The 72089-nt window shown below is 35.1% G+C and overlaps 1 protein-coding gene and 1 long non-coding RNA gene across 2 annotated transcripts; one reads left to right on the plus strand and one right to left on the minus strand.

Moving 5' to 3' along the window:
* Nucleotides 1-17147: 17147 nt before the first annotated feature.
* Nucleotides 17148-29822, minus strand: LOC122275693 (zinc finger protein VAR3, chloroplastic). Its single transcript, XM_043084847.1, has 5 exons — nucleotides 29180-29822; nucleotides 28985-29102; nucleotides 19389-19669; nucleotides 19119-19217; nucleotides 17148-19017 (listed from the first exon to the last, which is right to left on the minus strand). The coding sequence occupies exons 1-5, from the start codon at nucleotides 29674-29676 to the stop codon at nucleotides 17289-17291; spliced, it is 2724 nt and encodes a 907-aa protein (XP_042940781.1). The 5' UTR covers nucleotides 29677-29822; the 3' UTR covers nucleotides 17148-17288.
* A 116-nt stretch (nucleotides 29823-29938) lies between these two features.
* LOC122275694 lies at nucleotides 29939-32714 on the plus strand. The gene is made up of 2 exons (XR_006228633.1): nucleotides 29939-30308; nucleotides 31610-32714. It is a non-coding gene; the product is annotated as an uncharacterized LOC122275694 (long non-coding RNA).
* The last annotated feature ends 39375 nt before the right edge of the window (nucleotides 32715-72089 follow it).

A 72089-nucleotide genomic window follows, 5' to 3' on the forward strand; every position in this document is an offset into this window, starting at 1 on the left:
GGTTAGGTCTGTGGCTGGGGCTAAGCGTGGGTGTTAAGGGGGGTGCGGAGGGGATACCAATAGTTGAGAATCTGATATAGTGCATGTACAAAATAGCTATGGTGAAAAGTATTGGTGTTACTTAATTATTTTTGGGCTGCTAATTGAATAACCTTGGACGGAATGTATTTAGTATTTCTCTTTTGTCAATAGTATGGAGATAGTTTATAAATAGTAATGAGATGAGTTAAGTATTTTTTAAGTTTTGAGAAAAAAGATTGAATAAAAAATATTATATAATTAAAATATTATTATAATATAATTTTTTAATATTATTTTTATTTTAAAATTTAAAAAAGGTGATTTTTTTTTTATTTTTTATTTAAAAGTTTAAAAAAGTTATAATAATTTATTTAAAAAAATTATAATGATTTTAAAAATATTTATATTTAAATTATATTTAAAAATAGAATGAAATAAGATGAAAATAATTTTCAAACATCCCAGATGCTAAATCAGACGAGCCATAAGCAAGCTGAAAGATTCCCATGCAAGCGGGTACATTCCGTACGCTATAAACACCCCTGGTATGACACAAACATCCCCGGCTGGAATCACCTGCCACATTTCCCTTCATTAGTAGGTCACAAGCGGAGGAGATTAAAAAAAATTTTGGTCGACAAGAAATTGTCTAAAATATATATATATATATATATATATAATATCTGGCACTATATAAATGGAAGACTTTCATTTTTTACTACGTACAGTTTAACCACTGCACCATCTTTACAAACGGCTTTGTTATATACAGTCATCAGATGCAGTCGGCTATACAGAGTGAATAAAAAAAAATTATAAAAAATTTTTTTTATATTCAGGGGGACCTACATGAATTAGAAAAAGTTATAAAAATAATTTTTTTTTCATGTAGGTCCTGTATTAATTATTTTTTTACAGTCGACTGCACACCGACTGCATCTGCCGACTACAAAAAGTATTTCACCTTTACAAAAGACAGAAAGAAAGTTCTATGAAGAGTTTTGAGGAAAAAAAGGGACAATGTCAAAAGATTTCTATGGGGCGATATAATTTTGAATGAAATCTAAAATAATATATTAACACTTAGAATTATAATTAAATCATCAAATTCACATATAAAAAGAATATTTTGAGTTCACGCTCAGAAATCACAATATAAATTAAAGCATGTATAAAAAAATATGTTTAACTTAGTACATGTTTAGGATTGTGGTGGAAAATATAGTTTATAACTTTAGGGCTTATAGCTTATAACTTAAATAACAAGCTCTACTATTAAAAAGTTGTTGCCCAGATGACTAACACAAGAGGGGGGGTGAATTGAGTTGTATTAAAAAAAATAACAATTATAAATCAAATATATAATATAAAATATAAACAAAATATGAAATAACAATAAATATAAAGAGTAAGGGTAAGAGAGAAGCAAACTCAGTATGTTAACGAGGTTCGGCCCCACTGCCTACGTCCTCGCCTCAAGCTACCCCTTGAGGATTCCCAAATTCACTATTCAACCTCCTTCAGGTGGAGATAGAAACCTATTACACCTTTGAACAACACCGCTACAAAGGATCCGTGTAGAACACCCTCTACACTTGCAATCACCTTACACGTGGTGATTCAACTATTCCCTGTGTAGAATACTTTCTACACACACAAGGGTTATACACACCCTTTTTCTGATACAAAAGCTGATAGTGGGTAGGTTATCAGAAAACACTCCTCAACGAGTGAAATAAGAACAATACAGCGCAAGCTATATCTCTCAAAATGAACAAGGATTAAGGCTCAATGTTTAGAGAAGAGAGAATGAAAGTTTTGAATGAATGTTGTATGCTCTTGGTGTTGTGAATGTGAAGCTCTCAAATGATCTATTTATAGGCATATGAGACTTTATATTCAAATTTAAAAAGATTCACATGTCAAAGACAACATCATTCATTTTTTCAAAAAATTCAAATAAAAGGTTCTTTTTTTTCAATTGTCAAAGACAACATCATTCACTTTTTCAAAGAATTCAAATAAAAGGTTCTTCTTTCTCAATTGTCAAAGACAACATCATTCACTTTTTCAAAAAAATCAAACCTAATCTTTTACTTTTGGCATATGACAAAATGAGCACACTTTCATTTTCAAAAAATTCAAACCTAATCTTTTACTTTTTGTATAAGTCTAAAAAAGCATCAATCACTTTTGAAAATATTCAAATAAAACATGCACATGTGAAAGATGACAATCAATCATCTTTAATATTTTCAAAGTTCAACCCTTTAATCAAGGCATGCACATGCAAAAGATGACAATCAATCATCTTTCAAAATTTTCAAATTTAATTTTCAAAAATATTCATGCACATGTGGAAAATGTATTTTAATGCTTTATGATAAAATATTAATTTTGAGCATTAATCCTAATTTCGAATTTTGAAGAGATTTACAACATTACTCTATAATTTTAATGTGAACTTGTTCCCTTCTTGCTCATGCTTGTTTCCTTGATGTGCTTGACTCCATTGTGTAGACAACTTGAGCTTGAGACTTCTTTATTCTTTGAATTCATTTGTTATCATCAAAATCCATGTGTAGATTTATAATCACATGAAACTTGAAATCTTGAGTTCAACAAAAGTCATTTACTGTTTGGTAACAATGTCTCTAAAGTATTTTTAAAGTTAGTTATAGGCCTGTGCAATGACCCGCCCAAGCAATATATTGGCCCGACCCAAGGTTACTCGTGAACCAGCTGCACCAGAAACAATCCTATCCGACTCGGACTGGTTTGGGTCGGGTAAAACTATCGGTTTTTTTAGAAACCCTCACACCCATCTCCGCACCGACACCACCTCCAAAGCACACCAAACGCAAAGCCCCAAAGTGTCTCAGAGTTTACTCCACTCCTGGGTTCCCTTCGTTTCTCCCCAAAGATGCCGATAACTTCAAGTGGGCTTCTCGGATAATTGTATAATGAGTAATTGCATGAGGCCATTGATACGGAGCAAGACAAATCCAGTGGTTCTTCTCCATGGTTTTGACAGAGAAATTTGGAGCATGAGAAACAGAATATACCTCATCAAATCGACTTGATCTTGGAGCTGCGGCCGAACAGTGATGGTGAACAGCGACGAAGAACGCCACTAGCTAGGGTTTCTGCAGCAGCTGAAGTGTATGCTTGGAGTACACAGTTGCTTGGAGGCACGATCGAGGAGAGAGAGAGAGAGAGACTCTGTTGCTTGGAGGCGCGATCGAGGAGAGAGAGAGAGACTCGGTTTCTGCAGGCGTGATCGAGGAGGGAGAGAGAGAGAGAGCGAGAGGTCTACGTTTTTCTGAAGAAGGGAGATACGGCCTACGGGTTTATTTACATGCTTCGGTTTCGCCCGCTTGTAATACTTGGATGACCCGCTTCTGATTTTAACCCGCTTTTATCGGGCTGGTAGTGTCGGGCCTTTCGGTTTGAGCAGGCCAGGCTCATTTTTGCACAGGCCTAGTTAGTTATATTAATTTTTTTAAAATATACAGTTATCTGCAGGAACTTTTCGATAAAAGCTTCAATTTGGTGATTTTTTAAAAAGTAGATTTTCAGCTTTTTTAAGTGATTAAAACACTTCTTATAAATTTACTAAACATGTTATTTTTTTTTTAAAATAGCTTTTAAATAGTTAAAAACACTTTTTAAGCTTTCAATTCCAAACAGGCTCTTAGTATGTACATATGTAAGAGAAAATAAAAGGTATTAGTTATGTTAACTGAACTCAATGATCATTCAACGAATAAAAGCTGTTTTTACATGAATAATTCATAAACAATGCTTAAAGCTAATTTAAGCACAAGCATACAAAGAAAAATAAGATTAAACTTGATTAATATGAATCCAAAGAAAAGAAGATCATCCCAATCATGAGAAAAGGAGACAATTTATCAATAAATTTAAAAACTTTAAAAATGTAGCAATTATTATAATTCTTTATTTCAAATCATTTTTTGAATAGGAGAAAATTAAGAACTAAAATTATAAAAATGAAATTAAGTCGAAGACTCAGGTCTAAATAATGATATTATAGAGGTATGATCTGAAAAAATAACATATCCATAAATGTAAGGTGTACGTGATATAATCAATTACGAGATAAGAAATAAGATAAAAGAAAGGACAAAAAGGGAAAAAAAAAAGTTAGAAGACTTTTCCTAAGAAATATATAAGTAACGTTTTTGGTTTTCTTAATGATGCAGGTGGTGGAAAGGATGCAGAAAGTTCTGAAGGATGGAGCCACGGTGGTTTAATCATTGAAGATACTAAAGAGGTGTTAAAATCAATTGCCTCTTGGAGGTTTAATTTACCATACTAGATGGGATTCTAATCTGGCAGCTCTCTTGCCAAGGATGCTCTTTCTAGTGCTATTGACCTCCATGCTCTTGAGGAGATACTTGATTGTATTCAGCATGTAATGTCTTTTGATTCTTTGTAAACTAGTGCTTGAGCAATGAAGTTATCTTGATTTTTTTTTTTAAATGATGATTTTATTTGACAAAGTTAAATATTCACGTTTCACATATTAGTCTTTTTTTTTTTAATTATTATTAAACATACTACGGGATATTATGAGTCTCAGAAATTGAGATTTCTTGAAATCTTACTATAGTAGTTTTCACTTTCATTCCACCTGGAATGATAAAACTTTTAGTAGAACAGAAAATAGCTACCAGAATGATGATTAAGGTTATTTGGAAGCGGAAGATTGAGGATGAGCCCAACCCGAAGAAGAGACTGAAGCTAGTCTTGATTTACTTGGAAATCACTCATATTCAATAGCAGGGATTAGAAAGATGTCTTAATGATTTCCTTGTTAGTAAAAACCTTTGAAAAACAATACTTGTTATGTTAAAATGTAACAAGGAGTTTGATTCATTACTATGAAGTATGATTTAAAGTTAATGAAGTTAGGATACTAGTTTATTCTTATATAACATTTTATTAAGTGACTTATTCCGATGTGATTACTTGATAATGCTAGAATGCATGTTAAGTGTATTGCATGTTAACCACCATGTACAAGGAGATGTAACCTAGTATTTCATGTCTCGACACTCCAAGTCACGTCCAAATCCTAAGCAGGGTCTGGGGGCATCACACCTATCCTCCACCACATAAACTACAACTCTTCCTTGGGAGCTAGGCAGTCCGGTAATGAAGTATAGGAGATGTTCGTCCATACAGTGAACAGAATGGATAGTGGATGGAGAAGGCCAACAAACTTAGTGAACTCACTCTTGTGATGCCGGTAGATGTCACAATCACGGATGAAGGCCTTAATTTGAGACCTTGCCCCACGCCAATAAAAAACCACCTTGAGTCGCTAACTCGCTGCCACATTTTATGAAATCCCTTATGGGTATCCAAGTGGAACTCATTGATGATGGGTTAAGTCAATGGAGAATTGGCTCACAAATAAATTCAATTCTTGTAGAAGATAAGTTTTGATCTAAAGCTCCATGGTCCGATAGCCTCGTCGATTTGGATACTTCTGGCCAAAGTTTGCAACTCGAGATTAGTCAACACCCATCCAAAGTGGAAGGGGCATGCTAAGAGCACAAACTTGTGGCCCCCCTAAACAGTCCTCCTTGCATCTAGAGAGGTTGTCCACTGTAGAACTCTCATGCCTCTTTTTATACTCAATCAAAAAATCATAGCTCATTAGTTTGACCAGCCATTTTTGTTGAACCTCTGTAACTATGGTTTGATCCCATAGTTATCGTAAGCTCCTTTGGCTAGTTTGGATGGTAAATTTGCTTCCTAATAGGTATGGCCGCCACTTCTAGATAGTGGTTACTAACACCATGATCTCTTTTTCATATGTAGAGCAGCTCATATTCCGTCCCTAAAGTGCTTGGCTAAAATAAGCAATGGGTCCTCTGTATTGCATGAGAACCATGCTCAAGCCGAAGCTAGATGCATCACACTCCACCACAAATGGTTTGGTGAAATCAGGTAGGGCTAGAACTAATGCTAGCCTGCTTTAATTGATCAAAGGTGGTTTCAGCTCTGTCATTTCAACTAAACTCATCCTTTTTAAGCAACTATGTAAGAGGATTCACAATTTGGCCATAGTTACGAATAAATTTTTTGTAGTAGTCAGTCAATCCCAAGAACCCACATAAAGACTTAATGGAGACCAGTCTAGGCCATTTTGTCATAACCGACACCTTTTCAGGATCCATTGACACTCCACGTTCCAGAATGAGGTGTCCCAAATAGTTGACTTAGTCTTATCCAAACTGATACTTATCCCTTCTCACATATAGTTGGTTAGATCTTAAAATGTTTAGAACAACCTTAATGTGTGATAAATAATCTTCCCATGATCTACCATAAACCAATATATCATAAAAAAATACCGACACATACCTTTGCAATATAGACTTAAAGATATTTTTCATAAGGAACTAGAAGGTTGATGGGGCATTGGCAAGCTCGAACTGTGATGCCCATCTAGATATCAAATTGTAACATCTCTCTTCCTAACCAAATAAACTGGTGAGGAATAGGGTCTTGTACTGTGTCGTACCACCCCAAATTGCGACAAGCTAAATATCAACTTCTCAATCTCCCCCTCCTAATAATGCAATTATCGACATAGCCAAATATTAATAGACCCAAAACCTAGTTTCAAGGGAATTTGGTGGTTGTGGGATCAATCTGGGAGAAGCCCAGTTGGTTTAGAAAATATATCTTTATAGTCCTTTAACAATTATCCCACAGATGTAGGTATCAATGTAGGCTCTACAAGGTCATCACCCAAATTAGTGGAAAAAATTGATATTGAATTTTTGGGACCATCTGGTGTAGTGGGTAGGAACTGGCAAAGAAAACCAAACTCATTTCTATATAATTCCTTCACAGGTACCTTGTCTTCAACCACCTAGTGTATTAGCCCCTTAATCCCCTTCAACTACATTTGACCCACCTTGTACTCAAAGCGCATTATTAACTTGGCAAAATCCCATCACACTGAAACCAATGTATGGACCACTATGTGCTGAGAACGGCATCACAACCTTCTAATGTCAATAGGAAAAAATCAATAGTGAACTAAGTGCCCTGGAAAAGTATAAGAACCTCGTTATATCGTTCCTTTCTGTCAAGGTTCTCCACATTTGTAGCCATAACCTTCATCCTTTGGGTCTGTTGAGGTACCAATCCAATCTTATCAGCAAAAGAAGCAATCAAGAAATTATGAGAACTCTCAGAATCAAATAGGACAGTGATCCCATGGCCCTATATCACTCATCGAATCCTCATGATTTGTAGTGTCATCATCCCAACAATTGCATGTATTGAAATCACTATTTTGTTTGAGAAGTTTGCTTGCTCCCCTTCATCACTCTCTCCATTAAATTCTTCTGCTTTTGTGTATACTCCTTCAATTAACTTCTTATAGCAATAGCCAATTACAAAACTCTCATCACAATTAAAACAAAGCCCTTTCTTCTGTTGTTCCTATATCTTGCTAGGGTTAAGGCATTGGACAGGGGGTGTTTTTGCTCTTGGCAGACTGGTTGAGGGCAGGGGGGATGGCATTGGTTCAAATGTGTGTTTTTCACTTAGCCTCATTGGTATCAGCTTCTTCAAGTGTTTTGCTTCATATAATTGGGATAGTCTAATGCATTTGTGATGGACGTAGGACGAGCCACCTGTACATCCGTTCATATGGGTTCATTAAGGTCGTTGATAAAACATCTCATTTGATGGTTGGGTGTCGGCCCTCCCACTCGACTTAGAAGTTGTTCAAATTGCAACTGGTATTCTCAGACTGTTCCTGTCTGTCGCAACTTGCTTAACATACCGAAATGGCTAGTCCATAACATACATGAAAACCCCTTTTTAAGGATTCCCAAGACGCAATTTCTTCACTGTCTTTGATAAGTTGGTACTACATCTGCACTTCACCCTCCAAGTGATACATTGCCAGAGGTAGTCGCTTGCCTTCCTTAGTTTGTTGGTATTCAAAGAACTATTCCTCACGATAAATCCAACTTGTTGGATCGTCCAAACTATTGTATTTAGGGAACTCCAATTTGGCTAGTTTGGGTATTACAAAGTTGTAGACTCCTTTGATTTCTTTTGTTTCTATTTCTCAATCCTAAACCTTCTTCGTCACTCAAACTTCTAATGGCAAGGGAATCTACCTTCGCACTGGTCTCCTCAAACTTTTTCATAAGGTGTTCATGATACTTCTAAACTTAGCCATCTATTGTTCTAAGCACTCCACTTGAGGATCCACCATAACCTGCTCTGATGCCAAAATGTTAAGAGCCCGAGAGATTGAGCGAGTAATAGGGGGATCAAGGATGAAGGCTATTAGATCGTTCTTACTTGCCCTCCCTATGGTGTTCAGATGAAATGAAAGAAAGTGTGGGTTTTGGAAGAACCCACCTTTGTCAAACCAAGGTTTGAGACTAATTTTCTGCATATTTTTATTGATATGAACAATACGTACTTATAGTCTCATTCCCTTATTCAAATAGCAAGATAAGTAAAATAAAGACCAATATATAGATTTTCATATAAAGCAACATTGTATAATCAAAATAAATATGCTTTGATCGTAGTTGCCATGAATGCTACCTTCCTTAATTATTTGGCACCCGTAACATGGGCCAACTCGATAATTTGAGAAAGTCAAGGATGGAAAACATGCGATATTACTCAATAATAAAATGCGAATATCTTTTATCACATATTTTATTGATATACAATTTTGGTTGTATTGGTCCCAAGATTGGTACCATGCTTGATAATATTGGTGATTGGAAAATATGATACATTTTGTTGATGCTATAAAAATTGCACAACAGGCTAAAAGAGAATAAAGAGTTATTCTCGACCCATAGGCGAGATTCGGGCCTCGAAGGGCATGGTCTAGTGCCCCTGGCAATGGCTAGGTGCGGCGCGTACGGTGTCGATACGTATATTCATGACAGTGAAAGGATAATAAACACAGAAGAAATAAAAGCGATGGACACATATGTTTATGTAGTTCAGCATAATACCTACGTCCACGAGCGTTTGAGAAATTCACTATGATATTCTTATTTATAGTCTCTCATGGCCTCTCATCTCTCACTATAAAATAAAAGCTATGGATACATTTTACTGGAGAAGAACACTTGCGCTAGAGTCCTCTGTCCAGAGGTTGAAGGTGGAGTTGAAGAAGAAGAGAGGAAATTGAGAAAGAAGGTGATGTGAACCCGCGGGAAGAGAATCCCTTGAACCCACAATTAATTTGAAAACTTACCAAAGAACGCCAAACTCAAGTCTATGGATGGAAAATTTAGATCCGAGAACTCGTTTCAAGAACCTAGATTATATCAAAATCTAGACCCGTTGAAATCTCGTCTCAAGAACCCAAATTACGAGGAGGGACGCCACAAAGGTTGTGATTTACCTTTGATAAGTTCCAGAGTTCAATTAAGAACAAGAGGAGAAAAATCACTCACAATTAAAATTCAAAATAAAATAATGTCTGTCTTGAAATGGCTAGTTACATCCTTTAAATACCCTCCTCAAAATATGATAAAACCCTAAACTAAAATTTGAGACCATTTCTTTCAAAAATGCCCTTAGTGAACAGTAGTCGCGGGTACTGTAACGTGAACAGTGTCATGCTACAGTACTTCTAAACCCTAGTTCAAATAAAAAAGACTTATGTGGGCTAAGTATCCTCAAGTCCACTTATTCAAAACTAATAATAAAAATCCTTTAAACAAATTGAAAGCCTTAATATCTAAAGGCCATATTTTTAAGTTAAGTCTTCCACAACTTGGATCAAGTGGATCAAAACTGGTTCTTCTTTCAAGCCCATCTTGAGTGTTGGGCTGTTGCTAGTTTCTTCCCAAGTGGTTTGTACTAATCCTTGCATTGCTTCCTTAATCTTCTTGGCTCTCGATCTTGTAATTGGCCCATTTGGAACTTGAAAATAGCAGAGACATTATACTCACCTGGGAGATCCCATCATTCCCCCTCTCCTCAAAAGGATTCGACCTCGAATCTTCATCTACATCAAAAGGAGAAAGATCAGAAACATTGAAGATAGCAGAGACATTATACTCACATGGGAGATCCACTTTATAGGCATTGTCATTAATTTTCTCAAGGATTTGGAAAGGTCCATCTCCTCGAGGATGTAACTTAGTCCTCTGATGAGCTGGAAATCTTTCTTTGCACATGTGAACCCAAACCCAATCTCCAGGTTCAAAGATGACACGGTTTCGCCCTTTATTGGCTTGGGAAGCAACCTTTTCATTCTTTTGGGCAATTTGAAGCCTACCTTCTCATGGAGTGACTTCACCAACTCCGCATTCTTTTGTCCATCTAAGCTACTACTGCCATCAACTGGTAAAGGCATCAAATCTAAAGGGGTAAGTGGATTGAATCCATAAACAATTTCAAAAGGAGAATATGAAGTAGTAGTAGGCATGGTCCTATTATATGCAAACTCTATGAATGAAAAACAATCCTCCCAAGTTTTTAAATTCTTATGAACAACAATGCGTAAAAGCTGATTAAGGTCCTATTAACTACTTCAGTCTGACCATCAGTCTGCGGATGTCAAGTAGTGGAAAATAAGAGTTTGGTACCCAATTTCCCCCACAATACCTTCCAAAAGTAGTTAAAGAATTTAACATCCTTATCAGAAACAATACTCCTGGGAATACCATGGAGTCGCACTATCTTCCTGAAAAACAAGTCAGCTATGTTTGTGGCATCATCTGTTTTATGGCATGGAATGAAATGTGCCATCTTACTAAATCTATCCACAACCACAAAAATAGAATCTCTACTCATTTTTGTCCTAGGTAGCCCCAAAACAAAGTTCATAGATATGTCAACCTAAAATTCACTAGTAACAGGAAAGGGTGTATACAACCCATGTGGTAACACTTTAAATTTAGACTTCCTACATGTAATGCACCTGCCACAAATGCAAGTGACATCTCTCTTCATCTTAGGCCAAAAGAAATGTTCATGCAAAATATCTAAAGTCTTCTTGACACCAAAGTGTCCCATTAATCCCCCAGCATGTGCCTCACGTACTAGTAATTCACGCATAGAACAACTTGGCACACAAAGTTTGTTTTCTTTAAACAAGTAACCCTCATGCTTGTAAAACTTACCAAATGCTGCCTTATCACATGCCATGTACACATTAGAGAAGTCAGCGTCATCGGCATATAGGTCTTTCACATATTCAAACTCAAGCATCTTAACACTCATAGAAGTAAGAAGTACATACATTCGAGATAAAGCATCAGCAACAATGTTCTCCTTACCTTGCTTGTAACAGATGACATATGAAAATATCTCAATGTATTCCATCCAACGAGCATGCATTTTATTCAACTTACCTTGACCCTTGAGATGCTTCAATAATTCATGATCGGTGTGGATCACAAATTCCCTAGGCCATAGGCAGTGCTGCCAAGTCTCTAATGCACGAACAAGAGCATAAAACTCTTTGTCATAAGTAGGGTACTTGAGTGAGGCCCCACTTAACTTTTCACTGAAAAAGGCTATGGGCCGCTTATCCTGCATCAAAACGGCTCCAATCCCTATACCTGAGGCATCACATTCAATCTCAAAAGTTTTGTTAAAATCAGGTAATACTAGCACAAGTGTAGAGCACAACCTTTCTTTAATGGTGGCAAAAGCATTCTCTTGAGTAGCCCCCCAATGAAACCCAACATTCTTTTTAATGATTTCAGTGAGTGGTGCAACAATGGTGTTAAAGTCTTTAACAAAACGCCGATAAAAGCTAGTTAAGCCATGAAAACTTCTTACCTCAGTGATGCTCTTTGCCGTTGGCTATTCCTTGATGGCCTTGACTTTCTCTTCATCCACCTCAATACCTTTTGTACTAACAACATATCCAAGAAAAACAACTCTTTCCATGCAAAATGTACATTTCTTGAAATTAGCATACAACTTTTCACATCTCAACACATCAAACACATATCTCAAATGCTCAATATGCTCATTTAAGTCCTTGCTGTACACTATGATATCATCAAAATACACAACCACAAACTTACCAATGAATGCACGTAGGACATGGTTCATCAATTTCAAGAAAGTACTGGGCGCATTTGTAAGTCCAAATGACATAACCAACCATTCATAAAGCCCATATTTAGTCTTAAAAGCAGTTTTTCATTCATCACCCTCTTTCATTCTAATTTGGTGGTACCCACTTTTAAGATCAATTTTATTAAAAATACATGAGCCATGCAATTTATCAAGCATATCATCTAATCTAGGAATGGGATGCCGATACTTTACCGTAATATTGTTGACCGCCCTGCAATCAACACACATTCTCCACGTCTCATCCTTCTTTGGCACTAATAGCACTGGTATTGCACATGGGCTCATGCTCTCCCTCACGTAACCCTTGCTCATCAAGTCCTCAACTTGCCTCTGAAGCTCCTTTATCTCCTCTGGATTACTCCTATAGGCTGGTCAGTTTGGAATAGCAGCTCCAGGTACAAAATCAATCTATGCTCAATGCCTCTAATGGGTGGCAACTCATTAGGCATCTCCTCTGGAAATACATCATCAAACTCCTGCAACAAGAAAATAGCCAAATTAAGAAGAGACTGGTGAGTGTCATCAAGAGTAAGATAAGACTCTTTATAGATAAGAAAAATCATAAGGCGATCTGAGAAGAAAGCCCTCTTAACCTCACTCTCTCTGGCATAGAAACTCACTTTTGTCTTTCCTTTCCTCTCTGCAGACTCTTTCTTTTTTCTCTCGCGACACTACTCTTTTTTCTCTACTCTCAGCCACATCTCTATTTTCTTTTTCACTCTTTTTGTTGTGCTCATTTTCATTATCATTCTTTCTTTTCTGCTCAATCTCTTTTTCACTCATTCTTTTTTGGCCACTCTCATTTTCACTCTTTCTCATTTTATCACTCTCATTTTCACTCTTTCTTTTCTGAGCAACCTCACTTTTCAGTTTCAGTTGGTCCTTATAGACCTGGCTTGGAGTTAAAGGAGCAAACTTGATTGTTTTGCCCTCCTTTACAAAGCTATACTTGTTTTTTAACCCATTATGTGTCACCCTCCTATCAAACTGTCACGGCCTCCTCAGGAAAACATGGCAGCATGCATAGGCACAACATCACAAAGCACCTCATCCTGATACCTCCCAATTGAAAAAGGAACTAACACTTGTCTATCCACCCTAACTTCCCCACAATCATTCAACCACTGCAATTTGTATGGTCTAGAGTGTTTTAAGGTTGGTAAATTCAATTTCTCAATCAAAGTAGTGCTAGCCACATTAGTACAATCCCCTCCATCAATGATCATACTACATACTTTGTTGTTGACGTGATATCTAGTATGGAAAATGTTCTCTCTCTGTTGCTCGGCATCATCCACCTTAATGTGTGTGTTGAGAGCACACCTGGCAACAAGAGACTCACTCACAACGTATATCACTCCTTCGTCATCACTAGCATCAACCAACTCGGGCACTCCATCACGATCATCCTCACTCTTAATCATTACCTCCCCATTGTCATGCATAATCATCACTCGCCTATTTGGACATTGAGAAGCAATGTGCCCTGAACCCAAACACTTAAAGCATTTAATATCTCTATTTCTTGAAGGTTGAGATTCTACCTTGGCTTTGTTGCTAGGTCCCTCATCTTTGCCCTTAGGTGGTTCGATCTTTCTCTTTGCTTCAGCAAGATCATTCTTATCCCACTTTGATTTCCAAGTAGTACTAGAAACTGAAGTGTACCTTGCCGTCCCTTTTCTCTTTAATTGCCTCTCCACCTTCATAGCCATGTGCACCATGTCCTCTATCTCCACATGATGTTGCAATTCAACCACATTGCTATGTCTCTATTCAAACCACTCAAAAATCTAGCCATGGTGGCCTCCCGGTCCTCCTCTACATTAGCCCGAATCATAGCCACCTCCATCTCCTTATGATAATCCTCCACACTCCTAGAACCCTGTGTAAAATTTTGGAGCTTTTGATAAAAGTCCCTATAGTAGTGACTAGGTACAAATCTCTGCCTCATGGGAGCTTTCAACTCTCCCTATGTCTCTATAGGCCTCTCGTGATTCCTCCTCCTAGTGGTCACTAATTGATCCCACCAAATAATAGCATAATTAGTGAATTCAATTACTACCAACTTTACTTTCTTCTCCTCAGAGTAATTATGACAATCAAATACCAAATCTATTTTTTTCTCCCACTCTAGATAAACCTCTGAGTCAGTTCTACCTCACAAAGATGGTATTGTCATTTTGATGCTCCCTAAGTCTCTATCGACACCATCCGACCCCCTAGGTTCCCCTCAAATCCTCTTTCACACCTAACTCTTCTATGTCTACTCAACCCAATTTCAGATGTTAGGTCTTCCTCATCCTCATCATCTCCTTCATTCTCATATGCATTTTCAACCCTAGGCTTACGTCGCCTCCGATTTCTCCCCCTTGCAAATTTCTAATATCTGCTTGTTGTTGATTCATCCTATCCTCCATTTGTCCCAATAGCATGTTCATCCACTCAAACTGTTGTTGCATGGCTTGCAACACAAATGTGTTATCTGCTATCCCCTTGGGTGATGAGCCACTGCAGTGAGACATTGTAATGTGCAGCAAAAAGAAAATGTTAGCAGAAAAAGAAAGGACCTCACACGCTCCCTTACGTGTTTACACTCAAATGATGACACTCCACTTGTGTTTCACTCTGAATTAACCTTTTTTTTTTTCGATAATAATCTCACACTCTCTTGCCTTTTACCTCGAGTTTTTCCACTCAAGTTCTTTCAGAACTAATTGAACTCAATCAAGACAAAGCAACCTTGTTTAATCCCAACTAGAAATTAGATCCAAGAAACAAGAATAAGAGAAACACGAAATGAAAGAAGCGACACGAGAATCACAGAAATTATACGAATGGAAGTGTGACTATAACACAAGATACCAACTATAATGAAGGATGCACAACCCCTATGATGAAAGGCTCAAGAAAAAAAATTTTGGATTTTTCTACACTTTTTTTTTTCTAGACGATTTTTCTTTTCTTTTCTTTTCCTTTCCTTTATTTTCTTTTATTTTCTTTTCTCAACAATTCAACCACAAACAGAAATATTCAATTGGGATAATCAAACAATTGAATTCAAACATATAAAAATTGACAAGAAAATAGATGGGAATCAATGAAACCATAGAAATTTCAACCCTAAATGGTGCAAATTTTCGCAGCCCTAGGAAAAACGAATTTCTGCACTTTTTTTTTAACCTTAGAACAATGAAGCTCTAGAATTAAATATGCAATAAACAAAAGATAGAATTAGACCTGAATGGAAACCTGGTTCTGAATACCAAATGATATGAACTCGCAGGAAGAGAATCCCTTGAACCCACAATCAATTTGAAAACTTACCCAAGAACGCCAAACTCAAGTCTATGGATGGAGAATTTAGACCCGTTGAAACTCGTTTCAAGAACCTAGATTATATCAAAATCTAGAACCGTTGAAATCTCGTCTCAAGAACCCAAATTATGAGGAGGAACACCACAAAGGTTGCGATTTACTTTTGATAAGTTCAATAGTTTAATTAAGAACAAGAGGAGAAAACTCACTCACAATTAAAATTCGAAATAAAATAATGTCTGCCTTGAAATGGCTGGTTACATCCTTTAAACACCCTCCTCAAAATATGATAAAACTCTAGACTAAAATTTGAGACCCTTTCTCTCAAAAATGCCCTTAGTGAACAGTAGCCGTAGGTACTGTAGCGTGAACAGTGTCATGCTACAGTACTTCTAAATCCTAGTTCAAATAAAAAAGACATATGTGGGCTAAGTATCCTCAAGCCCACTTATTCAAAACTAATAATAAAAATCCGTTAAACAAATTAAAAGTCTTAATATTTAAAAGCCATATTTCTAAGTCAAGTCTTCCACAGCTTAGATCAAGTGGATCAAAACTAATTCTTCTTCTTTCAAGCTCATCTGAGTGTTGGGCTGTTGCTAGCTTCTTCCCAAGTGGTTTGTACTAATCCTTGCATTGCTTCCTTGATCTTCTTGGCTTTGGATCTTGTAATTGACCCATATGGAACTTGCAAATGATCTTTAAGAGTAGGCCCGCCTTGGTTCCCATCAGAAGGAAATCCCGCTTTTAAAGTGAGAGCACTGGACAGAGGACTCCAAGTCCTTCGGCCTTGGGATTTCCTCCCTCACACATCCAATAGTCAGTGTAGTTCTTAAGGGAATGCATACCTCACAGCAAAAGTCACGGACTCTTGTAAAAGGACTGTACAAGACTATAAGGGATAGTATAGGGCATACAATGTGATACTCTATACTAACTGATGAGTATAGGTGATATATGAGATCTCACATTATTTAATTATACATATCATTAGTCATATTAGAGTATGGCTAAGATGTGGCTTGGGCTTTTTTACAGGGCATCATAAACGTATTAGAGCGAGGTTGAGAATTTAAAAAGGGATATTATGACGATAAGTGTTATAGCCATAAAGAGGTCTCACAAAAGTAAATGTACAATCAACATAACTTTATATGATACATTAGATCTACTTTACAATAAAAATAGCTTTATAATCTAATATACCACATCAGACCATGTCAATTTACTTTTGTGAGATTTTTTTATAGTTAAAACATTTTTCTATTGTGACACCTCGTATTGACTGATGAGTGTAGGTATGACATCTTGCATTGCTTTAAATGATCCAAAGAGAAGTTTTTACCCTTTATAATGAATACAATAAAGCTTCAATTATATCATTGAATAGTCTTTTTGATATATAACCCAAATGTAGCTTGTCTTCCCTTAGATCGTTACACACAATCCACTTAAAAATGAAACCAAACGCCTGTAAAACAAGGGAAAAGAAACCACATACGGTACTGATCTGAAATGAGTAAGAATGTTTGATATAACTCAATATGAAAGTCAACGTACTCGATAAACAGAATGAATATCATATTTCTTCCCCAACCCATTGTAGCACACTTTTGTAAGATTATATGGAATGCTTCAAAGGTTTCCTTTAAGTAAGTTTTTGAGGATCAAGATTTCGCAACATAATTATTGCACTTTCTTTTTATTCTTCAAAAGTAATTTTTTAATTCGCGGAAAGTATATCACATCCCAATACAAAACATCAAAATTCCTAGCTTTCTCGCTTAGAGAAAAAAAAAAACGTCCATATTTTCTCAGCTACCATCATCATTTTCCTTCACTGGATCTGTGCTCACAATCGGAAGATTTCTTCTGTACTGCGAGGACGTTAACCTCCTCTCCAGTGGCGTTTTTCTTTTACTCACAACAAACCTGTTTACACCCTTTCGCATTGGCATTATTGATGGGAAATCCTCATCAGGTATTTGACTCAGCTCTGAGATGTCCTTAATCTGGGCAACACGCCTGAACCACCTCTCTGCCTTGGCTTCCTCCGACATATCTAGAGGATCTGGTTCCTTCACTGCTGACCCCTCCAAGCTTTTTCCCATCCATCTCTCTCTAATATTTTCATTTTCTGATTGTTGGGGAGAACTCGTAAAATTTGGTGTATCATTGGTATTTTCGTTCCGAGGGTACCCACTTCTGACATATGTCTCAGTCAAGTTCTCTGCAGCAGGTTTTTCGCTTAATATTTCTATACTAATGTTTTGATTTCCTCTCTCTTCAATATTATTCCCGTGAAGCACATTGGGTCTAGCATCATATGACTTCTCAAGATGATTCTTTGGCATGGCAGAAGCAGAAGTTTCTTCAGCAGCTTCGTTACTTGAAACTGTTCCATCTGGCAGTCGTTTGTCCTTTGGCATGGCAGAAGCAGAAGAGACTTCAGCACCTTCTTTGCTTGAATCTGTTCCCTCTGGCTGTGGTTTGTCCTTTTTAGCAAAGTAGTCAGATGGAAAGGGTACAAATGGTACAAAGTTAGTACTGCTAGCTTGCTCCATGGCCATACGTCTCTTGTAAGCTGGAGAAGTCAACGAGCGATCCTTCTTCTTGTTGACAACAAATCGGTTCTCTCCTTTACGCATTGGCATGATCTCAGGGAAGTCCTCGTCCGAAATTGCACTAGAGAGATCTGTAACATTATGCAGTTCTGCTACCCTCTTGAACCATCTCACGGATTTTTCAGCTTCTTGTTTCTCCTTATTCTTGTTCTCAATCTGGCTCATAGGGTTCTGAGACTGCTGTAAACTGCCTCCTGACTTGTCTGACTCATTGCTCCCAGAAGCATTGCTTGTCCACTCAAGAGTGTTTGAAGCAAGAGATTTCTGGTAGTCTCTCAATGGCTTCTCACTCCCCTGTGGTATTGCATTTTCAGGCTGGGCAAACATATCTGCGGGCAATGGCACGAATGGAACATAATTGGAATTGCTTCCACCAGGGGGGGCATACTGTGAAGAAGATGGACGTAATCCATCTGATCCAGGATTATGTCCAGCAGTTATATTTTTATTGTTAGATTCAGAAACAACAGGTGTGTGACCAAGAATCTTATCTAAACCCTGACTGATTGTCGAGTTTGGACCCACACTTCTTGAATCGTTGCCCTCGGGAGAGTCGTCACTACCTAAGTTTCTCTGGTATTTAGCATTGGCCAGCCTCCTCTCCAAAGGTGTCTTCCTCGTGCTCACTACAAATCTATTTACCCCTTTTCTCAGGGGCATTATTTCGGGAAAATCTTCATCCGCTATGGCACTGCTCATGTCAGAACTACTATCAAGCTGAGAAACCTTACTGAACCATCGTTTTGCCTTCTCTTCATTGGCAGCCAACCTGCTATCAATGTCAGCCTTATTGGTGTTTGTTCCATTTCCATACCCCACTCCTGATATGCTGTGGGCACTACCAACCAAGATTTCTCCAGTTCGCTTACAGTCGCACCTTAAACATACGCTGTTCCTCCCATAATTAAAGAAATCACATCTGAAAATGAAAAAGTCATGCTGAAGTTCACCCTTTTTCATTGGAATGGATCGACCAATCAACAAGGCAAAGGAAAAACGAAATAATGGGGCGATACTTACTGTGGACACTCCCACTCCCCACCAGTCAACTGTCTCTTTGGTCGTGTCTCCTCACATTCAAGGCATTTCATGTTTCTCGCAAAGTTCATGAAACTACACCTGCAAGATAAAGATAATAAAAGTATTACTTATCCAAGAAGATGCCACATAATAATGAAAATAACTCAGATATATGTTTTCTCCATTGATTCCAGCCAAACACAGTAAATCAAATTATAAAACAAGCTTCTCAAATTCAAGAAACTTTTTAGGCCATAAAGAGGACTCTACCTCGGGCAAATCCAATCGCCTCTTTTCATTTCAACTGTTTGCCCAACATGACTCGGTGTTTGTCCAGATCTCTCAGGGGAGTGCTTTTGATGAGACCCAACAGTGTTTGACTGCGAGGAGCTGTAGCTCAGCTTGGCAAATTCGCTTAACAGATTCCGGACAGATATTTCAACAGTTTCTCTGTCACAGTTACTTTTTTCTGAAGAAACAGATCCGTTGCTGACATAACTCAGTATAAATTTCATCAAATCAACAGTGAGTGCTTTATTGGAATCTGATACCTATAGATTGGCAAACAATTGGAGAGCATGGAAAAGATTCACTTTAGTGATAGTAACTGTCAAATACTTGAACTAAAGTTCAAATATTAATGCCAAAATCTAAAATTAAAACATAATTAAAGAGTGCAAAAAATTTCAAATTAGTGTCTTTTAATGTGATAAGTAAAAATCATGACATATGTTCCAGACTTAACATCCATTTTAAATATATATATATATATTTTATTAGTAACATCCATTTTAAATCATCTAGACTAGACATCATAAATGCAGTCATGCATAGTTTCAGGCTTGAACTAAGTGGTTCAAATACTAGTTAATCACGCTTGTCATTCATTTCTCCTCTATTCCTCAGAAAAACTCCATATGTCTAGATATCAGCTCAAGTAGTCCTGGGCTTTCTAATTATATCGAGTTCGTGTCTATTTGTTTTCCCTCTTCCTCCTAGTCTGCCTTCTCTTGTATACATATTGCTCTCTTTTTTTTTCTTTTTCTTTTTTAACAGGCTTCTTTGTGCTTTTAAGAAAAATTGGCTGATTATATCAAAAATAAAACTTATCCACCAGTCAAGATATTAGGGCTGGCCAACTTCGACCTCCGACTCCAACCAAAGTCGGAGACGAAGTTGAGCACCAACTCCGATCAGGAGCAGAATCGAACTCCGATAAGAGCTCCGGAGTCAAAGTCGGAGTCGAAGCTCTAGTTGGGAGGAGATAAACCGAGAGAGAGAGAGAGAGAGAGAGAGAGAGAGAGAGAGAGAGAGAGAGAAGAGAGAGTCTATAACACCCCAATGGAAGATCCAAACCACATGACCTATACCCAAAAAGACTAGTCAATTATAAAATTGGAGTTCCATTGAAACCTTATAAAGAACAAGAATTTCTGATTTTCAAGTAATGTGAAATCTCATACACTATCTACCCTTATTATTATCATATGGGGTATCACAATTTCCTCCCTTTAAATTCCTGACATCCTCATCAAACCAGTCCATCATAGGTGGCACTACTCAAGGTCCACATTTCTGGTTAGAATAGAGTTTGACACCATTTGTAATGCCCCAATGGAAGACCCAAACAACATGTCCTATACTCCAATATGACTAATCAATGATATGATTCAAGTCTTATTATAACTTTATAAAGAGCAAGAACTTCTCATTCCCAAGCAACGTAAGATCCTATAAATCACCTACCTTTGTCCTTATCATATGGGGTATCACAGAGACTCCTGCAGAGGCACCTATTGAACCATATTCTAACATGAAGGAACATGAAAATAACAACAAATCATACTCTCCTATCGAGACACATATGAAACCAGATTAAAAAAAGAAAGAAACAAAGGCATCTACGAGACCAGATTCACCAAAAAAGAAAACCCCAAAATCGATAAAGGCCGAATCGAAAATTGCAAAGAAGCCTCTTGGTGGTAAATTTTAGAACTCCAGAAAAGAAAAAGGTGGTCCACAGGCCTAGTGGAAATTAGGGCTGTTCATCCGGCCCGGCCCGGAACCCAGAAAACCAGATTTCCGGTTGCGGTTTTCGGCCCGGATAAAATCCGGGTCAGACTCCGCATTTGTAAAACCGGATACATCTGGCCCGGACCCGGTTATGAAACCCAGGTTCCGTTTTAGAACCCGGTTAACCGGGTTTGTATAAAAGCTTCAAAAAAACCCTCTCTCTCTCTAAAGCCTCGTCTCCCGAGTCCCGTGACCCCGTCTCCCAACTTCCCAAGTCCTCTCTCTCTCTCTCTCGAACACACGAAACCCTAGCCGCCCCGTAACCTCCTTCGTTCTTCATTCCCCAACTCCCCCACCAGTGACCACGATCTCTCTGTCGTCGAGCTTGAGCTTGGGATCCCGCGGTCTGAGAGTCTTCATTCTAGTGCCGATGCAGAAAAACCCTCTCTCTCTCCCTCTCGATAAGTCTCTCTCCCGATTTGTGAACAATGAATGTAAATGCGATAGATCTAGTGATTTGGTGAACTGGATCTCTCTGTGCTTGGATAGATCTAGTGATTTGCCGAATGGGAGTTTTAGGGTTTTTTTTGGGGATTTCTCTTTTTCTATCTTAGTGGGGTTTTTTTTTTTCGTTTGGTTCTTGTTCTTTATTGCTTTTTTTTCCTTACAATCTAAACAAATCTCAATAGATTTGAAGAGATTTTGCTTAGATCTGAGTCATTTTGGTTTCTGTTTCCTTACAATCTAAACAAAATCAAAGCAGTGTATGAAATGCTCGTTGGATATGATTTAGGATTTTTCACGAACAGCTGTATAAGCTTCAAGATTTATGATCCCCACAACCAAAAAGAGTACAACCATAACACTACTACTACATAAGGTAAAGGTTAATTAATGGAAAAGAGTTTTTGACATTTTTGGGTTTGTTTCAAAATTCCAACTTCTTATGTAAATTCACATTCTATATTATATATATAAATATATATTACTTACTGTATTTCATGATATTTCAAAACCTTGGATCCTAGATGTTGTTTGTTAGGGGGGAAAATAATGGCATGAGGACTGTGTATTAATTGCTGCCTTCACATTTCTTAAGCATGCCATCCGAAAGTCGGTTTTCCTTTTTCCTATAGTGCATATGTATAATCAATTATAGTTGAAGATGGATAACCAGAACCAACTGATTTTTTATGATTGCAGTTGAGCTTAGTTGAGAAGTGACTTAGTCAATGCAAAGGTCTTTTAGGGTCCAAATTAGGTAAAATCCTCAATTGGGTGAGGCTATTTGCTTTACAGAGTGGTTGGACACTTGCATGCACCTCTGTTTTGAAACCCCATGGAAACTTGAATATTGATATGGATCCCACGAGAATATCGTGACATTGTACTTCATGTTGATCACGATCCAATTCTTTCTTTCTCCTCCTCCTTCTTCTTTTCTGTTTACTTTTTTCCTTCATACATACATACATACAAATCTCAAAGGATATGTTGTGGAATGTTTCATTCCTTTTACATTTCTTATACTCCTTTCTGTTCTATTCTTTACTGTATTGTAAAAACTTCTCATTATTTGATTCTATGTCTTCTTCAGTTCTTTATCTGGTAATGGGTAGAGAGAATCAATGAGTACTGCAATTGACTTGCCATAGATTTTTCTTAAATAAAAACATGTTGCTTAAGATACCAGCTTCTATGTTAAACAATGGTATCTACATAACTACATCAATTATAAGATGCATGCTTAATTAAGAAGTAGAAGTAGTTATGCTAATCATATCAAAAGTGGTGGCTTCTCTCTGTTTTTTTTTTTTATGAACTGCAGGTGGATGGCACAGATCAAAATGTGGGACTATTTTCATGATGATAGCAAATCAAAGCCCTTCCTCGATGATGTAGTAAAGTAGTTCATATTTGTTGTTGTGTATTGGAGTTTAATTAAAACAATGATTGTGTTTTGTTTTGTTCTAAGCAAATTTGTTCAGACAATGTAATATCTAGTGGATTTTTTTTTCTTTTTTTTTACATGCATTTAGTTATAAAATTTCATTAGTTGTTTATAGCCTTTGCTATTCTTAACATAAATCTAGTTTTTCATTTTGATATTTTTTATCATTATGGACAATGAGAAATATAGAGTTTTATATAACAAAATTTTTTGCTTTTCAACATTATTTCTTGAAAAAGTTGTAATAAAATATAGGATTAAAAAAAAAAAAAAAACCGGATTTAAACCCGGAACCCGGAATCCGGGTTTTTAGAAACCCGGAATCATCCGGTTTTCGGCCCAAGTCTGACCCGGATTAATGCAGTCTGGGTTCCGGCCCGGATTTGGAATCCGGATTCCGATCCGGATATACCCGGGTTCCCGGGTTGGAACCCGGATGAACAGTCCTAGTGGAAACAAAGAAAGAATAAGAAGCATGTATCGAAGGGCAAAATAGAAAGCAGCAATAGTGGAGAAGAGATTAGAAAACAAAATTCTAGAGAAAAAGACAATGAGAAGAACATCATTAATGAAGAGCCAAAAGGAGAAGCCATCAGCCTGAAAATAACCAAGAGAAGATCACTGAGTTGGAAAAGCACAAACCAAAAGGGAGAAATGAAGGAAGGCATTTTATTCAAAAGGTAGTACCAAGAGTCAAAAGAACAAACAAAAACATGATGGCACTAAACCTGTTGTGAACAGGTTGACATAACGACAGCTCTACTTATAAAAAATAAAACTAAAAGAAAAGGAAAACATGACAAAGAAGATTGGCACAAGGAGAACCAAAGCCGAAAGGAAACAAAGAAGTCAGTTCAAAAGTGCAGTGAAAAGAAGTCAGAGATCAAAAGTGTACAGAGAGGAGATTGATGGGTTTAACTATTAAAGCAGATAGAGGAAAAAAGACAATCCAAATATCGTTCACCGAGTCAATAGACACAACCCTGCACTTGTCATTGTTTAAATTATTAAATATGTTATCATTTTCAGAATTATTTGTTGGAGTCGGAGTTCAAAACTCCAAGCCGAGATCAGCTACGGCTACAACTCCGACCATTTTTTTGGGACTAACTCCGAACTCCAAATTCTTATTTTTCCAACTCTGCTGAAGTCAAAGTCAAAGCGGGCGTTGGTCAGAGTTGGAGCAACTAGAAGTTTTGCTCACCCCTACAAGATATCATATAGTTGGTTTAAAATTGAATCCTTCATCACAACATATAGAAGTTTGGAAAATGTTTATCTCTCATAGCTACCTCACTCTCAAACATGGTGAGAATTCATACATCATTCATTGATGTTCAACAATATATATACTACATACAATTGACAATTATACCCTCACAAGTTACACTAATTACAACCATGTCCTCTAACACTCCACAAGCTGGGGCATATATATCATATAAACACAGCTTGGAACACATAAGCTTTAATGTACCATAACACAATGACTTCGTAAACATTTCTACGAGTTGAACAAAAAATTCAGAAAATATGTAGAAATGTCACCACTTAGTAACTTATCTCGAATGAAGTGATAATCAATCTATGTGTTTAGTCCTCTCATGGAACACAAGATTAGAGACAATATACACTGCAACTTAATTATCACAAAATAACTTAAGAGGATAGGAGTTGGAAACTTATCTCTTGAAGAAAATGTTGCAACTATGTCAGCTCACTAGTAGTGAAAGTCATTGCCCTATATTCAACTTCTACACCAAACTGAGCTACTACTATTTGTTTCTTACCCTTCCATATAACCAAGTTACCTCCCACAAAAGAACAATATCCAGTATTAGATCTTCTACCTGAAGGAAATCCTGCCCAGTCAGAATCTGAAAAGGCTTCAACCCTAAAATATCCATTTGATCGATACAACAATCCAAGGCTAGGAGCTCGCTTAAGATAACAAAAAACATGAATTACAACATCTTAATGCGAGACCCTAGGCATTTGTAAAAATTGACTCACTACACTCACTGCATAAGAAATGCGTCTAGTCTAGTGATAGTGAGATAATTCAATTTCCCAACAAGTCTTCGATACTCTTACTTGGATCTCTATACAACTCCCCTTCCTCTTTCAAGAGTTTATGATTTGGGTCCATAGGAGTGTCAAGAGGTCATGCAACCAACATGCAAGTTTCTTCCAGAAAGTTAAGTACATATTTTCTCTAAGATAGGTTAATACCCTTTTTAGATCCACTGACTTCAATTCCACAAAAATATCTAAGCTTGCCCAAGTCTTTTGTCTGAAATTGATCATGTAAAAACTATTTCAACCTAGCAATTCCAGCACAGTCACTCCCAGTAATTACAATATCATCCACGTATGCAACCAACAAAATGTGACCTGCATCACTCTGTAGGTGAGATACCAAATGGTCTATTTGGCATCTATGAAAACCAAATGTTAATACATAATCAAAAAACCTCCCAAATCATGTTTGAGGAGATTGTTTCAAACGATATAATACTTTTTTTTAACTTTCATACAGTACCTCGATACTCCCCCTGAGCAACAAACTCAGGTGATTGCTCCATATAGACTTCTTCATATAAGTCGCCATGTAGAAATGCATTTTTAACCTCCACTAAAATAAGGGCCAATCTAAATTAGCAGCAATATCATAATCAATGCATATGTTTTAGTGAAACTCTTAGCAACCAAGCAGGCTTTTAGACGTTCCAAAGAACCATCAAGATTGGACTTGATTGTATATACCCCCATTTGCAACCAACAGGCTATTTACCAAGTGGTAGTGGAACAAGATCCTATGTCCCATTCATCTATTTCATTTTTCATAATTGTCCTCTATTCTAGATTGGATAAAGTATCCCAAACTGTCTTAGGAACAAAAAAATTTGAAAGTTGAGAATTAAAACGAGAATAAAGGAGATAAGGCGTGATATGAGACAAATTGGCTAATCGAATATTAAGTAACACAACATCGTGTACCTTTGCGGGAGAGAAATATGCGAAGAGTTTGAAATACTAGGTAACACAGGATCTGAAAATGGAGACACTGTTGGTGGAGGCATGGGAGCTGGCGGCCACAAGCGACACGAGTAAACATGTAAAGGAACTTTGTAATTATACTTTATAGTATCTATATATATATATACCTTGCTTGTTTAGAAAAAAAAAAAAAAAAAAACAACATGTAAAGGAACAAGGGGAGGCACTGAAGGAGGTTGGGTGAGGTTGGAGGAGAAAGTGTAAGAGTAGGTAATGGTAAAGGTTCACACTCAACACTCGAAGATGTGTTCGAGAAATAGGGTATGGACTCAAAAGGTAATATCAGCACTCATGAAGTAGCATTTAAGAACAAGAATATAGCAGCAATATCCTTTGAGTTTGAGAATAACCAACAAACAGACACTTGGTATAACGTGGATCAAGCTTATCAAAGCCGAAACCAAGGTTATGAACATAGCAAACACTCAAAAATTTTTGGAGAGAAAATGGCATAGATGAAGGGAACAAGATAGAGAAGGGAGAGGAACAATCAAGGATTGATAAAGGCATATAGTTAATAAGGTGACAAGCAATAAAAACACCATTACTCCAAAATCGTTTAGGAACATGCACATGTAGTAAAAGTGCTTGGGTTACATCCAACAAATGATATTTTTGTATTCAATCACCCCATTCTATTGGGGTGTATAAGAACATGAAGTTTGATAAATAATTCCTTTATTACTTAAATAGCAAAGGCACTATATTGATATTCTCTAATATTATCAAAACGCAAAACTTGAAATTTTTTGCTAAATTAGGTTTTAATTTCTTTCCAAAAGACTTTGAATATGGAAAGAAATTCCAGATCGTACCTTCATCATAAAAAACCATATCACATGAGAGCAGTCATCAACAAATGTAACAAAATACTAAATCTTGTTTGAGAGTGAACCAATTCAAAAGACCCAACGCTCGTTTATCAACTTGAGGTACAAGAGACACATGATGATGTTTACAAAGTTGACATGCTTCACAAGGAAAGGGAGACACATTTTCAAGATTCCTAACTTGACATTTCAAAAGGGAAAGAGAGAGGTAACCAAGGCAACAGTGTTATTCATAAGCAGATGATGAGGATGTGAGGGCTCGAGTGGCTAACTGTTTAACATTAAGATATTATAGACCACCAGCTTCATGCCCTATACCAATTTTTGTTCCCCATCTTGAGATCCTAAAAGATACATGAAGATGGATAAAAGGCCACTGAACATTGAAGATTTTGAATAATCTTACTAATAGACAGCAAACTAAAGGGAAAACTAAGAGCATATAGAACAAATGACAAGGATATAGAGTCAGTGATCTTGGTGGATCCAATGCCTGTAACTTTAGCAAAAGAACCATTAGCAAGAGCAACACTCTTTCGAGATGTCACAATATCTAACTTAAATAAGGCATAAGACAAACCGAATAAATGTTCATTAGCTCCTAAATCGATGATCTATAGATCTTGAGTGGATAAGACAAAACAAGTGGACATTATACTTGAATGGAAAATAGTAATCGAAGATGAAGTTCGTGCATGACCCAAAAGCTTATCACACTCATCCTTTGATATGGTAACCATATCTGGAGTAAAGTTGGAGCTCGTTGACGGTGACATATCATCTTGGCAAATGGCCTAATGAGCGAACCCAGATGGTCTACCATGTAAATCCCATCAATAGTCCACCGGGGATTACTGTGACCACAATGAGTGCACTTGCAAGATTCATGTCTTCGAGAGCGATTACCTTTGGCATCATGTCCCCCAAGTGCACTTTTACCATCTCAGTCTTCACACCCACCGGGAGCAACATAGGAGTCAATCAAAGTAGATCTCTCACTAATCTAATCAACAGATTTTGACCACAGCATATAGTTCCATTCAATTTCACCACATTCATAGGCATACAGTTTGGTGCAAGAGACTATGACTCAAATTTAGTTGCCATGGACGTAGAAAAATGTCACATTTCAACTTGGAGACAAAAAATTCACATAGAATATGAAATATGGATGAAAAAATGAGGAATACAATCTGTAAAACTAGAAACCCAGCTCAAGTACCCAAAAAATCAACCTGAGTAACCAAATGTTGGCACTGTATCGGTCCAAATCAGTCTGTATCGATCGAAACAGGCATGTATCGGCTCAGAACCGGCCTTTATCAGGTCTATATCGGCATGTATTAGCTCTAAATCAGCCAGTATCATATCGGAACCAGTATCAGCCTATCCCTGTCCTTAAACATGGATTAGGTTATCCTAAACGAGAATAAGTAGTTTGGGTATTACGTTATCCACATTACCAAATAGATATTATTCCGGAAAGGAACAAGCCCTTACTCTAAGTTGTGGTTATATGCACTTGAGGATTGGATAGCTTATACATGCAACCAAACACTACAAGGCTTCAACGTTGCCAACGACTGAGAGCCCTTTCGGCGGCCAATGAAAACAAGTAACTCGCCAGGATCAACAAACCTCACTTAGTCAAGCATTATTTAGTTCCCAACACATACTTTATTTGGATCTGGACACTAAAAAAATTTTGTTTTAATTTCAGTTATTTAAAATTTACTCTTGATATTGTGCCTTAATAAAGCATTCAGTTGTCTTGAAGTAAAGTTTATGGATAACTCATCACCTGCCGTTATGTAATGTTATGATGTGGTATTCCTGCCCTACACGAAGGGGTGTTACGTACATAGAGTCGCTGCTCAATTTGTAACCTAAATTATAGCGTTTCAGTATATGCACTATATCATAAACTGAGCATCATAAAAGAACATCGTAGACAACGAACCAAAGTTGGAAAGAGAAATATGCATCTAAACATTAGAAATCCTAACACTTACGTAAGATTCACCGTTGTGCAAAAACGATGCCATCTTCCTCACGGAATCATCACCATCTTTGAAGAGAAATGGCGACCCATTCCCAACCACCACTTCAACATCCTTCCTAGAAAGCAACCTGCACATCCAAAAATGGAGATGTGGTATGCCGTAAGACAAAAATAAAGAAACTGGATTAGAGGTTAGAACACGAACCCCAAAAGGTTCGCCCTATCTCTAGCGAACGCCAAGCAGGCACTCGCGGCGCGCACGAACTCATCCGGTAAATCAGCGGACGCAACGAACTCAACCTCGTAGCCAATATCATGAGCCGATACGTCACCGGATCCGGGGCGATAATTAATGTTGTCGTTACGAAAGTAGCCGGCGAGAGAGAGGGTCTGGAGGAAGGCTGACCACTCGGGCCAGGGATGCGAGTCTCGATTAGAAGAGCGTAGAAAGGGGTCGTCAGGGAGGGCGGATGAGGAGCGGATGTGGAGCTGCCGGTGCGACTGGGAAGCTTTGACCGCAGGAGAGGGAGAGGGAGAGACGACGAGATGGTGGAGGTGGTGAGAAGAGAGGGAAGAGGAGAGGAGCTTGTGGCGGCGGGAGAGGCGAAGGAGTGAAGGGCATCTGCGGCGGTGTTGGTGGAGAAGAAAAGGAAAGGGGCTGGTGGTGTTGAGAAGCACAAGCAACCTTGTGGCGCCGCCCATTGTCTGTATAATAAACCCTCCCTCTGTTTAGTAAAACCTCCTTATTCAGAGAGAACTCAGAAGACACTGGAGTGACTGCCTGTCTTCGATTTGAGAGGCTTGGGGCGGGCTTCTGTGGTCCGCGTCCAATCCACTGTCCCTGGAAATGAAGATTTTTTTATCCGTTGGCAGCATCCGAAACACACCTTCTTAGGCCTACAGTAAATTTCCATTCCTCTCCTTGCCATTTCGCACGTTCCCTCTCACAAGTAATTTCCATCATTCGAAATTCTCGTTTGCTCTCCCCCTCCCATCCCGCGCCCAGCCCAGAAACCCACCCCCACACCCACGTCGCTCAACCCCACACCCACCCCCGCTCAACCCGCATCGCCCAGCCCTAAACCCACCCTCACCCCAACTCTCGCTTCGCTCTCCCCACCCTCGCATCGCAGCCCATCCTCTTCCCCACCCCTGCATCGCCCATTCTCTCCCCCATCTCCCCGCGTTGCCCATTCCCTATCCTAGTTGCCCCGTCACCAACTCTCTCTTTGCTCAGAACTATAGCTTCTATCAACCCTCCCTCTACCCACATAACTGATTGCGCTGATTGAAAAGTTTTATTTTTGCTGAGAGATCTGTGACCACGAGCGAAGGTATTGACCAATCTTCATCTTCATAAAATTTTTCATGTTATGGATTTTTCAGCTTTAAAATGTGTGCTAGTTCAGTAAGAAAACCATTTGATGAAAGCATAGATGTCCATCGTGTACTCATACTCGTAGATGTCAATCTCACTTAACTTATGTTGTCATGTAGGCTTAGATGAGTGCTGGAAATTCAAGTTAAAATTGTTTGTATATGATGAAGAAAGTTTATAACTTGATGTCAATAGATTGATGAAGATTATAACTTATCAGGAAAAAAATAAAAGATTGATGAAGATTATGTAATTGTAATATTGTAAACTGCTTTCTTTAGTAAACTTTGGTGTAACCAATTCTATGAAATTCATGCATGTAAATTGTCCAAGTATTTCATCCATTTTCAAGTCATTTAATTTATGGTTTTGACTCTTGTACCAATTATTGAACTCTAAAGAGTCCAAGGTAATTGAGTTGAAATTCAATAAATATTATTATGCCAAAGTAAAGTACCACGTTGGAATGAATTGAAATTTGTTAATAATATGGCTAGGGGTATGGTGATAAGTTCATAACTTGTCTATGATTATAAGCATGATTCTAAAATTGAAACCATTTTGGATTACGCCCACAATGTATTCAGCTACTACCTAAGGTAAGAGGCAAGTTTCTCATTCTTCAAGTTGCGAAGCTTAAAAAAAAAAAAAAAAAAAAAAAAAAAAAAAAAGCAAGTTGGAAAGAAAGAAAGCTATGGCTCATCATAGGTAAGCATATTTATATTATAATAAAGCTTTCAACTAGCTTATATCTTTTCAAGATGATTTTGTTGGTTAATTTTACTTCATAAAGAAAAAACTTGACATATAACTTGTACTTTGATTTCCATTGATATTATTAGCATGTAATTTGTTAAATTTTGGAGGGCAGATGGGTATTTTAATTTAATCTAATTGGGTGAAGCATTCTCTCTCTCTCTCTCTCTCTCTCTCTCTCTCTCTCTCTCTCTCTCTCTCTTCTAGCACAAACTAATTAATATCATGATCCATAACATTGTGATGGCTTATATTTTATTGCACCTTTTAAAATGTCTGTTTTTAAGTTACATGTGCCTATCTAAATTATGATATGAGATAATGGCCTTACTGTTTTAATATTGAAGAGGTTAAATAGTATTTTTTTTTTAAATAAAACAAAAAAGAAGGAAGGTAAAAATGGCCTAGAATGTTTTAGTATGCTTTTCTTTACAATATGCGATTATATGATTCGCTGTAGATCGCTCACTGCTGAGTGATTCTTCTGCTTTTGCTTTACAGGAACAAAAGGAAAAAAAAACACCGAGAAGAGCTGGTTTAAAATTCACAATGGCTTCTTTATATTTCTATCTAAAATATCTATATAAGAAAAATGGCCTTAAGCAAGAGTAGAAAGAGATTAATCTAATAGAATGCATCTTGGTTCATTAATTGTAGATATTGAACTACCATTCCAAATCTTGGGCATAAGCCTAGAAAAACTAATTTTGTCTACCATTAAAGTAAGTTCAAGTGATGGCTTATATTTTATTTTGCCTTTTAAAATGTTTGTTTTAAGCTACATGCACCTGTCTACCATATGATATGAGATAATGGCATGCATAGATGTCTTGTTGGGTTCCTTACTAAAGTTTTAAGTTCCTGGTTCATTGGTTTTACCTGTCACATGTGCCTGCTTCATTGGTTTTTGAAAGGATTTATCCTAATTTCGCATGATAATGAGCTGCATATATTGGCTTCCTTGAATTTTGGTTAAGCTTAAATTTTCTTCAATCTTTGTTGCTCATACAGTCACTAGGCGCTATTACTATGTTTTCAATTTTGTAAATGAGACAAACTCTTGTGTTTGAATTTGTTTATCATTTTTTAGATTCACACAAGGCATCATCCCAATCATCATTTTTATCTAATGATAAAGTGATGGAATCACCAACTTGTTGGTGTGGCTTGAAAACATCAATAAAGACATCCCACACTATCGTTTGGACAGATATATTTCATTTGCCAAATCAGAATATTCATAGAAGAGAAAATAAAGTTTGGAAGATGTGAGATGACGTATTGTTTGCTCAGTGCGAAGTTCAAGAAAGGGAAGATAAAGTGAGAGAGAGAGAGAGAGAGAGAGAGAGAGAGAGAAAGAGAACTCTTCAAAATCACTCAAGAAAATTATTGTATTTGTATTGGGTTCTCACAATTGTAATAGTTTTACCTTGGTTTGGATAAATTGTATGTAAATTTACACGTTGTATGGAGTACATTGTTTTTAAATGGTTGTAATGTAATTGTACTCCCTATGTTTTGGTTCCGATGTACAAAAGGGAAATTTGTAAGTTGTGAAAAATTAATGTGTGCGTTAATGAAGTTTCGAGTGTGACAAGTTTGTGCATTTTCTAGCATCCATTCATGGTTCTCAAACTACCTATAATTGCTTTCTATCCAAAAACACCATATATCAGGACATGTGGAACCATATAGATGTTTCATCTACAATTTTCCCACCTAACCTTTCAATTAAGAGTATAAAATGTCCATTGTGGATTGCCACGTACCAAAGGAATTTGGCCATCTAATCATTATAGTTAGAATACCTCACAAAATACCAGATAGTCACATTGATGGATCAACACAGCATGCGGCTTAACCTTAACCATATTTCATGTGCATAAATGAAACTAAATTTACCATTAAATTCAAGCAATCCATTGTAGTATGAGAACTGCTTGCGATTTATGTAAACCAAAAGTTAGCCAAGTCAGAATAATTTTCGTAAGATGAGTAGCAACATAATTAGCATGTATAAAATCATTGTCATGCTGAATTAACTTACAATATTCATCTAAATAATAGAAAATCATGATCTTTTAACTCTCAATATATATATAGAGATTAGTGCATGCTTTGCAATGACAGAGGGTGCTAAAGTTACATGAACTAAATTATAAATATGCTGCAAATGAAAATCAACATCTGTTCTGAGCTTCCTAATTGTCACTGTTAGTCATGCAAGCCTTCAAGTCCGCACCACCATCTCCATTCAAACTACTGGTGGAATATTTACCAAAGGAAAAGACCAAATCTGAAAAATGGCAGAAACAAGGTTCTCAACTTGATAAAATAAAAATGAAAACAAAGAAAAAGCACACTCCACTTGTAAACTAACCTGGTCAGTGGCATACATAAGAAACACCAAATGCTTCTTTCAAGTCTATATTCCAATAGAGGACAATTTCACTGTCACGCATGTCAGCCAACTTCACATTCTAGTAAAAGATAGGAATTTAACCCACAAAGTAAGACTACCCAATTGCTAATGCTATCACTAAATATACTAGAGGGCAATCAGAAAACAAAGTACCAACATTAAGCCTAATATTTATCAATATGAAATACACACCAAGTTTTCAAAATGGGACAATTGCGTTAAATTTATACATATTATCTACCATATAGAGCAAACAAATACGTTTTGTATAAAAATAGTGTCATTGGTATTCAATAAATGAAAATAAAAATAAGCCATGAAAGGATAAAAAAACAATACTATGGTTTCCAATGTCTTTTATATATTTTCCTGCCTACCTATTATAATATTGAACACAACAGAAAAATAAACACAAGGAGGAAAAAAACTTGGGAATTAAATGAAGAAAAGGGCCTACAAGTACCTCATATATTTCTGGGGTACATAAAAAGACTAACTCTATGTAACACCCGGGTCCAGTACCTCGTTGTTTCCAAAATTTTATTTTTATATGTGCGAAAAGTCCATTTGAGTTTCTTAATATTTATTTTGAAATTTAGACTACGGTCTGAAATCTCTATTTTGGTAATGTATGATTTTAATGTGGCTTTAAATTTTTAGTAAAAAAAATCTTTTTATGGGCCGAGATATATATATATATATATATTTGTAAAACAAGTTGGATTATTTTTAAATGGGCCCTACCCGACCACTCTAAAAACCCAAGCCCGTGGGTGTTAGACTTCATATGCTTTTACCATGCAACCTTCCTTTTCATAATAAAACTCCTAGCTATCGGGTTGCCTTCTATGAATTACGACCACGCACAAATCTAGTTTCACTCCCATGCACGTACGTCTCTCCTCCCCCCATCATTGTAGGGTTTGTTTTTGCTTTTCTGTTTGCCTATATTTACACTTCATGCACAGCCCCTCCACACACAGCAAAGATCACAAAAATCACCATTATGTAGCCCCCACAGCCTCTCCCACCATGTTTCTCCTACCGTCAGCATATCTGGCACCGCCCCAATCGTGAGCCATAGCCTCCACGTCACGAAAACAACCCCTGCATGACCCTCACCACTGCAAGCCTACAACAGAAGCAACCAAGCCGCAGCAGCCAATGAGCACCTTTTCACACCACTGAAACCATGTGACCCCATCCATGGAAGCAACCCCAAACTATTGCACCTTGTGTCGTGAACCCCATGCATGCTGCCATCGGTAGTCCAAAGAGGCCCTGTTTTTCCTCACCAAAAATAGAGCAACCCGAACGCCTCTACCCTTCACCACCAAAGAACCACCACAACTCCTCTTTGTTATAGCAAAGTGTGTAGTGGACAATTTTTGTAAAGTCATCAACTTGTATTTCATCCGTAATATCAAAAGTTGATATGCACCCCTGCTTGCTCACCAGTGTGCAATTACAACACATGAGGCCCATCAACTCTTTTTGAAACTCTTTAAACTGTGAATTTGTGTATACTTTCTGAAACTGTTTCTCAAAGTTAAAAGAGGAAACACATGGGATCATTTGGTTGTTGGAGTCGAAATTAGTTGTAGTCTCCACTTCTACCTTCTTTCGTAGAGCATTGTCAAATTGGTCGACAAATTCTTTCAAGGTCATACCTGAATGGACATAACCGTCGAAAAAAGCATTCATGCTTTATGAACGTTGCGTTGTGCTCATACAAGCCCAAAATACATCTTTCAAGCACATTGGAACCCAAAAAGTCCTTTCGTCGTATAAGGATTGGAGTCAATTATTGTCTCTGAGATCATACTTATCAAATAATTGACCCCACCCCTCTTCAAATTTCGTAGATGTCTGTGAATCATACAAACCAGCCTTAATGGAGGTCTTCAACCCTGTGCTAAATTGGGAGTAAGATCCTAACTTCTTGGGAAGTTTACGCATTATATGTCATAGACAATATCTATGGTGTGTTTCCAGAAATGCAAGGGAAATCACATTTTTCATTGCCTGATCTTGGTCAGTTATGATGGCTTTGGGCGCTCGACCATTCATGCAATCTAACCACATGGAGAACAACCAAACAAAGGTATGTGTGTCCTCACTTGACATCAATCCCGCCCCTAGTAGTGTGGACTGCTCATGGTGGTTAACACCAACAAATGAGGAAAAGGCATCCCTGTACTAGTTTGTTAGGTACGTTGTATAAAAGGTTACAACATCTCCAAAATACTTATAGGCTGCTCGACTCCTAGCATCAGCCCAAAACACATTCCTTAACCTTCCCTCATCATCATCGTCAATGGCAGATAGGAACCCATTATTCTGATTTCTCATTCTTTAGAAATACTCATTAAGTGTTTTGCCACCTCCTTTACCCAACCTTAAATGTCTAGTTTTATCAATGAAATTCCGACAATCTTTCTCTTGAAATCTAAATTGTCAAAACCTCTCGCGTCAATAAGAGAATAATAATTCTTGTTCATTCGAATATCGGCTCTATCATTCAAGTCGAGGATTCTTTGACTGTATTCATCTAGACAATTGTGAGATTGCAACAGTCTTATCTTTTCCGGCTCACAATAATGTGGTTGTACACATTTTCAACAATGGTGACAACCCATTTCTCATTCTTGTTCAATGTCGCATTTACCTTTGTCTTACAATCCATTTTAGTTGTTGGCTGTGGTTTCAAGATATTACTATGCTTAGGTTGGTATCTTCGACCAAGAGCACAACCAATAGTCACATACACGGGCCTCCCATCATTATCTCTCTTTGTCCTTTGTGTCATTACACCAAATCCCTTTTGTTTGACATATTTCTTATAGTAGGCCATAAGCTCATTTTCACTCATGAATTCCATACCGGATCTTGGTGCTTCAACCCATTCCTCATCATCCGGGACAACTGTCGTACCCTTTAAATCTTCATCTATGTCGAATAATATTTCTAAATATGTAAACACAAGGATGGATTAGCAATAATTCAATATTAGCATCATTAAATTCAAAGCAAATAAAAGTGTAATACCATCAGCAGCATCAAAAAATATACATCCAACATTTTCTTGAAATTCAAAAAATTCAGAAAATTCTAGATTACTCGACGACGAAGGGTCATCAACCACGGGTGTTGTTAGGAAAAATATAAAATGAGAATAAACAAATTCAAATGTTACTTGTTGGGTATTGGTACAAAAAATTAGGAGATGTAATACCTGAATGACTCTTCAACTCACCTAAAGTCCTCCGAATTACTCAGCGAATGGTAGGGCATATTTACATCAAATTGATGCTGTAATTATGCAATTAGTTACATTCACGAGCATGTCAAACACACTTTTATTGAAAAATAAAAGACTTCAACATGCCAACTCACGTGGTAGATGTTTGGATTTCCATATGTATTTTAAGGAGTCATTAATGACTGAGAAGTCGACATAGAAGGCTCAGGTGCCATTCTATCTTCCTCTTCCCCCATCTTTATCTAAAACTGAGAATGTTTTCCTCTAGATTAAAGGCGAAGCACATGATGGCAAAGTAAGAAAAATGAACATTAAACTCTCACATGTAATAGATAATCTAAAAAGTTAAAAAAAAAAATAGTATAAATATAACAGTGCATTTACGATCATTGAATCACTTAACTAGCTAGAGGTTGGTATAAAATCAGATCAATTAACTAGTCATCATGATGAGATAACTGGTCAGAGAATTACAATAGCATTAACCACATTTTGGTTGGTTGCCAAGAAAGTACAAGAATAAACCATGATCAAACCACATTAAATTCAATTTTTTCGGATTATAAGCTTCTTCATGAACAAATTTAATAGCAACTAATTTAACCAAGACAATTTTAACAAGTAAAATAAAATGAAACTGAAGTGATTTATAAAGAAGTAAATTACACAATCAACCAAGTAAACACCCACATAACTTTATAAAGAAGTGATTTACAAGAATGAGTGCCAAAAATAAAATTGAATCCTCGAAATGTGATTTATTTAGTCCCAGTTCATCAAAATGGAGCATTGAATATAATATAATAGGTTTTTGGATAATTGTGTAATGGCCAATGCCATATCTTTGGTGATGGATAAAAGAATGCATATTGGTAACTTATGGTTTTAATTGATGCTAGAAGAAGGCAGGAAGGGATAAAAGAAAGTGCATTATGTTTGAGAAATTATATCCAACATGTATAGTATCTTAGGGAATATATCATGTAATGAAATTAGAATATGGATTTAATAAGGAGTTTATGGCTGTTGTTTCTATAAGTTAAGTGACAAAGTGAATAATTTTTTTCTTCATAAGATTCTTGAGGTGATTTCATTAATCTTGTAGGATGTTGTTGCATTCTGGAATCATTAACCACTAGCTACAAGGGAGTATGCATCAAGCACTATAATTCCAGCATGCACAGTTGTGATGGACACTTCAAATAGTGCAAAAGATCTTATTGATATAGGGTAATTCTTTAGAGCAAACCAAGTAACTCACAAGCAGCTAGATGTCAGCTGCTGTATGTGCTCATTCAAGTTTATACATTAACCGAATCTACGCGATCCCTAATTTCCTCCCTCCAATGAGTCTCCAGGAGGCTCAAGCCAATGTATTAGCAATAGTCAACAGATTCCAGGATTAGCAACAACACTCGAAAATGTTGTTGAAAGTTTAGCTCTATGCTCCAATTAAACAATTAACACACCTGAGTTATTAGCTTCTCATGATAGAATGGGATTCCACTCCCTCTTAGGGAAGGACCAAATAAAATCTAAAAGGAATTAAGAATATAAGAAAAACTTGCTTTAAATTCCAAGTTCAAATGAAAATTGAAAAGTTCATGCAATGAACCAACAAAATTTCAATATGATATGAAAATGAATCTATTTATCTCATCAATATGTTGGAATATGTACATAGCTTTATGTGGCTAGTAGAATATGTATTGGAATGTATATAAAGAAAACACTAACAATAGAAAAGCTAGGGATATTTACAAAAAGGGTATTCATATAACTTTAGACAATGAAAGCTTAATTAAAGGTTAAAAATATATGGCTCATAATGGATGGTAGAATATGAAATATACAAAAGTAAGTAAATGACTAACTAAAGAAAATCTAGAGACATTCGCAAGATAGCTATTATCATTGAAAGCTTAAAAAGATGAAAGCTTAATCAAAAGGTTACATCGTTCATTCATGTTTTTGAAAGAACCAATAGTACTATCATATACATATCATTCTTCGTTGTTGCCCTGAAGGTTCGAAAGGCAAAAGAGTATCAATTTGACCTATCAACAAGGTGGAAAAGCTGCATACGAGAGACAATCGAGCTATATATATTGAAAAACATGTTTCTTACCAAAATAACATAAAAATAAAAGGAAAGAAGAAAGTAAAGTGAAGATGGAGGAGCTTTGCCTGAACAGAGAGATGTGGTTGAAATGATGTCCACAGATATGAATCTATTCCCACATAATTTTTCCCTTGATACTAAACTACCAAGCTTGTTTTCCTCTCTTGGCTCAAATGAACTATAATCAACAAGAGGAAAGGAATTCACTTTATAAAAGCAGAGGTCGAAAGCAAAGGTTTTATGTAAAAAGCATTGTTTTTTCTCCATGCTCTAAGCCACAATACTCGTCTCACAAATTTCCAAAACTCACCTCTCTTAGTACACCAGAAGAACGTAATCTAGAAGGAAAATTGGAAAATTAAATGTTACCTATGAAGGTGAGCAGGGGCAGTGGCGAAACAGAGCTCCACCGGAGCAGTGTCACTAATTTTGCATTAAATGAGCTCGCGGGAGGGCCAGCACTGGGTAGACAGATGAGCTTCTCAGGGTGGCATTGAAGAGAAGAATAACATCACGTGGTGGTGTTGGGTAGAGTTCAAAAGTGACGCAGGTTGCTTGGCGACAGAGGAGGGGGGTCTTCGTGAGATGTTAATCTCGTTTGCTCTATCAGAGTGGCACTTAGGGAATGGTGGCGCTGTGGAGAAGGAGGAATGTCGCTCAGCATCGTTGGACAAAGAGATGGCGTTGCCAGGTGGCGCTGGCAGATGAAGGTAGTGCACGACGCGGGCGAGGGAGGAGGTATTTTATGGGTCGCGGGACAAATTTGAATGGGAAAGAAGAAAAGCAAATCATCCGACGTCCAAATCAAAACACACGTTTTGACTAAAAAAAAAAGAGCAGCCACGTAGGGTGTGCACTGTGTGCAGCACCACAATGACTACTCTATAGAATTACTCTTTTGGAAAAAAATTTATTTTCATATAACTTTATATTATTTTATTATTATTTATTACTATATATATTATTTATTTCTATTTTATTATTATTTATCGTCATCTGAATTTAGTTATAAACAGTAATGAGTTAAGATATTTAAATAGATTTTGTGAGTCCTATTAACATATATTTAAATATATAAAATAGATTGATATATGTTTAACTTTTTAAAAAAAGTTTAAAACATAATAAATCTTTTTAATGATTTATTTGTTGTTGTAGTGATGAAATAATTATTTTATTTTATGTTTCATAGATAAAAGTCTCATCAATTAATAGTACATAGTTAAGATAAAAAAGTGAGTTTATTTCAAATAAGACAAGTTGTGTGTAATTAGATGGAAAGTAAATCCATTCATACAAAACTAACTCAAATAATCTGAGATAGTTTTACTGTCCAAATGCAACCTTAATTACTTTTTCTCCAAGAGTATATTAAACTATTTTTTATCATTCACTCAAAAGAAAAAAACTGTTTTTATCATGCAATAAATTTATATTAGGTGATTGGGAAGATGTTATAAAAAACTAACTTTTATCATCCATCCAATCAATAATCCTATTATTGTTTTTCAAATTTAAAAAAGTTCATTTACATTGTCACATTATCACAATAAAAAATAATAAGATAAATATTGTAATAGAAAATATGTTTAAAAATCTTCTTTTTATAACACACCTAAAAGCTATTGGAGTTTTGATTTTTGATTTTTTTGATTTTTTTTAATTTTTTAAGTTGTAATAGGTGTGATGACCCACCGATTTCTATTTTCAAAACAAAATTTAAGTTGACACGTATGCGAACAAAATCAGTATAATCAATTTTCGTGGTGATTTTTTAGATACAAATCCATCTTTTTCATTTCTATATGATGTGAAATGTAAGTTTTGGTGCTTAAATTGTTGGGATTGTTTCTAATAATTTAATTTCAGTGAAATTTAGGAGTGGTTTGGTTATATAAAATTAAATTATCTGATCTCATATAATCATTATAATTTTTATAAATTCTCACATAAAATATAATAAATAACTTAATTTTTTTCAAATCTAAAAAATAAAACTAATATTAAAAAATTATATTATAACAATATTTTATTTAACTTTTAACAAAATATCTCATATCATCTCATCTTAATTGTGTAACCAGACGAAACCCTAGTGACACCTTGTAATTATTTAAGGGAAAAATCTAATTATAAATATAACTGTGCACCAATTTAATATAATTGATAAACAAAAAAATTTTATTGAAAACAATATTAATTAATATTTTGAATATGAAGGAATTAGTATTGATACGTAAATTAGTACGCGACTTTGTTTCTACATAACAAAACTCTTAAGGTTTTGCTAAATTTTACTCAAAAACTCTCTTTCCCTATTCTAACTATTGTCTTTCCAAAATCTCATTGATTCCATTTTTTTATTCTTTCTCTACTCCATTAATTTAATCATTTTTTATTCTTTTTTTATTTATTGTTAACTCATTTCTTTTTACATTTTTTTAACTACTTAGTTATTTGTCGTTCTATTTGTGTTTTAAACTGACAATCTCTAATGACTTTTAAAAAAATTAAATTATTATCTACTAGAAATGTAATATTTTCAAAATTTATCATTTTTTATTTATGGTATATTTTTTCAAAAATCATCTTTTCTCAAATTCTAAGATTTTATATATAAAAGAAAATTTAGATTTAAAAAAACGAATGGAGAGACTTATGTCGATGGACACAAGAGCATGGGAGAGCTGGGTGCGAGAGATGGTAAAAATGTGAGAGGGTAGTCTCTAGATGGAATAAAAAATATTTTTTTAATTTTTTGGGATCTATAGTAAATTCTCAAAATTTTCTCCATTTTGCTCAGCCGGATGGGGGCGTATTTTAGAGGTGTGCAACCGGATCCAATTTCAGATATTCGACCATAACCAGATCTAGATTCAAATTTAAAAAGCTGGGCGATTATCCTCCCAGATTAATCCGAAAATAATCTAAGCGAATAATTGGATTCAATCTGAATATCCCGGTTTTTTTTTTTTTCCTTTTTTAGTTATAAATCTGGATATCTAGATTGTAACTAGATTTAATCCAGATTTAGATGTTCAGATTGTAATTGGATTTAATTCGGATTTATTAATATTTAAAAAAAAAAACTGTTTAAACTTTAAAAAATATATTTATAGCATTTTTTTAAAAAAATTATTATATTATGTTAAATAACCTAGATTTTATCTCTTGAACACTATATAACTATTTCTCTCTCTCCCTACAATCCTCTCATCTCCTCTTTGTAATTGCTGACTTTTGGTAAAGCTCAGACCAAGCAGGTTTTCTGAACTGCAATATCTAACGTGGTAAAGAACAGAATCCCAACAATTCCAACTCTTCTCTCATCTCTTGTCTTGCATGTTCAAGAGATAAAATTGGTGGGCTTTTCCTAGATAAGACGAGGGCTTCTAAACAAAGCTGAAGATCTTTGTGTTATGCGTGATGCTAAGGTTGTGCTCATCATCTTCTAAGCCATTGGAAAGCTAATTTTAAAATCTGGATAATTATAAAAAAAAAAAAAAAAAAAAAAAAAAAAAAAAAAAAAGAGGATCCTGTTATAGATACGTCCCGGATGTACCTGGATTTTGGGTTTCGGACCGAACCGAAAAAAAATCAGCCCGGTTGTACACCCCTAACTCATTCAAGTGCTCTATTTTAATATTGATTTTTTTGAAATATAACATTTAAAATAATAATAATAATAATAATAATTAAATGCAAATATTGATTGTTCTTAAATTTAACATTCACAATAATAATTAATAATAATTAAATTAAAATTCATCTAAATCTAGATATTGTAGCTACTTAAGAGAGGTTTGGATAATGAGTTGAGATAAAAATTGAAAGTTGAAAAAAAATATTGTTAGAATATTATATTTTAATATTATTATTATTTTAAAATTTAAAAATATTGAATTATTTATTATATTTTATGTGAAAATTTAAAAAAATTATAATAATTAAATAAATTGAGATGAGTTGGAATATCTTTGATATCCAAACCGAGCCTCATTGTGAGGATTAATCCATTGTCTTGAATGAATTGAAATTTTTAACCACTAGCATAATACTTCTATAGAGTAGATTTATTTTTAGTTGTAAGCAGACTAAGTTGTTAAGCCTAGGGCCCGGATTGGTTACACAAAACTAAAAAACTCATCTCATTTCATCTCAACTCATCATTACAACTTTTTCAAATCTCTATACAAAATATAATAAACAATTTTACTTTTTTAAATTCCAATACAAAATTAATATTACAAAATTATATTATACTAATATTTTATTCATTACTAGTTAAAACATCTCATCTCAACTCATCTCATTTTATCTGTGTAACTAAATAGAGCCTTAGTATATAAGCTGGCAGGCCCACTTTTATAAAGGAGTTCTAAATTAAGTCTAGCTTTAAAACAAATCTCTAGGGCCCAGTCCAAAACTATCACCCTTCTGCAACCCAAACCTAAATTAGTTGTTCGCCCATTCCACCTCCCATTCTCTCAACAGGCCCCAATAGCCCCGACCCCATTGCTGCCGCCAGCCAGCAGCCACCACAAGAAATTTCCTTCTTCACTACATATGCTCCCAGCCCAATAAAAGATCAAAAAGTAAAAACCGCATGCAACAAGTTCTAGGGGCATAACGGGTGTGGTATTCTACATTTTTTAAAACCAAATTGATATATATTAATTTTAAAAATTTAAGAATTAATATTGGATCGATTCACTATCGAAACTAAAACTTCTACTTTTTTAGGTTTCGGTCAAGTTCTGTCCTTTTTGCTGATTTTACATATTGTTTATGTTAGTAATAATATAATTTTTACATATACTAAATTATTAGTTCATTTATATTATAGTATAAGTATATTATTTTATAATAATTAACACATACTAGTATAGTTTTGAATTTGACTATAGTCTATATAAGTTTTAGACTTTTTATATGAGTATATATGATTAAATGTGTAAAAATATATCTACAAAAAGAATATTTTTATATATTATAATTTATTATGCCAAAAATTTATTTATTATTGATATATGTATATATATATATCAAAAGTAAGTTTAATATTAATGTCTATGTTTAAGATTAAAATATCATGTTATATTATATTATAAGATTGAAATTTATATGTTATATTAAATGATATTAAAAACTATAAGATTAATTTTATGTTATATCATTATGTTATATTAATTTTATGTTATAAGATTAATAGACTTGAATAGTAAGATTAGAATTTTATATTATATTAATTAGTAATTTAACATATAAATTATAAATATATACCAGTTCAGTTTGGTTTAAACCGGTTTTCAAAATTTGGAAACCGGTACCACATCGGTTTAGGACTGGTTTCAGTTCTTAAGAACTAGTTCCGTACCAGACCGCTTACAAACCAAATCAAACCCATTGGTTCGGTCCCGTCCGGTCTGGTTCAACTAATTTTCTAATTTTTTATACCCGTAGCAACAAAAAATAACAATGCGCAATGCAAATAGAAATGTAAAACATAATTCTCACGTATTACTTTTTTTTGAAAAATATACATATTAGAAATCCACATAAAAGGTCCAATTTGACTTTTTTTTTTTCCAAGAAGGGTACACAATTTATGCCATATTTGATTTTATAGATGGTCTTAACTTATTTCATCTTAACATTTAAACACCATTTAAATATAAATACTTTTCAATTTTAAATTTTCAAATATTCAATAATTTCATCTAATAATTACCTAATCATTATAATTTTTTCAAACTTTCAAATAAATCATAAAAAACAATTAAATTTTCTCAAATCTAAAAATAAAAATCATATTAAAAAATTATATTCTAATAATATTTTAATTTTATAATATTTTTATTTAACTTTTTCTCTCTCATTTTCCAAAACTTCATAAAACATATTAATTCAAATCATTTCACTATTAGTTATATAACAAGCTAATCCCATATTTATAATTATAATTTTATTAGACCTAAATTACGGTTGATGGCCATATTGGTAAGCCCAATTACAATCTATTAGATAATTTTAAATAGATCCAGGGCCCAAAAATTTATATCGTAAATTATGAATTTTTCTATTAGGTTCAATAATTAGATTTATAAACTCAATTAATAGTTATGGATGAACAGGTCCTATTTAATTGGTTTTGGGACAAAGAAATTAGTTATAAGCCCAAAATTGTTATTGCACAAAATGGGCTCTATTTCAAATTTAATATTGGGCCACTAAGGTTACTATGTGATTCAACCCATTAAAATGGATCTAGTCCATGTATGTATGTACAAAGACCAAGACCCAAGGCCATAGTAAAGGCCCAAGCCAATTACCCCAAATCCAGACCCTATTTTAAGCCTATGCACGTCTCCCTCCTCCTTCACCTTTCCTCCAATATATATGTATATCAGCGCTGCTTTGGAATGAATGGGCCATACTCGGGGGGTTTAACACCTCCAATGAAAGCTGGACACATAGGCACTCCACACACTAGTTGAATGAGCAGCATCACAAGGGATTTTTACTAAAACCTGCGATTTCTTTGTTGCATCATCTGGTCATCTACTTGCCGCTTAGCTCACTTTAACGTGGTTGATGATTTAATCTTGCCACCAGCAGCAACATTTTTCTTGCCACCACTGTCGACAATTTTATCTTCCAAACAACCGCCCCTGGGACCATTCCTCTGCCGATGTTGCTGGAAAAATCTAAACAACCATTCCACCACAGCAACCAAACCGCCATTGAGTCCCTGCGTATCGTTGCCCACATGCTGTCGTCCTCCTCTATCTATCTCCGTTGTTGAAATGGTTTGTTTTTATGTTTTTTTTACTAGTTTTTATTTTATTTCGAAAATGCAAATGTGTGTGCAGAAGACACGTATATGAAATAACTTAAGCATCTTGTAAGAGTTGTTTAAATATTGTTTGTACCAAAAAATTCTACATCCTAAACCCGTATGCATATAGAGCTACTCCATAGCTACCCCATTTACCTTTAGGAAAAATATAGTTGCAAGTATAATTGTGCACTAATCTGTACACTAATATGATGTGATTGGTCAAAAAATAAATTTTATTGAAAATAGTGTTAATTTAAATTTTAAGTATGAATAAATCAGTATTGGTATACAGATTAGTGCACGACTGTACTTGTATGTAGCAAAACTCTTACCTTTATAGTAGGCATGATTGAGTAAAAGATATTATTTAATTAAATCTTTATATCCATGATATTCATACCTAAACCTAAATGTTTTTTTTCTTGCACTCTAATAAATCATGTATGCTGATGCTCTACTAAACCATCTTTTGAGGCTATTAGCTTATTTACAGAGTTGCCTAAAAACCAGAGAAAATGCACTAGTTTATATCAAAACATAGTTTTTTTGCACAAATTGTGATATTTTGGTGATTGATAACATTGTGATTATTTTTCTTTGAAGGATCGTATTTCAAGTTTGGATAGTGATGTAAATGTTAAAGAACATTGTGATGTGAATGTGGAAGAACGGCATGATGTGATTGTGGAAGAACAATGTAAAGTGAATGTGAAAGATGAAGTAAATGTGATTTCCTTTTCCTGTAGTGGTTCTTTGGAGCCATTTGTTGGTATAGAATTCAAGGACGTAGAAGATGCCTAAGTAATTTACAAGGCGTATGGAAGACGAACAGGTTTTGAGCTAAGGATCAACCATATTCGATTGTTAAAAGATGAGAGAAAATTAATTGGAGTAGAGTATGTTTGCTCAAGAGAAGAATTTCAGCGTGAAACAAGCTAACAAAAAGAAAGAACAATTCTTGAACTTGCTGAGACAAAAATTAGAAGTAAATCAACAAATACAATAAAAAAGAATGGTGAGAATTGGACAATATGTAAGTATGTGCCATTACATAACCATGAGCTACTTACATCGATAAGTACAAGTTTGCTCTGTGGACATAGATGAGTGACACGTATTAAAAAAAAGGCTTATTCTCATTTTGAATGAACTCAATATATTGACAATGATGATAATGTTGGTGTTAAGTAAAGAATCTGGCGGTGATTTTAACATTGGTTGTATTGGCAAAATAAAAAAAGAAAATGACTTAAAAAGGGAAATGCACAAAATTTATATGCCTACTTTCTTGATCGGCAATGTAAAGAACCTGTATTTGTGTACTCTATGCAAGTTGATGAGAATGGATGTATGAGAAGTTTTTGGGGAGATTCAAGATAAGGGCTGGATACCAATATTTGGGAGATGTTGTCATATTTGATGCCACATACTTGACAAATATTTACAAGATGCCCTTTGTCTCGTTTTATGGAATTAACCATCATCACCAAATTATTATATTTGGTTGTACTTTGTTAGTTAATGAAACAACTGAATCATATATATGGTTGCTGAGAATATGGCAAGAGGCAATGCTTGGATGTGACCCTTCAACTATCATTACCAACGACAACAAAGTGATGGTGAAGGCATTGTAAAGGTACTCCCAAATGCAACTCAGGTTGTCCTTGTAACACATTTTATAAAAATTTCCTGAACATTTGGCCCATGTATATAACAAATTTTTGACTTTCAAAAAGATTTTTGGCATTGTATCCTTTAGACAATAATGACTGATAAGTTCGAACAGTGATGAAGTTCAATCTTAATGAAGTATACGTTAGGCGATAATACTTGGCTACAAAATTTTTACATCCAACTAGATAAATGGGTTTTAACTTATTTGTGCTCAACATTCTGCTGGTATGTCAATAACTCAAATGAGTGAAAGTATGAATAAGTTGTTCAATGATTATGTCCGTTCAAGGACTATGGTTTGTGAATTTGTGTATCAATATGAGAAAGCATTAGATGCACATTATTTTAAAGAGACATTGTGTGTTGGAGGGAAGATCACAGTGGTTAAGCAACTTATTTCATCCTGGGTTGGTTGGGGTTAGACTGTCTCTTGGGGGTCAGAAAGCATTAGATGCATGTCTCTTGGGGGATAAATGAAGGGATGTGGCTCCGGTGGTGTAAACCGTGGTGGGTTCATAGTGGTGGAGGTTGGCGTCGAATGAAGGCTGGGTGATTCTTGAGGCTGGTTGAAGCAATGTACTTAGGCATTTTCCAAAGGCACGAGATATATGTGTATATTTATATGGGTGATAATAAAACCCTAGAAAATGAAAAGGAATAGACATGCATGAGTAATGTCTTGCGTGATGGGGAGTTGAAGATAAAAAAGGAGGGATTTTCAAGATGAAGAGAAATTACTGGGAAAAGAATTTGCTGAGTGGTTTAAACGATGCACTTTTCACCAAGTTGGGCTGGGTTTGGCACTGGGCCATGGTGTTACACTCTTCTCTCCACGATGGGCGTTGATCCCACCTCATCCCTCTATCATTCTCTCTACCAAAAGTGAATTATTTTACGTGTGTTTGTTGTGCTTTGCTGTCAACCACCATAGAAAGAGTTGGAAGTACACGGACAATCACAGAGACTGCCGATCAGCCACCTTTCGTGACCTCGCGCCGCCTCAATAAGCCTACACCGAGATCTCTCTCTCCCTTTCCTTATTGTCACCTTTCTCCCTCTCTAAGCTAACAACAACGAATAGTTCTCTCTTTTTCTCTATCTTTGTGACGCCCCCAAATCCCTATACACGGACACGGGAAAATTGAGACGTCCGGATGATGACATCACGGGTTACCACCCTATCGACGAGTGCCAAGTGTGTGCATAAACAACAAATGTGCACGAGGAAACACGCAGCGGAAAGCAAAGTCATAAACTAAGTACCAGAATTTTCATTGTTTAATACAAAGCTGTTCAAAACATACATAATAAAATATTACAAAACACAAATATAATTCAAACCAACAACAAAGCTTAAACTTCAACTCAATACTCCGGCGGAGCCGCATCCTCGGGCTCAACCTCCTCCTCCTCCTTGAACTCTGCATCAAAATCTATGGAACCAAAAATGGTGCCGCAGGTAAGTAAAATTCAAATACCACCAGATAAAAACATATAAAACTCAAACAATATGCATGAAAGGATGTCAATGCACAAAACCTATGTTGAACCCAAGATTTCAAGTTTTGTGTAATTATATATTTACACATGGATTTTGATGATAACAAATGAATTCAAAGAATAAAGAAGTCTCAAGCTCAAGTTGTCTACACAATGGAGTCAAGCACATCAAGGAAACAAGCATGAGCAAGAAGGGAACAAGTTCACATTAAAATTATAGAGTAATGTTGTAAATCTCTTCAAAATTCGAAATTAGGATTAATGCTCAAAATTAATATTTTATCATAAAGCATTAAAATACATTTTCCACATGTGCATGAATATTTTTGAAAATTAAATTTGAAAATTTTGAAAGATGATTGATTTTCATCTTTTGCATGTGCATGCCTTGATTAAAGGGTTGAATTTTGAAAATATTAAAGATGATTAATTGTCATCTTTTGCATGTGCATGCCTTGATTAAAGGGTTGAACTTTGAAAATATTAAAGATGATTGATTGTCATCTTTCACATGTGCATGTTTTATTTGAATATTTTCAAAAGTGATTGATGCTTTTTTTAGACTTATACAAAAAGTAAAAGATTAGGTTTGAATTTTTTGAAAATGAAAGTGTGCTCATTTTGTCATATGCCAAAAGTAAAAGATTAGGTTTGATTTTTTTTGAAAAAGTGAATGATGTTGTCTTTGATAATTGAAAAAGAAGAACCTTTTATTTGAATTTTTTGAAAAAGTGAATGATGTTGTCTTTGACAATTGAAAAAGAAGAACCTTTTATTTGAATTTTTTGAAAAAAGTGAATGATGTTGTCTTTGACAATTGAAAAAGAAGAACCTTTTATTTGAATTTTTTGAAAAAGTGAATGATGTTGTCTTTGACATGTGAATCTTTTTAAATTTGAATATGAAGTCTCATATGCCTATAAATAGATCATTTGAGAGCTTCACATTCATAACACCAAGAGCATACAACATTCATTCAAAACTTTCATTCTCTCTTCTCTAAGCATTGAGCCTTAATCCTTGATCATTTTGAGAGATATAGTTTGCGCTGTATTGTTCTTATTTCATTCATTGAGGAGTGTTTTCTGATAACCTACCCACTATCAGCTCTTGTATCAGAAAAAGGGTGTGTATAACCCTTATGTGTGTAGAAAGTATTCTACACGGGGAATAGTTGAATCACCACGTGTAAGGTGATTGCAAGTGTAGAGGGTGTTCTACACGGATCCTTTGTAGCGGTATTGTTCAAAGGTGTAATAGGTTTCTATCTCCACCTAAAGGAGGTTGAATAGTGAATTTGGGAATCCTCAAGGGGTAGCTTGAGGCGAGGACGTAGGTAGTGGGGCCGAACCTCGTTAACATACTGAGTTTGCTTCTCTCTTACCCTTACTCTTTATATTTATTGTTATTTCATATTTTGTTTATATTTTATATTATATATTTGATTTATAATTGTTATTTTTTTTAATACAACTCAATTCACCCCACCTCTTGTGTTAGTCATCTGGGCAACAATTGATATCAGAGCTAAGAACTCTATTATAAGATTAACTATCTTTTGAGTTAAAATCTTATGGCTAACATTGCAGCTTCATTTGGTGAAGGTCAATCTAGCAGTCGGCCTCCACTCTTTTGTGGAGATAATTACTCATTCTGGAAAGTTAGAATGAGAATATTTCTTCAAGTTCAAGGTAGAGAAATCTGGAAATGTATTGTAAATGGACCTTATATTCCAACAAAAGTGGTTGATGGAGTAAAGGTCAAAAAGGAAGAAGAAGAGTTTGATCGTGAAGACGATAGACTTTATACTTTAAATTTAACTGCTATGAATTTATTATATAATGCTCTTAATGGAAATGAGTTTAATAGAATAATGAATTGCGCTACAGCAAAGGAAATTTGGGATACTTGGAAGTAACTTATGAAGAAACTTCGCAAGTAAAGAAATCAAAAATTTATATTCTTACTCATGAATATGAAATGTTTAAGATGAATGATGATGAATCTATTTCTAGTATGCATACTCGTTTTACTAACATCATAAACAGCTTGACAGCTCTTGGCAAAGTTTATTCCAAGGTGGAGATAGTAAGAAAAATTCTCAACTCTTTACCAAAACGTTGGGAATCAAAAGTTACAGCGATTCTTGAAACTAGAGACCTCAAGAAGCTCGAAGTCAATGAACTCATCGGGTCACTTATCACCCATGAGTACATATTGAAAAGAGGAGAAGAAGAATGAAAGCCAAAGAAGAGCTTAGCACTTAAAGCTGTTCCTCATGAAAGTGAAAGTGATGAAGACGAGGAAAATGACGATAAAGATGAAGAAGTTGCGATGATGACAAGAAGAATTCAGAGGTTCTTGAAGAAAAATAGAACTCCTCCGAGGAAATCTTTCAAAAAGTTTTCCAAGAAAGACTTAGGTAAAAACGACAGTTTAATTTGTTATAAATGCAATAAACCTGGTCATATCATGTCAGATTGTCCTCTGCTAAAGAAAGATCAAAACAAGGGCAAGAAAGCAATGAAAGCTACATGGGATGATGATTCAAGTAGCTCAGATAGTGAAGCAAGTAATGAAGAATCAGCAAATTTTTGTCTTATGGCTAAAGATGATATTGAGGTAACAAATCTTGATAATATTGAAAATCCTTCATATGAAGAATTGCAAAATGTTTTAGAAGAGATTTATGAGAAATTTGAAAAATTGGGTATCAAGTATACTGCTTTGAAAAAGAAAAATTCTTTTTTAACAAACGAAATTGAAATTTTAAGAAAAGAAAGTATCATTTTGAAAGATGAAAATCTTGAATTGAATAAGAAGAAAACCGATTTAGAAAATATTGTTGAAAACTTTACGAATGGAAAAAGAAATTTTGAAAAACTTCTTGGTAGTCAAAGATGTGTTTTTGACAAGGCAGGTTTGGGATATATGCCAAAACAAAAATACAAACCTTATAAAAATTTCTTTGATAATCATTCTACCTCAAAGACTAATATTCAAAATTCTTTTCATAAAAATAATTTTGTCAAAAAAGGATATTATTATAATCATTCAAGTTTTTCATATATGTCACATGCTATTTATAATTTTTGTAATAGAAATGGTCATAATTATCATACTTGTCCTATTAGAAGAAATCATACAATGACTATTAGGGCCATATGGATACCTAAAAATCTTGTTTCTTCTAATACTAATAAATAAAGGACCCAAAGAACTTGGGTACCAAGAAAAATCATTTTAATTGTTTTTATAGGTATGCATGAAGTCATCCACAAGCAAAAATAAGTGGTTTTTAGATAGTGGATGTTCAAGACACATGACGGGAGACAAGACTAAGTTCTTTGATCTTAGATCTAAAGAAGAAGGACACGTGACATTTGGAGACAGCTCGAAAGGGAAGATCGTGGGAATAGGTAAAATTGGTAATGAATCTTCTCTCATAATTGAAGATGTTCTACTTGTTGAAGGTTTAAAACATAATCTTTTGAGCATAAGTCAATTATGTGATAAAGGATTTACAGTTACTTTTAAAATGGATAAATGCATTATTTTGAATGATCATGATTGTAATATTTGTTTTATTGCTTTTAGAAACAATAATGTTTATACAATTGATTTTGAAGAAATTACCTCACAAGATGCTATTTGCTTGTCAGCTCAAAATGAAACTAGTTGGTTATGGCATAGAAGATTAGGTCATGTCAACATGGAACTTATTTCCAAACTTTCAAAAAATGATCTTGTGAGAGGTTTACCAAAAACATATTTTCTTAAAGACAAAATTTGTGATGCATGTCAATTTGGTAAACAAACAAAAACTTCTTTTAAAACTAAGAAACATATTTACACTACTAGACCATTGCAACTGATACACATGGATCTTTTTGGACCAAATAGAGTTGCAAGTCTAGGAGGAAAATATTATGCATTTGTTATTGTTGATGATTTCTCTAGATATACTTGGGTCATCTTTCTTGCTCATAAAGATGAGGCACATAATGCCTTTACCAAGTTATGCAAGAGAATTCAAAATGAAAAGGGCTATACTATTTCAAGTATCCGAAGTGATAGGGGAAAAGAGTTTGTTAATAAAAATATTGAAACATTTTGTGATGAAAACGGTTTTGTACATAATTTTTCTGCTCCTCGAACTCCTCAACAAAATGGGGTAGTAGAGAGGAAAAATAGATCTCTTCAAGAAATGGCAAGAACAATGCTCAATGAGAATAACTTGCCTAGTTATTTTTGGGCCGAAGCGGTAAGTAGTGCATGTTATGTTATAAATAGAGTTATGCTAAGGTCTAAGTTAGATAAAACCCCCTATGAGCTTTGGAATGAGAAAAAGCCCAACATTGGTTACTTTCATGTATTTGGATGCAAATGTTTTATTTTGAATGACAGGGATAATTTAGACAAGTTTGATGCAAAATCTGATGAAGGTATCTTTCTCGGGTATTCTACTAATAGTAAAGCTTATAGAGTATTCAACAAAAAGACTTTGACTGTACAAGAATCTATGCATGTAGTATTTGATGAATCTAATTCTCCACCCTCCAAGAAATCTATTGATGAAGAAACAAAAGGTATAAATAACACAGAAAGTCTTAATCTCAACAAAGAGAAAACAATAGAGGAAGTTCAACATGGAGCCATCAGGAAAGATCCTCAAAATTTAATGCAAGATGCAACCAAACAGTGGAAATTTGTGAAAGATCATCCAGTGGAACAAATTTTGGGAGAACCTTCACAAGGTGTAAGTACCCGATCATCTCTTAGAAATATTTGCAATCATACTGCTTTTCTATCTCAAATTGAACCCAAAAATATTGATGACGCACTTCTTGATGAATCTTGGATTCTAACTATGCAAGAAGAGTTGAATCAATTTGAAAGAAATGATGTTTGGAAACTTGTTCCTAGACCCAAAAATCATACTATTATTGGAACAAAATGGGTTTTTAGAAACAAGAAAGATGAGTCCGGAGTCATTACTAGAAGTAAGGCTCGACTTGTAGCTCAAGGTTTTAATCAAGAAGAAGGAATCGATTATGATGAGACATATGCACCTGTCGCAAGATTAGAAACTATTCGAATGCTACTTGCATATGCTTGTTATAAAGATTTCAAACTTTTTCAAATGGATGTTAAAAGTGCTTTCTTAAATGGTTTTATAAATGAAGAGGTATATGTTGAGCAACTTCCAGGTTTTGAAAATCATATTTCCCCAAATCATGTTTTCAAACTCACAAAAGCACTATATGGACTTAAACAAGCTCCTAGAGCTTGGTACGAAAGACTTAGTGGTTTCTTGATTGAAAAAGGTTTTTCAAGAGGAAAAATCGACACAACTCTTTTCATTAAATATGAAAATGATGATATTCTTTTGATTCAGATTTATGTTGATGATATAATATTCGGTGCTACTAATGAAAATATGTGTCAAGTTTTTGCTAAGACTATGCAGGAAGAATTTGAGATGAGCATGATGGGTGAACTTACATTCTTTCTCGGATTGCAAATTAAGCAAGCAAAAAGTGGAACATTCATCAATCAATCAAAATATATTAAGGAATTACTGAAAAAGTTTGGGATGGAAAATGCTAAGGAAATTGGAACACCAATGAGCCCATCAACTAAACTTGATAAAGATGAATCCGGTAAGCCAGTTGACTCGAAGATATATCGAGGTATGATTGGTAGCTTATTATATTTAACAGCCAGTAGACCAGATATTATGTTTAGTGTGTGCTTATGTGCACGCTTTCAATCATCTCCAAAAGAATCACATTTAATTGTAGTTAAGCGCATTCTTAGATATCTTAGTGGTACAATTAACCTAGGGTTATGGTACCCTAAGCACACATCTTTCGATCTAATCAGCTACACAGATGCAGATTATGCTGGCTGTAAAATAGATCGAAAAAGCACTAGTGGAGCATGCCATTTCTTAGGTCATGCATTAGTTTCCTGGTTCAGTAAAAAACAAAATTCTGTTGCACTATCTACTGCTGAGGCAGAATATGTTGCTACGGGTAGTTGTTGTGCTCAAGTTCTCTACATGAAACAACAACTTGAAGATTTTAAACTCAAGTATAATCACATTCCAATCAAATGTGATAATACAAGTGTTATAAATCTTTCAAAGAACCCAATACAACATTCTAGAACTAAGCATATTGAAATAAGATATCATTTTCTTCGAGATCATGTGCAGAAAGGCGATATAGTACTAGAATTCACAAACACACACGATCAGTTAGCAGATATTTTCACAAAACCTTTACCAGAAGATAGATTATGTATGATCAGAAGAGAAATAGGTATGATGCATGCTATGAATATCTCTTAAAAGATAGACGAGAATCAATACAAATAGAGATAGATTTTTTAAATACTTTTACATAAACTTGAGATTCTTAGCCTCATGTTTGAGACGCTCATTCTCTTCATACAATATCATGTCATTCTTATTCATGGGAACCGGCAAGCGGAATGAAGAATCTAATAAAGATTTCAACTGTTTATTCTTCTGCCGAATGATTCCTTCCCTTGTATGAGACTCTTGAACAATTCGTTGAAGTACAACAATTTGTTCTTTGAGCCTTTCAACTTCATGATTTTTGGCTTGTAGCCGCTGAGAAAAAGCAACAATAGAGGAAGAGTAGCGAGTCCCAAGACTCACCAAGTCATAAATAGCATCATGGCAGCAATGGCAGCTGCAGAAAGGACAGGAGGTTGAGATGCAGAATGCCTCATGGATGGATCTAGAGAAATGTTAGAAGAATGAGCCATTGAGAAAAGAATAGAAGGCTTAAAACGAGAATGCTGAAGGAATGCAGATGAGTTATAGAGATGAGATGAAAACTTAATGCGGATTGGATGAATTTCAGGATTGATTTTATAGAGATAGCATAAAGAATAAGACAAACTATTTTCTCTTCAAATCTTATTTAGTCAAAAGAAATACAAGATATGCTGGACACACATTGTCAAAAGTTTTCTTACTAAGCCAGCGAGATTAACAGTAGATTGTCCCTATTTTTCTAGTAAACGATGAACCTCTGCTGTTATCTGCCGATGTTGACCTTGTATCTGAACCCTTTCTCGTTCCAGCTCCTCTATTCGTGGTTGCAGATCATGAGCATACCAATCTGTAAATTTTTTCAACTCTTGGTTTTCTTGCTTTAGCCTTTTATTCTCACTATCCTTATTAGCAAGCTTCTGTCGTAACTCAAATATTTGCATGTTAAGATGATCAATCTCACTCACCCTCGCCATTAACCTCCGAGACATGATCGTAACAGAGGCAGCATATTGACTACTGAGCATTCTTGATTCTACAATAATCTCAGAATCAGCTTTACTAGAAAAACGGTTCACTGCTCCTATCATGGTATTGATGGCCTCAGGAGAGAAGATTGATGATTGATGCGTCAAGGGTTCCTGATTCAAGTCTGGAACATTAGTGGAAGAGAATTGCTCAGCCATTCTACCGTTGTGGAAAAACAGAACTCAGGTCAAGAAGCGATTATTTTTTTGGCATCCGATAGATGAAAATGATCATTTTTTTTATAGAAACTCGGAGCCTTCAATCCCGTTTGTCAACAACATCAGGCGATTGTTTAATCTTCAGCCGTATTAAATTCATAGAGTTAGGCCTCGAGGCTTTGCAGCACTTGTCGGGTTATAGACGGCTCCATTTTTCAACTATCTATAGTGTCTACTAACGCACCGTTTTCTTCAGTCTATTTACTTGTTGCGGATCCTTTTTAATGATGCCAAAAGGGAGAGAAGTGTTAGACTAGAACATTAACACTGTTTAAATTGCTAAACTTGTTATATATGCTTGGAATTATATTTATACTTTTGCTTGAAAAACTAACGCACATTCTCAGGGGGAGCTTAAGTATTAATACATGTTTCAGGTTCTATCAAGTATTTGTCATCATCAAAAAGGGGGAGATTGTTGAACCCAATATTTCAAGTTTTGTGTAATTATATATTTACACATAGATTTTGATGATAACAAATGAATTCAAAGAATAAAGAAGTCTCAAGCTCAAGTTGTCTACACAATGGAGTCAAGCACATCAAGGAAACAAGCATGAGCAAGAAGGAAACAAGTTCACATTAAAATTATAGAGTAATGTTGTAAATCTCTTCAAAATTCGAAATTAAGATTAATGCTCAAAATTAATATTTTATCATAAAGCATTAAAATACATTTTCTACATGTGCATGAATATTTTTGAAAATTAAATTTGAAAATTTTGAAAGATGATTGATTGTCATCTTTTGCATGTGCATGCCTTGATTAAAGGGTTGAACTTTGAAAATATTAAAGATGATTGATTGTTATCTTTTGCATATGCATGCCTTGATTAAAGGGTTGAACTTTGAAAATATTAAAGATGATTGATTGTCATCTTTCACATGTGCATGTTTTATTTGAATATTTTCAAAAGTGATTGATGCCTTTTTTAGACTTATACAAAAAGTAAAAGATTATGTTTGAATTTTTTGAAAATGAAAGTGTGCTCATTTTGTCATATGCCAAAAGTAAAAGATTAGGTTTGATTCTTTTTAAAAAAATGAATGATGTTGTCTTTGACAATTGAAAAAGAAGAACATTTTATTTGAATTTTTTGAAAAAGTGAATGATGTTGTCTTTGACAATTGAAAAAGAAGAACCTTTTATTTGAATTTTTTGAAAAAGTGAATGATGTTGTCTTTGACATGTGAATCTTTTTAAATTTGAATATGAAGTCTCATATGCCTATAAATAGATCATTTGAGAGCTTCACATTCACAACACCAAGAGCATACAACATTCATTCAAAGCTTTCATTCTCTCTTCTCTAAGCATTGAGCCTTAATCCTTGTTCATTTTGAGAGATATAGTTTGCGCTGTGTTGTTCTTATTTCACTTATTGAGGAGTGTTTTCTGATAACCTACCCACTATCAGCTCTTGTATCAGAAAAAGGGTGTGTATAAGCCTTATGTGTGTAGAAAGTATTCTACACGGGGAATAGTTGAATCACCACGTGTAAGGTGATTGCAAGTGTAGAGGGTGTTCTACACGGATCCTTTGTAGCGGTATTGTTCAAAAGTGTAATAGGTTTCTATCTCCACCTGAAGGAGGTTGAATAGTGAATTTGGGAATCCTCAAGGGGTAGCTTGAGGCGAGGACGTAGGTAGTGGGGCCGAACCTCGTTAACATACTGAGTTTGCTTCTCTCTTACCCTTACTCTTTATATTTATTGTTATTTCATATTTTGTTTATATTTTATATTATATATTTGATTTATAATTGTTATTTTTTTTAATACAACTCAATTCACCCCCCCTCTTGTGTTAGTTATCTGGGTAATAACCTATAAAACCATATTTTCCACGCACGCCAAAAATCTCATTTGGCCTAAAAACATAACCTTTCCAAATCTCACGCCAAAAGTCTCATTTGACCCATATCCAACTAAATCCATTAACCAATTAATCCGTATGCACCATGCCCTCTCCTAGGGGTCATTCGCACACCCTGGCTCCTGTGTCACACCACGGGTAATGACCACGCATATGACACCTAAACGAGCGATGCCCAGTTCCACGCCCTGCGCGTTCGTAGCCAAGCATCCTCTAGCCCTCGCCAATGAAGGGCCACGGAGTCTGTCCGTAGAGCGATGCCTAGTTCCGCGCCCGGCGCGTTGGTAGCTAAGCATCCTCTAGCCCCCGCTCCCGTCGTCGCCCAGCGACAACTCAGGGGACGTCACTCAGTATATTACGCTCCCGAGTGACCAGAGGAGCTCCACCGAGATAATACCCCATCCTGGCTTGGAGTCGTGATATACACGCACCCGAAAATCCATTTACGTCAATAAAACAGGATTTTCTCATTTTAAATAAAATGCACGTGCATGCACCATGTAAATGCAATCTCAATGCACAAAACAACCAACCAACCATAAGTCAACAATCCAAGCAACTCTGTCCTCAATCCATCCGACCCCCGAACTCTTCGTACTCAGTCTGGAATCAACCAGCCAACAACAAATATTTTATTGTATGAGCAAAATATATTTAAATCTAAAAGTAGGGTTTGGAAAATACTTACAGCGCTATATAGTATTTTTCAAAAGCTCGCGGCGTTGCAAACGGCGAAGGAAAATCAACGTAACAGTGTAATTTACACTGTGGCTGTGGGTAACAAATTACCCACTTTCGAACGGGGACAAACCAAGACACGAAATTGATAGGGAATGGTCTTGAGATGTTTATGAAGATAAAGGAAACGAGTTTTGGTCGTGGGTGGTGGTGGAAATGGCGGTGGAAGCGGAAAAAGCCCAAATCGGAGTTGAGCTCGTGGGAGCTGCTCCGGCAACGGATTGAGGCAGGAAATGGGTGGGTTAGGTCGGCAAGAGGTGGCGGAAGAAGCTGTGAAGAGATGGTGGCCGGAGGTGGTGCGATGGCATCGGAATCGGTGAAAATTCGTGTGACTTGGAGGGGCTCGTGGTGGCTAACGGTGGCTCGGATGGAGGTGAAACTTGGTGGGGATGTTCACCGGTGAGACGGAAAGAAAACTGGGTGGGTGGTGTAGGCCACGCCACCGGCGAGCGGCGGTTCTGGGCTGCGAAAGTAATCGGAGACAGGGGAGAAAAACAGGGTAGGTGCCGTGACTTCCAGCCGTGCGTGGCGGCTAATGGCTGGTTCGATGGCTCTGAAAATTTGTGGGGATGATCTCTGGTGGGAGGGGAAGAGAATGGTGGGGGTGGTGTACTACACGGCTGTGCACCGGACGGTCAAAGGGGCTGCGATGGTAAGGAGAAAGAGAAGAGGCAGCTCGCGGGGAGAGAGAAAACGGGGAGGAAAAGAAGAAGAAAAAGAAAGAAAGGAAAGAAAAGAAGAAAAAGAAAAGGAAAAAGGGAAAAAGAAAAAGAGAAAAGAAAAGAAATAAGGTCCAGTCCTCACTCCGAAAACTAAAAATTAGTCCACCGAAAACAATATTAAAAACTGTAAAACGACTAAATAAATTAAACACCGTATCAAATAAATTAAAACCAATTTAAAATATAATAATTTAAAATAAATAAACTAATATATTAATTAAATTAAAAATAACCCTTTAGTGAAAATACACGTAAAAGCAGGTCATCATAATCTCTCTCCTAGATTCTTCCGCCACTGTTGTAGTCCTCGGCTAGCCCAGCTCCCTGCTCTATGACATGTCCCCTTCTCTTTAGGTGTGTATGGAACTCTCCTCTCTATCGCATGACCATTTCTCCCCAAGCAAATATATTTTCTCCAGCTCGTGTCTTTTCTCCCTAAATACAACATGCTTTTCAATTAACAATGGCCTTCAGACTTTTACCTTTCGGTCAAGTATGTTCTTACGTATTTACAAAAATTCCATTGGGCCCTTTCGCTGTAGCCTTCCAGTAAAAGCTTTAAAGCCTTTTAATGTTACTTACCTAACTGTCCGTAGTGTGTAGGCCATGGCAGAATATATTTCTAGGTTTGGTCTGGACTGGGGTTTATGTGGGCTTTGCCTTTTTGAGTTGGACCTACTCCTAAGTTCAGTTTGTGTTTTATAATGGGCTTGACTCTTGGGCTCAATTTAACAATTAGGAAAATTGTATAAAGTTGGGCTTGGTTTACTTCTTGTTAGCTCATAAACTTTATTTTAGAGAAACTTTATTTTTTCTCTAGAAATTTATTAATAGTTTAAATTATATTATTTATTATTAATTTTACAATTAGATTTCAGTAGTAAATGGTAAGTATTTAATCTTTTATTATAAACACTTTAAGTTCGGTAAGTCTATGGTATGAAATTATCAATAAAGCTCGGAGATACTATACTCCTACCAAAATATAAAAAGTCTATTGTATGAAATGGATTTTTGTTGTATACTGTAATAGATTTTGATATGATTATGTTATTAAAATTGTAAATTGAAAGTAAATAAATATGTTAAGAATATTTAAATGATATTAGTATTTATTAGATTTATAAAAAAATTGTATACTTATATTCATCATAAGAAAAGTAAACTTAATTTTAAGAATTGAAGTTTTCATGACTTATTTTATCAGAATTGAATATAGCCTAATTATTGTACTAAATTGTAATTTGAAAGTGAAAATATGTTATTACTATTTAAACAATTATATGATATTAGTATTAATTGATTTCTCATATCAAACAGAATTATTATGTAATTATTCTTCATAGTATGTAATTAATTAAGTAGAATATTACAACACATTTTTCTCGGAATGTTAGTAAAATTTAGTACTTCGTATAGTTAATGAGCTATGAAGAAAAGTTCAAGAAGTAGCACAGTAAAATAAGTAGCTTGATCATAAATTAGAATTATTACATGTTCGTCAGTTTAGATATACCATTATTAAAGTCAATTATTTGATGGCCACTTTTTATATACCACACATGTCACGATTTATGCAAGCACACCATTCATCATAGCACACAATCATATTAATTTTTTGTCTCATGTTTAGATTCAAAATTTTACGATTTATTTATATTAGTATGTATGTCATGCATTTCATGTCGCATAAGATATGTAAGTTTTTTTAAGTTCAAGTGTAAAATAAGATTAGATCAATTTAATCAGATGGCCATTCAGATATATGGTATTAATGCAGTCATGGGATTTGAGGCCAGTGCATAACCTTGCACACTGGGTTAAGTTTATTAACTGGTTAGATCAATTAGATAAGTCAAACTAGTCAAATAAGTTTGATAATTTAGATAAATCAAAACATGCAAGTCATGTATAACACAATTATCAGTATAATTGGACATGAGTTTAAGTTCTCAGTATGAAAACTTTTATGAAAACCTTACATTTATTATGTTTACATTGGGATTGGATTCTTATTGAGTTTTCAACTCATTTTAATTTTATTTAATATTTTTAACCACCTAGGTGAGGATGATGATCAGAGTACAAGAAGGCGACCCAAGCTTAGATGGTGCAACTTGATTTAGTTCCAGGCTTTATCTATTTATTTAGTTTGATTTATCAAATCATGAAATCTCTTGTCTGGCTTTATTTACATATGAAATTATGTGACATCCCTAATCCTAAAGAATGAGATGTTACAATTCATAAATTATCTCACTACTATTCACAAATTTTTTATCTTATTTCATATGTGTAATCAAATGAGGCCTTGGACACTTTTTAATGAATGTATCTAATATTATTTTATAAAATACTATTTTACATTTTAAAATGACCCTTACGGCTCTTGCATCGCTATCAATCTCACTTTCTCTTCAGGGATGAAACTAGGAATTTGGTACGTAGGGGTGATTGGCAAAGTGTGTGATATCTATTAGTATAAATAATATGTGTTTTTTTATATATGATTACATAAAAAATAATAATCATAGCCATAAAATTGTATACAAAAAATACATGTTTTTAAATTATCTTATAAGATAATTTTCCTTTCTAAATGCCAAAAAAAAAAAAAAAAAATAATCCTATTTTGCTATAGACCTTTATAAAAAGAAAAACGGAAACATCAACTTATGATTTCTCATTTAAAATAAGCTCATTGGTAATCTTCCATGGAATAAAATTAGTTACTATCAATTCTGAAGTGAAATTCTTAAGGAAAAAAACACAAAACAAAGAAAGTGAGATTAGGTTAAACCCAACGGACATAAGTTAATAACAGAATAGTGGAAATCAAAGGGGATTATTCCATATATATATATATATATATTTTTTTTTTGAAAAAAAAAAAGAAGAAGAAGAAGAAGAAGAAATTTCAGAAAAGAAGTGAGAAATGGAAGCAATCCAAGTGAAGTACTGTCAGATAAGGAAGTGGCCACAAAAATGCGTGCAAGAGCTAGCTCAGGAAAGGATAACAGAACAGAAAAAACCCAGATGGAAACGCAATAAAGCCATAAACTTGATCACCGACAATACCAAAGATGCAAATGCTAATTGAAATTCAACAAAGTGAAGAATGACCCAGATAAGAGAAAAATAATAAAAAATCATGTATGCCCAAAAAGGAAGCGCAAAAAAATACTTGACGAATAAGAGTATATAGAAACTGTATATGAAATGAAATGAAACAAGCCGCACACCAAAGGTAAATAAAGAGAGATTGAGATAAAATATTTATCTTTTTGTGTCTATAGTGTTGGGTAGACTTTCATGGATTTCTTTTCTTGCTTGGCTTCCCTCTCTCTCTCAAATCTGAAAAGAGAATTGCTTTTGCTCTCCCTCAAATCTATTCAGTCTGGTAAAAGGGTTGGCTGGGGGCATGGAATAGGTACTTCACCGTACTCGTGACAGTAATGGGATTGAGTAACTTGGAACTTAGGGTCATATGGGTCTTTGAAGAAACCGCAGTGTGTTAGTGTTACTATGTTCATAGAGTTAGACTCGGTGATGATAGTTGAATTGTGCATAATTTTAATATTTTAAACAAAGGATCATCTCAATTATATAGTGTTAATTCTTATATTTTTATTATTTTAAAAATATTTATTGTTCTACAGCAGTTGCAAAATATATATATATTTATATAAATTTTGGATATGAACATAAAAGGAACCGATAAATAAAAAATAATGAAAAGAAGCAAAGAGGACATGAAAACTGAAAAGAGGTGTTGCACACATTAGAAGGCTAGCTTGGACGCTAGCTAACGGTATAAAAAGAAATAGAAAAGGTGCGTAACGGGAGATAAAGAAAAAAAAGAGAAGTGGAGTTACAAATGGAAAAGAAGTTTGACGCGTACGAGGAAACGAAATTCATGAGGCTTCCGATGCTTATAAATACAGATGTAGTCCCTCACATGAGGGCATGGAACGAACACTGAAAAAGAAAAATGAGAAAGCGCCAGAGAGCATATAGAAAGAAGAAAAACGAAACTGGAGTATAACATGACTTAACGTGTATATATAAACCTAACTACATGAATGATGATTTCTTACCACCACACACACAAGAATCCTAAGAGTAAATTAAAAGCCAACTTATAGTGATAATAACTTGACGTAATAAAGTGTGAAATAACGAGAACTGTAAGAAGATATTTCTAAAGGTTAGAAATTCTTCACAAACATACTTAGAAATATAAAATCACTGACTTATGACAAAATTACAATTTTACCTCTCTATATGTTGAAATGACCATTTTATCTCTAATTTAAGGATTTCTCATCCTAACTCTAAAACTTATCAAAATTTATATTACTCTTGTAAATTTTATTTTAAATTTAAATATCTAATTAAAAAAATTTAAAATATAACATAGCTATAAGAACCAAGTATAGGCCGAAACATACAAATGCTAAAATCTTTGATTTTTGTTACAATTCTTTCAACTCTAACTTTTATACTAAAACCGAATCATGCAACATACAAAAATCACATCCTATACGTTAATATATAATGTTAGGAAAATAACAAAACACATATCACAAAAATCACAACTTCCTTCATGGTGAAACATAAGTTCTTTTTTTTTTTTTTACTACAAAGAACAACCCTTGATGTTCCTGGTCTATTTTTCTTCAAATCAACTCCAAGAATTCCAAAAGTTCAAAAATATACTCTCAAAATGTTCATAAATCAATTTTAAGGATTATCATGCTTGAAAAAAATAAATCAAAGACTAAAAAAGTCAACAAAATATCATCCAACACAATCAATTTGCACATTTACTCTAAAATCGAAAACTATATATTTTGGTTTTTGATCAAACCACTAGATTTGAATTTTCCATGTCGTAAACCATCAAAAAGCTACATCATATGATTCATATTCAAAAACTAAAAGTTGATCTAAGCATTAAACTCAAGATCACATAACAAAAATTGCATAGAAACAAAACACACCTGTGAGCCTCAAGTTTGCATTTAAGCTGGACCTTAGCATGCATAAAACTTTATTTCCTCAAGATCACAACCATAAATCTTCAAAATAACTTCCTAACATAGATCAATGTCCTAGGAACAACATATCTGAATATTAAGACCAAAGGAGCATGTTTCCATAACAAAAAATCCAAGCTTTCTCAAAACAAAAACCATTTTTACAACTCCAGTTTCCAACTTTCTAGATTCATACAAAACTCCTACTAAAAACTTTCAACATGTAACAAACCCACATTAAACTTTCATGTTAATATGTTAACTTTAAACCATAAAACAGTAGGACCAAGATCTTGCCAAGAACTTCCTCAAAATATCAAAGAATCACACACTGTCTAAATTATTGCCTAGTACGAACTTTGCATGCTTAAACAATAGACTCTTCACTAACCAAATCTCCATGAAAAATTACAAAAAATACACCAATGGAAATTAGACTCAAAGAGGGACAACTTATATGAATATAATTCCATGAGGATCTATTTACAAATGCTTTGAAAAAATAAGCAAGAATGACCATAAAACTGTCTGAAGTCTCTCCATGAGTTCTTTCCAAGAAAGTGAATCAAAAGTGACAAAAGCCTAACGAACAAACCATGAACGACTCATATACTGCTGGAGGGGCTGAGAAGGGGTGTGAGGGTGACCATTTGGTGATGTGTTGTTAGCCAAAGCCATGGGCAAAATCATGGGCTATAGCACACAATTTTCTATCTTGAAGCTGCCGTGTGATGGGGTGGTGGTGAGGTAGCTAATTACCCTCCCATTAACCATTATTTAGGATTAACACAAGCACTAAAAGTATGGTATAATAGAATGGATAAGAGTGTAATGACAGAGCTTGAATGATTGATAGCATATAGATAGAGCTCATGCAAGATAATCCTAAACCATGTTCTTGGAAGAAGCGAGCTCGCATACTAGGTAAACCATTTAAACCTGTGATAGAATTAAGTAGTAAGAAGAGAGAGTCAGTTGATAAAGGTTGTGGGGTTACTAGAAGCCATTTTTTGAAAAAACGGAAGCTCATTGACTCTAAAAATTCATTTTTAAGTGTAGGGGAAGAGAAAGTAAGAAAGTTATCACTGAAGAGATCAGCAGAGGTTGTGAATTAGCCCCACCAAGAGCAATGCTTTTTTTTTTAAGAATTCTTGTGGGCTTGGGAACCCAATGGGAATTCGTGTCCTTTGTGACTAGGTCAGAAGGGAAGTTCCTAAGGTTTTATTTATGCAAGAGACAAGGCTGAATGCTAAGGTTGTGGAGAGACAGAAAGTGAGGCTGGGTTTTGAAAATTGTTTAGCTGTGAACTGTGATGGTAGAAGTGGGGGACTTGCATTATTTTGTTAGAAGGGAGTGCAATTTAAAATTCTTAATTACTTGAAAGTAAACATTCATGCTCAAATCAAAGTGGACGATAATGCTATTGGACCTTTGTTCCTTACAAGTGTTTATGGACACCCTAACACTATTAGAAGACATGAGACTTGGGACATTATTAGATCACTCAAAGTGGATCAGACTCAAGCATGATTATTAATGGGTGACTTCACTGAGATTCTGGGAAACAATGAGAAATGAGGGGGACAACCAAGGCCAGAGAGACAAATGATAGCTTTTAGAGTTGTTTTGGATGATTGTGCTTTGAAGGACCTAGGTTATACATGGCACCGATTTACTTGGTGCAACAAAAGGGAACTCAATCATACTATTAGTGCGAGACTTGACAAGTTTCTTGCTAATTTGAAGTGGTGCTCGTTCTATCCATTGACTCATGTGAAGTATGACATTGCTGCCTACTCAGATCATGTGCCCGTCTTGCTGAATATGAGTTTTGAACAGCACCAGAGGAGAGGTCAGAAACTTTTCACATTTGAGGCTATGTGGGTGGAAGCCCTTGATTGCAAAAGGGTTATTGAGGATGATTGGAAGGGGATTTCAGGTGGGATTGAGCTGAATAATGTTATGAGAAAAATTGAGAGATGTGGGGAAAAGGTGAAAGTTTGGAACAAACATAACTTTGGACATGTTAGGAGGGGTATAGAGCAGGCTAGAGCAAGATTACAACTACTGCAAAGTGATGATCCATCTTGTCAAAATAGATTAGAATATCAAGCTGCAAGAGCTAATATGCAGAAATTAGGTCAAAAGCCCTCTGGCTGAAGAAATGGGACACTAATGCTAGATCTTTTCATAACAAAGCCACTTAGAGAAAGAAAAAGAATTGTATTAAAGGGCTCAGAGATGCAAATGGTGTATGGTTGATGAGTGAGGATAAGGACAAGCTTATTCTTGAGTATTTTAGTACTCTTTTCAAAGCATCAGAAGAGACTGGTCAGTTGGACTTTTTGGAGGGGTTGAAAGGAAAAGTAAACATTGAGATGAATGAGAAACTGTTAAAGGTATTTTGTAAAGATGAAGTTATTCTCGCTTTTAAACAAATGAACCCAACTAATGCTTCTGGGCCTGATGAAATGGCACCAATATTCTTTCAAAAATTTTGGCATGTAGTTGGAAAAGAAGTAACAGCTGCTGTGTTAATGGCTCTCAATAGTGGCAAGTTTCCCAATGAATTAAATCACACTGTCATTACTCTGATCCCAAAAAAGAAGCAGCTTGAGCTTATATATGATTTTAGGCCTATAAGCCTTTACAATATGATTTACAAGATGATTCCAAAATTTTGTCAAATAGACTCAAAGGTATTCTGCCAAATCTCATTTCTAATTCATAAAGTGCCTTTGTACCTAGAAGGCTCATTACAGATAACATTCTTGTGGCTTATGAGCTTGTACATTTTCTCATATAGAAAAGAGTTGGTAGAATGGTTTTATGTCTTTGAACCTTTATATGAGCAATGCATACGATAGGGTAGAATGAGAGTTCTTAGAAGCAATGATAAAGAGGATGGGCTTTGATGAGAAATGGATCAATTTAAGTATGCCATGTGTGAGGTTAGTGTCTTTCTCAATATTGGTGAATGGAGAGCCAAAAGGTCTAATTCGTCCTACTCGAGGTATGAGGCAAGGCACCCCATATCCCCTTACCTATTCCTCTCATGCACTAAATGATTAATTTCATTACTTAAGCAAGTAGAGGAGTACAAACAGGTGGATGGCATACAAATATACAAAGAAGCCCCAAAGATTAATTACCTTTTATTTGCAGATGACAATGTTTTGTTTTACAGGGCTAATTAGAAAACTAGCCTGAATATTTAACATCTCTTTGAGATCTATGAGAATGCTTTTGGTTAGAAGGTGAATAGAGACAAGACCTTGATGGCCTTTAGTAAGAATGTCCCCATAAGACAACAAGAGGAGCTCATGGTATTTGGGGGGTTCTAACATCAACAATAGTGTGAAAAATATCTTGGCCTTTCCCAATAGTGGGTAGAGATAATAAGAAAGCCTTCTCTGAGTTAAAGTGAAAGGTGTGGAACGAGTTTACAGGTCGAAAGGAAAAAAAGTTGTCTCAAGGTGGAAAAGAAGTGATGCTTAAGGTAGTGGTTCTAGTTATCCAAACTTATACAATGAGCTGTTTCAAACTCCCTTGTTCATTCTATACTGAGTTAGAAAACGTGATGACCAAGTTCTGGTGGGGCCAAAAGTAGGATGAAAATAAAGTTAGATGGGTAAGTTGGAGGAAAATTGATTGAGCTAAAATATTGCATATTTTTATACATTTAAAACCAATATATTTTGATTCTTTCATTACATTATTATTGATTTTAGATGAAAAAATGATTAAGATGTGTAAATCCGAGTTGTGATTTAAATTGATAAATAGTATATTTTTGCTTAATATTATAACTTGTGATTTAATTTGACAATATTTTTTTCATGTATAACACAATTTTGATATTCTATTCTTTCTTTTTATTTTATTTTATTTTTCTTATTTCCTTTTCTTTTTAAGACCAAGGAATATAAAAATTAAGAAAAGAGAAAAGTCAAAAAAGTCAAAAAGAAAAAAGGGAATTTCAATTGGAATTTAAGTGGGACTTCAAGTGCTACACGTAACACTTTTATTTTTTCTTGGTGGAGTTTGACCTACGGAACACTTTTATTTTTCCTTGGGGAGTTCAAGACCAGATGGACACTTTTATTCTCCTTGGCGCCGCACACTTATTTTCTTTTTGGAGCATATTTCAAGCCGCATGGAAGATTTTTACTTTGGAGGTTCATTTATGCCGCAACACATAAATTCTTCTGGGACACTCACTCACATTGTATCACATTGAAGAGCTCTTTGAGGGGTCTAATTTCTACTACAGTCTAGCCTCCTCCACTGTGTTTAATCTTCATCTTCGTTCATTTGGTTTGATCTTTTCATTCACTACTTTTTATTTAATTTCAATTTGAAGTTTATGGTGTATTCTTGATATTTTTGGTTTAAAAGTATATGCATTTTATTTGCTGTTTATTTAATTTTACGTTAATTAATTTTCTTATTTCTTTAAACTTCTATTAAATATGCATTACAACTACATTTTAAATTAATTTCAGTTTATTATTTAATTTTCAGATTAATTAAAATTGTTTAACATAGTTGAATCTTCAATTGTTAATTTCAATTTGTTAGTCTTTTACGTTCCATTTCGACACTAAAAAAAAAAACTAAAAGTATGAATCTAGTCTATGACTAGTATCCTTTTTTATTTCCGTTGCACTCTTTCATTCATTGTATATACCACCACTTTTGTTTATGAAATTTTTTACCATTTTATACGAGTTTGGATTTAAGCAACTTTTTCCAAGAAGACGATTTAGGAATTTTATTCCTAATTATTACACGACATCTTCCTGTACTTGGGATAGCTTTTGTGCTACTCATTTTTGAGTGAGTAAAAAATGTGTGAAGATAAAACTAATGGAGGGATGGGTTTCAAGGACTTACAAATATTTAATTAGGCTCTACTTGCCAAATAAGGTTCAAGGATCATGACAGATGATACATTTTTATTGCATAAAGTTTTTAAAGCTAAGTATTTTCCACATACAAGATTCAAAGTTAGGGTCCTTTCCTTCTTATGTATGGAGAGGGATATGAGAATCTAAAAAGAAGATGCTGAATGAGTATAGATGGAGAGTGGAAAATGGTAAAGCCATAAACATATGGACAGACTACTGTCTTCTAGGCCATAGATTGATCTCAAACTTTAATCAAAGTGAAGGGTAGGAATTTTCAAAAGTTGAGAGCCTTATTGATGAAGATACACAATGGTAGAATGTGGAAAGGGTTAGAAGTTTTTTCCCTCCTCAAGAAGCAGGTGAAGTTTTGAAAATAATGCTCAGTATATAAAAGAGACCTGACTACCTCATTTGAGAGCATGAAGAGTATGACAAGTTTAGTGTTAAGAGTGAATATAGGTTCTTTCAATCTCTTGATCATTCTAGACAAGGTGGTGAATGCTCAAATGCTAAAAATCAAAAAAATCTGTGGGAGAAGTCATGGCAAATGCAAATCCCAAATATAGTGAAAGTTTTTGCATGGAGAGCCTGTAAAAGCGGCCTTCCAACTTTGAAGAAATTGAAAGAGAAGAAGATCATACGGGAGGCTTCTTGCAAGTGGTGCTGTGAGGTAGAGGAGGATGTGAGACATATTTTGTGCTATTGCCCCTAACTTAAAGAGCCCTGGAAGCTTTACTTAAAGGATTTTATGGTTTTTTATGAGAATCTGGACTTTCTGCAGATTGTTTGGCATGTCATGGTCTAAGGCAATAAAGGTGATTTGGAAAAATGTTTTCTGATTGCTTAGGTCTATGGTACAGAAGGAACCAAAAGGTATATGAGGACAAAGTGCTAACACCCGAGCAAGTAATAGAACATGCTTAGTCCTTAGCTTAGGAGTTTAAAGAAGCTAAAGCACAAAAGTCATCCCAACAGCTAAGCTCCTGGAGTTGGCAGCCTTCTCCCCAAGGGGTGTTGAAGTTAAATGTTGATGGTGCCATTTTCAGTGACCAAAGTAGGGCAGGTGTGGGAATGATTTTAAGGAATGAGTCAGGTGGTGTGGTACTAGTTGCTAGCAAGAAAGAAAATGCAGTGAATGATCCTATGGAAGTAGAGTTATGAGCTATTTTACATGGTTTACAAGTTTGCATCCCCTTGGGCATCATTGAACCTATTGTTGAGAGTGATTCACTACTGATGATAAATGAAATTTTGGCAGCAGGTGATTCAAGGTCCTCACGGGGCAACTTAGTTCATGAGGTCAAGAATATGATGAAGTTGATTCCAAAATGTTCCATTCAACATAAGGGACGAATGGCTAATGAAGCAGCTCATACTTTGGCAAAATATACCTGAATCTAGATGACTTGATGGTTTAGTGGGATTCTTTTCCTAATTGTATCTCACAAATTATTTAGTTTGAATCTTTGATGTAATGTGGCGTTGGTTATGAATAAAAGAAGTATCTTTTTTATTAAAAAAAAAATGAATGTAATTGTAATCTCTTTATCTAATGTAACTATCCCACCAAATAATTCTAAGGTCGAGATATTAATAATTTTTATTGGGTCAAAGTTATATTTAATGGATCATATTGGATAGGTCCATGAACAATAAATTATTGAGGTTGATTAGTAATTTTAATTAGGCTCAATAGCTAAATTAAATCCCATTTATTATTTATTAAACGAGTTAGACTCATTTTAGAATTTAAAGATTGGCTATTATAAATTTATTTCAATTTAAAATCATTACTGATTGAAGTCCCTACAAAGTCTCAATCACTATTAATCCTATATTGAATGAACTACTGGATCATGTTTTTAAATTCAAACTCTCTTCTTGAATGATCATGACTGAGTCCAACTTGAACTCAAACTCGTCGACATCCTATTCCAACTGCAAAACAACTTTACAAGTCTTTTTCACTTTAAAACTCTTTAATCGAGTCCAACTCAAACTAGTTGTCACCCTCTCCCAAATATCTCTATAAATATCTCTCGTCTGCATGTTATTTAGAAAAAAAATCATAAACCTCACAGTTCAGCACCGTGATCGATTTTGTGTTGGAAATTTTAGGAAGCAAGACTATAAAGTAAGTAGCATGATCATACCCTTATACGTATATATGGTAAAGAGCATGTCTTTTATAAAAATATTAACTATATACGTCCTTCATTGGAAGCCCCTTTTTACGTACCCAAATCATGATAAAATGATGAAAATCCTTGATTTTACATGAATAATTATTCATCAAAATATTTATCAAAATTCATGAT

Source organism: Carya illinoinensis, chromosome 9 (genome assembly GCF_018687715.1).
Source record: "Carya illinoinensis cultivar Pawnee chromosome 9, C.illinoinensisPawnee_v1, whole genome shotgun sequence".
Lineage (NCBI taxonomy): Eukaryota > Viridiplantae > Streptophyta > Magnoliopsida > Fagales > Juglandaceae > Carya > Carya illinoinensis.

Excerpts from the sequence above, each read along its gene's own strand:
- LOC122275693 (XM_043084847.1), bottom strand. The coding sequence starts at position 29,676 with ATGGGCGGCGCCACAAGGTTGCTTGTGCTTCTCAACACCACCAGCCCC. Across the intron at positions 19,670-28,984 it reads TGCACAACGGTGAATCTTAC|GTATCAGATTCCAATAAAGC; the intron begins GTAAGTGTTAGG and ends GCCAATCTATAG. Across the intron at positions 19,018-19,118 it reads GGGGAGTGGGAGTGTCCACA|ATGTGATTTCTTTAATTATG; the intron begins GTAAGTATCGCC and ends TTTCATTTTCAG.